Source organism: Lissotriton vulgaris, chromosome 4_1 (assembly GCF_964263255.1).
Source record: "Lissotriton vulgaris chromosome 4_1, aLisVul1.2, whole genome shotgun sequence".
In the NCBI taxonomy this organism is placed as follows: domain Eukaryota; kingdom Metazoa; phylum Chordata; class Amphibia; order Caudata; family Salamandridae; genus Lissotriton; species Lissotriton vulgaris.
In genome coordinates this window covers 236371562-236443650 of record NC_141691.1, presented here as the reverse complement: position 1 = coordinate 236443650, position 72089 = coordinate 236371562, and positions in this window count along the sequence as shown.

Below are 72089 nucleotides of genomic sequence, written 5' to 3'. Positions count from 1 at the left end.
GTGTCCACTAGAATAGTGAACAGAATATGCCAGGCAAACTTCTCACATTGGTGTGCAGCGTGTGGGATTCCAGCTTGCCATTGTTTTACCAGATAATCTCAAGTAATTGATCATTTGAAAACCACTAAAGGTACCAGAGGTACATATAATACAAGCTTAAATACAGTAAGTTCTACTGAACTTAGAGTTGTGTGTCAAGGGCTTAAGCACACCCTTTTTACAACTCAAGAGAGGTTTAGAAGGAAAACAACTAGAGTGGGTAGTGCATATACCACACCTCACTAGTTATGTCTTTAGAGCCAGGAACCAGTGTGTCCCTGCCAGATGTCAGTATGTTACAGACGTCCAAGTATGACACATTCCCTTTTCTAGAGTTAAGGGCTCTCTGTACTATGAGGAAACTAAAGACACCAAAGAATGCAACCACCCAACATCTCAGAGAAGTGTTAGTTCAGGATGACCTTAGGAAGGCTTCAGGGCCTGAGAGGGTAGCCAGTGGGGTGGAAGCAACAGAAGGGGAAGAGGCCAGTGGTGTAAACCCCCAGGACTCAGACTCTGAAGTTGACCAAGGAGGTGACAATGACCTAGACCTGGACAATCCAGCTCCAAATGGAGATGAAGAAGGCCAAAGTGGCCCTGCCTTTGTCCCTCCAGGAAGAGTTGGGGGTGTGCCTAGAAGGCCAAGATCTCCTTCAGTGGAATCTAACCATTCTGACACATCTGTAGGGACCTCTGTCTCTTCTCATAGGAGGGACACCTCCCAGGAGAAGAGAGAAAACCAGCTGAAGTTTGAAGAAGCCCAGCTTGAGATAAGAAGAAAAAGAGTACTCTTTAAAAGGGAGTCTCTAGAGCTTGAAAGAGCAAGAGAAAAGATGGGACAGCAATGTCCCTAGAGGTACAGATAGGTCTTATGACCATAACAACTTAAGCAAGATTGTCTCTCCCTACAAGAGTGGGGATGACATCCACAAATGGATAACTGCACTGAAGAGGGCCTGCAAAGTACAAAAGGTACCCCAGGATCAGTGGGCAGCAATCTTGTCGCTCTCCTTTGCAGACAAAGGTAGAGACAAGCTCCTCACTGTCAGAGAAGAGGATGCTGATAATTACAAAGTCCTGAAGAGTGCACTGATAGATGGGTTTGGCCTAACCACTGAGCAGTATAGAATACAGTTAAGAGATACCCAAAAGGCACAGACACAAGACTGGGTTGACTTTGTTGATTGTGCTACTAAGGCTTTGGAGGGCTGGTTACTTGGCAGTAAAGTGTGTGATTATACAGGATTGTATAACTTGATCATGAGGGAGCAGATTCTTAATAACTGTCAGAATCAACTGTTGCATCAGCACCTGGTAGACTCTGATCTGACCTCTCCCCAAGAATTGGGAAAGAAGGCAGACTAATGGGTGAGAACCAGGGTGAAGCAGAAGGTACAGAACCAAGGTGGTGACCAGAAGAAGCAAGATCCTAATAAGGGTGGGGAAATGGGTAAAGACCAGAAGTCTTCACAAGGCCCCCAAAAATCTTCTACTGGTGGGGATTCCCACTCTTCTAAGAAAAGGAAATGCCAAAAGAAATCATGGTGTAACGTCTGTAAACAGAATAGCCATTGGACTAGTGATTGCACCAAGAAGGATGCAAATCTACCCACCATTGCCCCTAAGGCAACTGTGCCTCCTAGTTCAGATTCAATTGGTGGTACGCAGCAGAAGGGTGTAGTAGGGTTAACCCTGGGTACTGAGATGGGCTCTGGCCTAGTCAGAGTTTGAACTCAGGCTGTCTTAGTCTGTGATGGGGGCATGGATATGTCCTCCTCTGTGAGACAAAGTAACTTGGGCAAGTATAGACAACAGCTTTTAATAAATGGAAAAGAAGCTTTGGCCTACAGAGACACATGAGCAAGTGTCACAATGGTGACACAAGACCTTGTGAACCCTGGACAGATCATACTTGGTGAACTTCACCAAGTGACTAATGCTAGTCATGTCAGGACCAACCAAGCCCTGGCAGTTGTTAATTTCTCATGGGGAGGGGTAATTGGACTCAAAAAAGTAGTGGTAAGTGCAGACCTCCCTGTTGAATGCTTGCTTGGGAATGATTTAGAGACTTCAGCCTTGTCTGAAGTGGAGTTTAGGACCCATGCAGAAATGTTAGGGATCTCAGCACATGTGTTTGCTGTGACTAGGTCACAGGTCAAAAAGTCTAACTCTGTAACCGGCCCTGGATTCTGGAATAATGGACCAGGTGCCTTCCAAGAAAAGGAGCAGTAGGGTTAAGGCAGTGCCTTCCCCCCTGACTCAGAGTGATAATCAGTCTCTCGAGGGAGATGATTGTGCTCCTGAAGAAGGAACTGTCCCAGAGGAGCTTAAGCCTGATCAGGTTGAGTTCTTGGGGACAGTAGGCCCTTTCAGGGCAGATCTGAGTCAGGAGCAGCTGAGTTGCCCTTCTCTTGAACCCCTCAGGCCGCGAGCTGCTGCTGAGGCTGCTGGGAATGCTAGTGGCACCCATACAATTTATTGGGATGATGGACTCCTGTACTCAGAAATTAGAGACCCCAAGCCTGGTGCAGCCAGGAAGTTAGTTTTACCTTTGAAATTCATGGGCTTCCTATTGACACCAGCCCATGATATTCCTTTAGCAGGAAACCTGGGCCAGAACAAGACTTGGGACAGAATTGTATCTCACTTTCACTGGCCCCACATGTCTGAAGACACAAAGGAGTTTTGTCACTCCTGTGTCCCTTGTCAAGCCAGTGGCAAAGTATGTGGCACCACAAAGGCCCCCCTGATACCACTACCTCACTACCTGTGGTGGGAGTTCCCTTTGAAAGAATGGGGATTGATATTGTTGGACCAATTGATCCTCAGACAGCATCTGAGCACAGGTTTATCCTAGTGGTGGTGGACCATGCCACTAGGTACCCAAAGACTATACCCCTTAGGACCACGACAGTACCTGTTGTGGCAAGAGCCCTCTTAGGAGTGTTCTCAAGAGTGGGTTTCCCTAAGGAGGTAGTATCTGACAGAGATACAAACTTTATGTCTAGTTACTTGACTGCAATGTGGAAGGAGTGTGGTGTGAATTAAAAATTAACCACACTCTATCACCCACAATGCAATAGTTTAGTTGAAAGATGCAACAAAACCTTAAAGGGTATGATCAAGGGTCTCCCAGAAAAGCTTAAGCGGAGATGGGACATCCTGCTACCCTGCCTTTTATTTGCATACAGGGAGGTTCCTCAGAAGGGGGTTGGCTACAGCCCTTTTGAACTTCTGTTTTGGCACCCTGTAAGAGTCCCATTGTGTCTGGTGAAGGAGGGATGGGAGTTACCTCTCAAACCCCCTAAACAGGACATAGTGGACTATGTACTTGGTCTCCGCTCCAGGATGGCTGAGTATATAAAAAAGGCAACTAAAAACCTTGAGGCTAGCCAGAAATTACAGAAAACCTGGCATGACCAAAAGGCTGTACTGACTGTTTACCAGCCAGGACAGTGTGGGTGTTGGAGCCTGTGGCCCCAGCAGCTCTCCAAGACAAGTGGAGTGGACCCCACACTATTGTTGAACAGAAGGGAGAGGTTACCTATTTGGTAGATCTTGGAACTCCCAGGAGCCCCCTTTGGGTGCTTCATGTCAACAGACTGAAACCATATTTTAACAGGGCAGACATGGACTTGCTCTTGGCTACTGATGAGGGACAGGAGGAAGAGAGTGACTCTCTCCCAGACCTGCTCTCCCAGAACCCTGATGATGGGTAAGTAGATGGTGTAGCCTTGGCAGGCAGCCTCACTGACCAGCAGCAAACTGATTGCAGACTTGTTTTCAATCAGTTCAGACAAATGTTTCCTCTGACTCCAAGTCAGACCACCTGGTGCACTCATGAAGTGGACACTGGGGACAGTCTGCATGTTAAAAATATGATTTACAGGCAACCTGATCATGTCAGGGACTGCATCAGGACTGTAGTCCAGAAAATGTTGGATTTGGGAGTTATTGAACCCTCAGATAGCCCTTGGGCTAGTCCAGTGGCCGTGGTACCTAAACCTCACATCGAGGGTGGTAAGAGAGAGATGAGGTTTTGTGTTGACTACAGAGGTCTCAATGCAGTCACTAGGACTGATGCCCATCCAATCCCAAGAGCAGATGAGCTTATAGATATGTTGGCCTCAGCCAAATTTCTGAGCACATTTGATCTTACAGCTGGCTACTGGCAGATAAGATTAGCTGATGATGGAAAGCCAAAGACAGCATTCTCAACCACTAGTGGGCACTATCAATTTGTGGTAATGCACTTTGGTCTGAAGAATGCACCTGCCACTTTTCAAACGTTGGTGAATAAAGTCCTAGCACGCCTGGAAGACTATAGTTCAGCATATCTAGATGATATTGCTGTCTTTAGCTCCACCTGGAAGGATCACCTGGTCCACCTGAGAAATGTGTTGAAGGCCCTGCAAAAGGCAGTCCTAACTATCAAGGCTACTAAGTGCCAGAGAGGGCAGAGTCAGGTTGTGTATTTGGGCCACTTTGTAAGCGGAGGCCAGGTTCAACCATCCCAGAACAAAATCCAGACCATAATGGAATGGGTTGCTCCAACTACCTAGACTCAGGTCAGAGCTTTTTGGGCCTGACTGGGAACTACAGGAGATTTATCTATTGGTATGGTTCCATAGTGACACCCGTGAATGACTAAACGTCTAAAAGAAAGCCTAAGAAAGTTCAGTGGACAGTCAGCTGTCAAAATGCAGTTGATGACCTGAAGCAGGCCATACGAACTGCACCAATCCTGCAAAGCCCTAACTACTCCAAAGAATTAATTGTCCAAACAGATGCATCTGAGTTGGGGATAGGGGCTGTGCTGTCACAACTGAATGATGAAGGTCAGGACCAGCCAGTAGCTTTTATCAGCAGAAGGCTGACCCCTAGAGAGAAACGTTGGTCATCTATTGAGAGGGAGGCCTTTGCTATGGTTTGGGCTCTGAAAAAGTTGAGGCCATACTTGTTTGACACTCACTTCACTGTTCAGACTGACCATAAGCCCCTCTTATGGCTAAAACAGATGAAGGGTGAAAAACCCAAATGTTTGAGGTGGTCCATTTCCTTACAGGGGTTGGACTATACAGTGGAACATAGACCTGGGAGTAACCATGCCAATGCAGATGGACTCTCCAGATATTTCCACTTAGAACATGAATACTCGACTGGTCAAGGTTAGTTTAATGTCCCTGCGTTTTGTGGGGGGGGGGGGTGTAGGAGAGTAGAATCTGCTTACTATGAGGCTCAAGGTTCCTAGTGAAAAAGTCCTCTTTATCTCTCGATGACAAAGACCCCCAAGTACTTGAACCCGTCAGTGGCCACGGTTGCTGGGCATCTAGTGGGGATCCGCAGGAGGGGGGCGACAAAGGAAAGATCACCGACTTCCCCCAGTTGATGGTATAGCCGGAATAGCTGCCGAATAACTCGAAAAGGTGTAACACCTGCACAATCGAGTGATATGGCCTCGCCATGTACAGCACAATATCATCGGCGTATAGGGAAATACGTGTAGGAGAGTAGGATCTGTTTACTATGGTTACCCCCACCTTTTGTTGGTGTTTCACTGTTTTTCGACTTTAGTCTGGCTGGGGCCGTACTATTCAGCACCATAGCCTAGCCGCTTTCTCTCTAAATTGATTGCATGTACTTTAGGTACACTCCAGATTGGTTACTGGGTTACCCTTGTGAGTTCCTAGTACATGGTACCTTAGGTACCAAGGGCATAGGTACCCGAGAGGCCTATCAGGGGCTAAGGCATGTATTATGCCACCCCTGGGAAGTCTTCCAAAATGGCACCACAGGTCTGCTACTGCAGCCTGGGTAAGGTGGTGTATTCACCTCTTAATAAGATATAGGTTACCTATATCTACCTTTAATCACTGACACATATAAACCTTTAAGTCACTCCTATGGCAGGCCTTACCAATTCTGAGGGCAGAGTGCTTGGTTTGGTGTGAGTGAATGCCCATGCATGAGCAGGACCCCTCTGCAGTTTTTGTAATCTATTCTCTGATGCTGTTCTGTGATGCAGCCAGACCATATACTCTTAAGTGCATTATAACCTCGCGGTAAATGAAATGGCTGCATGAAAGCATGTCGTGTTTGGTGTCAAACACTTTGGAAACCTACCCCCCCCCCGCACCAGTCCTGGCAGCGGGGGTAGAATTCCAACCTTCTAGAGGGAGAAGACATGTACACCCTTACCTGACCGGTAATAGTTTACAAGAGCCCCAGCATCACAAAATGGATGCTGCAGCCACAGACACGAGTCTGAGCTCCTACTGCTGGATGAAACTCCGGCAGGGTATGCCTGGACAATAGGTTGCTTGTCACAGGGAGGTCTAACCACCTCCCAGACAGGCTTTAGTGTATTGTGGCTGGGTGGTAGAATTCATAGAATGCTTTTCAGACAGTGCTGGGGCCACACTTGGTGTCCCTGTGCATACCCTAGTTCAAACCGGTTGCAGGGGCATGCAGTCCCTGCTCTGGCGCGAAACTGGACAAAGGGAAAACCCTCTCCCTGGGTCCTCCCATAGGTGGGACCCTTGAGTAAGTCCAACCCCTAAACTTAGTATAAGTATAGGAACCCAGTCCTTAGGACTTTAGATTATACCTGGACGAAACTCTGCAACATATATCGTGGAACTTTGACATTCTATTTTGACTGGAAGACAGAAGAATCTCCCTTGGGGTCATGGAGTGACTCCCTTGTTCAAAAAGGCACCAAAGAAGCATCTTGCCAATCTGCATTTCCAAGGCTCTCACCAGATCCCGACAGATTTACGACTCAGGACATGGACTTCCAGGCTTCTCAGAGGCCGACACGAGATCCCAGCAAAGCTGAGACCTGCAGCCCTCACGAGTGACATGGAACAAGAACTCCTGGACACCGTGCACATTTACAAGTGCATCAACTTCCCGAGCTTTGCTGAAGTTGTGCATTGGGCTACTTGTAGTCCAAGCCCAGAGCACCATTTGCAGCGAAGATTGTGGACCTACAGTCCACGAGTGTTCTGTCGACCAGCTGCTAGCATTTCCTCTCGAGGCTCCTTTGCGATCCCTGATCCGTCGAGTGGTGGGTCCCCACAAAGGTAACTCTTCTGTTTCTTGGGTTTTCCTGGTTGCTCCAGACATGCTCTGACTCTCCACTAAAAGGTGAGTCCCTCAGACCTTGCTGGTCAGCACCCAAGCCAATCTTTGCTTTCTGCATGGGGTGCTGTTGCCAAGGCTTGTTGGGTCCAATCCGGATACCAACATTGCAGCACTCAAAATCCTTTCTGGGACAGCTTGAAACCAGCTCCTGGTTATCGTCGACGCCTCCTGGTCCTCGTGGCTGAAGATTCAATCTTCAACTTCTGCACCTGAAATCACCCGACATCGGTGGGCATCTGCACATCGCCTTCCTGGTCACTGGCTAGTGACCCAGACTCTGTCCCCTCTGCTTTCAGGTTCTTCAGATCTTCGATCCACCCTTGGATCCATCCAGACACTTTCCACTTGGTCGCCTCCAGCACTTTTCAGCAGCTCGCCATAGAAAACGACGACGAAACCCAACACGAAAAGTCACTGCACCCGACTTCCCTGGGTGACGTAACTCGAGTACTCCGGTGCTCCTTTGGGTATGGACTCTAGAACTGCCTAGTTCTAAAGGGGTTTGCTCCAAGTCCACTTCTAAGTGTCCCTAATCTTTAAAATTCTTATCATAACTTTCTCTATATAAGTCAATGGTGATTTGCAGCTGTGTTTAGACACTGCACGTGTCCCCTGTGACTCCCCTGTGTCACTACCTTGGGTGGTTCCTGGTTGCCCCAGCGGTTCTACAGGCTCTAGGCCTGGTCTCTGTCTATCGTGGTTCTTATACCACTTTCTTAGTATATGGTTTGGTACGCCCCTAGGGCTAACCATATATTGTGCTAATTTACTGTGTGCTAAATAAGTTTACTGTATGTACTTTTTGCTTCTAGCCTCATAAAGAGACCAGAGGGATGTGTTTAGAATAAATACATATATTTTATATATATACCTGGTGTGGTTTTCCTTTCATTTAGTTATTCATGAGATTATAGACTGGCAAAACAAGCTGCTTTACATTCCTTCACGACTTAGCCTGAAGGCTGCTCTCCACAGCTACCACTAGGATAGCTTTCTATATAGGTTGTCTTTAAACCTACCATCAATAAGGTTCATTTGGACTGGTGCAAGGTGACCACTAGAATAGTGGGCAGCATATACCAGGCCAACTTCTCACAATACGCTCTTCCCATTCGTCCGTCACCGCCAGAGCCCAGAAAGACCTGTCTCTCCTGATCCAATGAGCCAGCGGCTCCAGAGCCAGGGTAAAAAGGAGAGGAGACAGGGGGAAACCCTGCCTGGTGCGTCTCCTGAGGGGAAACACCCTAGACATAGCACAGTTCACCCTGACCCGAGCCACCGGCTGTTCATAAAGAAGGCGCACCCAACTACAGAAAATCGGGCCAAGACCAAGTTTCCAGAGCACCATAAATAGATAGGGCCATTCAATACTATCAAATGCCATTGATGCGTCTAACACCATCAATGCCGTCTGTGCGTCCCCAACATCCTCCGTCATGTATAGTGCGCCGTGTAAGTGTCGCTGGTTGTGGCGGGGGCTCCTACGGGGCATAAATTCAGACTGGTCAACATGCATCAAGTCAGGAAGAACAGATACCAACCTATCTGCTTGGGCCTTGGCCAGGACCTTGGCCTCTAAGTTGATAAGTGAAATGGGGCGGTACGATGAACATTGATTTGCCGGATTTCCGGCTTTATGAATGACCACAACCGTGGCTTCGCGTTGATCAGTGGGGAGCCTACCCACCTCACGCGCCTTCGAATACATCTGAAGAAGGGGGTTGATAATGGCGTTCATCTGTTTCTTTTAAATCTCTACCGATAGCCCATTGTGCCCAGACGCTTTTCTGGACTGGAGCGAGTAAAGGGCTTTCCCAATTTCCTCCCCCGCGAGATCCGCATCCAGGCAGTCACTCTGGCCCTGGGACTACTTGGGCAGCGCAAAATCCTGCAGGAATTTAGAGCCGTTGCTTTTAGTCCTGGTGCAGACCGGGGAATATACCCTTTCAAAATAAGACGCGAACGCCTCAGCTATTTCCAAGCTGTTGGATACTGGTGACCCCGACGCATCCATCACCTCAGCCACCCAGGAATGCTCCCTATCGCGCCGCTCAAGCCAAGCAAGCGCCTTTAGGGACTTATACTCAAAATCATACAACCGGTGTTGTGTGGCAAGCGCGTATGCCCGTGCCTCCCGCTCAGCTAATGCTCGAAGTTCCCTCTGCTTGAGTGTCAATCTGTGATAGAGGTCGACCGAAGAGGCTATACTGGCATCACACTACATCTGCTCTATTTCGTGTTCAAGTTGACGGATTTGTAGGGACTTCTTGGCACCTATCAGTACCAAGGCCTGCCCTCTCAGCATCGTTTTATATGCTTCCCACACTGTTACATAAGAGGCTACTGAGCCCCGGTTTTCCTCAAAGTAGAGCCGAGAACCCTCACGAAGTTTGTCCCAAATAGTCTGATCCCGGAGGCACCATGGGTCTATCCTTGGGAAAGACGCCTTATTAATCACAGGGCCCGAAGTGTGACGCCGACTGGCAAGTGGTCGGAAACCCCACAGGCCTTAATAATGGGGTCAGCAAAAGCGCCCATCTGGTCGGAGCGGGTAAAAAAGTAGTCAAGTCTTGAAGAGATCCCATGACGAGCTGAGTAGAACGTGTACTGTCCATGTGAGGTACACAGTCTAAATATCGATTCCTAATTGTTGACCTACACAAATATCGAGTTGGAAATATCGAAGGTACAGAATTTCGATGTCAAGAATATCGTTGGACAGAATATCGACCCTTAGGTAAGTAATATCGAATTTATTTATATTGATGTATGTAAAATTGAAATTAGTAATATCATTAGCATATATATCGATGTAACTAATTTCGATGTTACTAATATCGATATTTGTATTATTTTTATGTATTTAATTATGTATGTGTAATATGTTTTTTTTTTTTTTTAATTATATATGTATTATTGTTATATATTAATAATGTTATTTTGAAGTAAATTTTATGTTTTAGTACCGGAGCGGGTTGTGGGTTTATAGGCGAATAGGGTGGGAAGTAATTAAAATATACTTAATTAATTAATAGTTTCTAGGAAATATAAATTAATTTTAATTAATTTTTGTTTTTATTTCTGTAGCGGGTTGTGGGTTTATAGGGGAATTGGGTGGGAAGTAATTTAATTGTAATCAATTAATGATTTATAATTTTTTTGTTATGGATAATTATTTTATTTATAATGAAATAATAATTGTCAATTAATTATTTAAATTGATAATTTATTTTTTAATTGGTAATTAATGTTTTTAATTGTTATTTAATTTTTTTATTTGGTAATTCATGTTTGTAATCGGGAAATTATTTTTGTAATTTGTAAATAATTATTTAATTGGTAAATAATTTTGTTAATTGGCAATTAATATTTTTAATTGGTAATTATTTCTTATTAATTGGAAAATATTTGTAATTAATTGGTAATCACTGTTTTATAAAAAGCATTATTTGGTATAAAAAATAATTTTATTGTTTAATAATGTGTAATTGTGAATTCATTTTAAATAATATTTTTTTGTAATGCAAAATATTTTATTGTTTGATATTTATGATTTGGTGAGTAATATGTATTAATTAATATTTATTGGTATTTGTTGTTAATTTATTGTTAATTAATTATTCAAATGTAATTGCTTTTAATAAATATTAATTATTTGTAAATGATGTAGATTTATTTTAAAATTTAATTATACATTATTTTAAATATAAAAATTATTTATAAGTATGTTATATTTAAATTCTACGCTATCCAACGCTTTCCCTAATGTTGCACCCTCTGGAGTTGGAATAGTAATTTTTACCACTACGCTATCCAATGCTTTCCCTACTGTTGCACCCTTTGGAGTTGGAATAGTAATTTTTACCCCTACACTATCCAACGCTTTCCCTACTGTTGCACTCTTTGGAGTTGGAATAGTAATTTTTACCCCTACACTATCCAACGCTTTCCCTACTGTTGCACCCTCTGGAGTTGGAATAGTAATTTTTACCCCTACGCTATCCAACATTTTCCTTACTGTTACACACTCTGGAGTTGAAATAGTAATTTTTATCCCTACGCTATCCAACGTTTTCCCTACTGTTACACCCACTGGAGTTGGAATAGTAATTTTTACCCCTACGCTATCCAACGCTTTCCCTACTGTTGCACCCTCTGGAGTTGGAATAGTAATTTTTACCCCTACTCTATCCAACGCTTTCCTTACTGTTACACCCTCTGGAGTTGGAATAGTGATTTTTATCCCTACGCTATCCAATGTTTTCTCTACTGTTACACCCTCTGGAGTTGGAATAGTAATTTTTACACCTACGCTATCCAATGTTTTCCCTACTGTTACACCCTCTGGAGTTTGAATAGCAATTTTTACCCCTATGCTATCCAACGCTTTCCGTACTGTTGCACTCTCTGGAGTGGAAATAGTAATTTTTACCCCTACGCTATCCAACGCTTTCCCTACTGTTGCACTCTCTGGAGTGGGCGTAGTGGGGCTTCGCGGAGCTACTTGAAGTGGGCGAGAAACTATGCCCACCGCCGCACTCCGCGTAGCCCCACTACGCACCACAGGCCTCCCTCCCGCCCTCCGTAAATACTTTAAATTACATCGGTAAATGAATTAAAAGGCACTTACCTTGCCTGCCGCTGCCCGCCGCTGCCTGCCGCGTCTCCTCGGCACCCTCTCTTCGTCGCTTCCGTCTTGGGTAATAATGCGCATGCGCGGGCAGCCGCGCAAGCGCATTTCTCGTGAGAAATGCGCATGAGCGGCCGCCCGCGCATGCGCACAATTACCCAAGACGGAAGCGACGAAGAGAGCGAGCCCCAGGGACGCGGCGGGCAGCGGCGGGCAAGGTAAGTGCCTTTTAATTCATTTACAGATGTAATTTAAAGTATTTAGGGAGGGCGGGAGGGAGGCGGGTGGCGGCCAGCTACGCTCCTTCTGCGGAGCCTGCGTAGTGCCGGATTCTACGCCTGCTACGCAAAATGCGTAGAAGCCGGCACTACGCACACTCCGTGCACGGAGCGTAGCCGCCCGCCCACCCTTAATTTTTACCCTTACGCTATTTAACGCTTTCCCTACTGTTTAATTTTCTGGAATGGGAATAGTAATTTTACATGCTACGCTATCCAATGTTTTCATTACTGTAGTTTCTTTTGGACTTTAAATAGTAGTTCTATTTATTTATGCATTTAATATTTTTTTTATTTTTTAGATACTGTTGTATTTAATTAAGTTTAAAAATATTGAAAGTATATTTAATTTTTTTAATTTATTAAATATAGTTGTTTATTTGTATTTATGTTATTATTTTATGTGTGTAGATATTTTTGTAATTTCTTGTATACTTTAATAATTTATAAGTAATTAAAATAATTAATAAAATGTATTATTAGGTAAGTATATATTATATGTTATGTTTATTTTTAATTAAAGTTATATTATTCAATATGTATTATTTATTAATTGTAAACATTATTAAATATGTTTAAATATGTTTCTTTTATTTATAAGTATTATTTACTTTATTTTAAAAAATTTTAACAGAAGAAAACAATATTTTTAATTACGATATTTTTAACATCGATATTTTGGTTTCGATATTTTTGTACTTACCATGTTGTAGATAGGGTGTCGATATACTTGCCTTCGATATTCCAGCGTCGATGTTCTGTAGGTCGATATTATGTCTGTCGATATTCTGTCATAGATTCTCATGTGAAGGGTGATATGTGCGCCACAGGTCACTAAGGCCCATTGCCGTGACAAAGCCCTCCAGGCCCGCTCCCCCCTTTAACCCATCCCATCCAGGGATCGGTAAAGGTCCGCATTCATAACCGCATTAGAGTCACCCCCTAACAGGAGGAGCCCCTGGGGAAGATCTGCCAGGTAAGAATCCAGCCATGGGAGAACTGAGGAGTGTAGGCCTGGTGGGATATGGCATGAGCAAAAGACCACGGTACGGCCCTCACATTTAACCACCGTCGCTGAAAAACAACCCGCATTATCGGACCACGTGCCACGACAGAACTGCGGGCAGGGCATTTCGGATCAGGATGCCCACCCTGCCCATGCCTGACGTGAACCCAGAGTGGGCAACCATTTTATAGCCAAAACAGTCCAGGGACTTGCACCTATTCCCACCCAGTGTGTTTCTTGAATAAAAACAACATTGGGAGAGTGTCGTTTGAGGTGCTGTAGTACTAGTGTCCGCTTAATCTTGTTGCCAGCCCGTTCATCCTCCAGGTTCATGTTGTAAACTTAGCTTGAGTACCCATTGTAGTCAGAGAGGCTCATCATTCTCGGATAGATGCTTGGACCCACGGTGTCATCAGACAGGTTACCACACACAATAGGACTGAACTGGTCTAGAGCAAAACTTACCAACCCCTGGAACAAACCCTCCCCCACTACCAACACCCCCCTCCCTGACTTCCTGCTTGGTGGGTCCCCAACCTCCCATCATTCAAACATGCAGAGTGCCTGTCGCCCCATTAATCCCACACTCAACATATGCGAGGAAACATGAACTTGCAGTCAGCTCGATGAGTTATACAGAACTAACAAATGTCTCACCCACAGTGAAGCTATATTAGGGCAATCCATTGAAACGTCACATAGTCCCGCCCCACCTCCCCCAAATTTGCTCCTGATAAAGTCAACTCATCCCCACTGGCCCAAAATTTCACGGAGCATTGCAAGGAAGTTCAATGCCCATACTGTGCGAAGCTCCTCATAACAGTGCATCCCCCCCACAAAGTGGAGCTTGAGTGATCCCCAAGGTACAAAGAAAGGGAAAAGGGGAAAAACAATTCAATTCAATTGCTCAACATTCCACAGGTCACCTAATTACTCTCGTTTCATGGCCCTGGCTGCCAGGCAAGGGTCTCTCATCACTCACAGTGTCCTTTCCGTTAAGTCGCTCATCTGGTCTTTGTGGGCCTCCTTTCCTGCCCACTGTTCGCCAACCTTCCAACCAGTCACAGGCCTCCTCTGGTGATTTGAATAAGTAAGCCCTGCCACCATCCAGGATCTTGAGGCAGGCGGGGAAAAGCATCATGTACTTCACCCCTTGGTCCCTGAGGGCTCTCTTCACCCCCTCAAAGGACCGACGCTGGTGCTGGACATGAAGGGTGAAGTCTGGGAAAAAACGGGTTGTGGCGTTTTCAAGATGGAGATCTCCCGTTATCCGTGCTATGTGCAAGATGGCATCCCAGTCTCTAAAGTTCAGAATGCGGGTGATGATGGTACGCTGGGGGGCCCCGTGCTTAGGCTTTCCCCCAAACGCACGGCGGACCCGCTCGATTGAGAAGAAGTTGGACAGGAGCTTGGGTTTCAAGTGGTTCAGTACTAGATCTTCTATGAACCAGTCCGCGGAGTGCCCCTCGATTCCCTCCGGATCCCCCACTATGCAAATGCTGTTTCACCTGGCCCGCCTCTCCTGGTCTTCAAGCCAGGTGTAGATGTCAGTTTAACTTGCTGCACTCATCTAATGAGCTAGAACCCATTATAATGCATTGCATTACAGGCATTGGTACCTACAGCTTCCCATGATACTCTGCCTTCTAAAGCAATTGCATAGCATACTGCCCTGTGTCCTAGATACACTGTTGCACCACACGTCCTTGCCTGCTAATCAGGGAGCTTTCTGCCATACTGCATCCTAATAACACTAGTCACAGAAGTGTACTGCACACTAGGATATTGTACTGCACACTGCATTCTAAAACAATAACTTTCCAGTCTACATTCTAGACAAGTTAACACACCGCTGCACACTCCATCTTAAATACACCTTGTAGGAAGCTGGCTCTTGATATGATATCTGAAAATACACACAATGGTCAATAAATGAGACACACGACTCAAGGAGGAGATCCACACCAATTAATAAAAATAGCAAGTATATTTATATATGTTTAGGCATCAGAAGAAAATAATTCAGGTAAGTATGATTTTAAATATGAAATCTTCTAATTTCAAAAAGTCGATAATGCAGTTTCTGAGTTCTACAATGTTTACCTAGGGGAGGAAAATCATATGCGGTTTACTAGTTCTTGTCAGAGACTTAGGGGACCCTTTTCCAGGAGTAAGGTTAGTGTTGGCCAATGTCCAAGGCAGCATCAGCAGAATGCCACCAGCAGCACTAGAACAGTGGTGTGCAAAGGTGCAAGACATGGTCGGGTGTCCAATGTTACCCTATGGAGAACAGTCACTGTAGAAAGAGGCTGAAAGTGGGAAATGACCAGTCTAGTAAAACCAACTAGTGGCTTTGGTTCTTGCGATATCGGGGGAGAACTTTGTCTTCTCCTCGGGACAGGGGGCAGAGGGGTGTCGTGTTTCTCCATCCAGTAACACTCACATTTGAGGGGGCTTGCAAACAGAGTCTGCAAGTGACATTGGGGTGTTCACAAGGAGTTACTCCACAGTGGACTCAGTACCTTGAGGGCTTGGGTACCATGCTGACAGCTGTGGCCTACTTTGACATAGGCAGAGGGGCTCTGTTGCAGTAGTCCTTGGCGGCGTCAGGTTTTGGCAGGGCCTGAGTCCTCTCGGTCCTTCTTTGGCTGTCTGCAGGATGCAGAGGTATTGGGGGCATATTATCAAGAACGGCGTTAAAATCATCGCCGTTTAGCGGCAAAAAAATGCCACTAAAGCAGCGATAATGGGCTTGACAATATGCTCTGGAGAATTCCAATAGAAGCCAATGTTCACACCAGAATATGGACTTCTATTGGAATTCACAAGGGCATATTATCAAGCCCTATATCGCCGCTTTAGCTGCAGTTTTCTGCTGCTAAACAGGCGATAATTTTTACGCTGTTCTTGATAATATGCCCCTTGGTTCCTAGTCACAGACTGACAGTACTTCCGGGTTTTGGGGACTCAGCAGCTGCAAAACAAGTCAACTTTTGGCTCAATATGCAAAGTCAAAAGGAAGGCCAGCAGAGTTGATGCCAGGTCAGTTGCTGGGTCTTCTGTTCTTGCTGTGCAAGTGTTCTTGTCTGTCTTCTTTCTTCAGATGATCAGGATCTGCCCTTTTGGGACAGTAACTGTTAGACCTGGCACCATTGGCGTGGGACTCCTTTCCATTTTCTGCCGGGCCTCCTGTATTTTTGCTATGTTTTTGCTGGTCTAGATGCTTTGGGCACTGTGCCACTGCTTTTCAGTGCCACGGTGCAAGTGCTCCCTATTGTAAAGTATTGTATATGATTAGTAACTCCATGATTGATTCATTTGATTTACTTGTCAGACTCTAGTACAGGGCACCATGTGTGCCCAGGGCCTGTAAATCAAATGCTGCTGGTGGGCGGCTTGCAGCACTGGTTGTGCCACCCATAGAAGCAGCTTGTAAAGTGTGTCTCAGGCTTGCCATTGCAGAGCCTGGGTGCAGTCTGGTACTGGCATGTTGAATGGGTAAGTGCACCCACTTGCCAGTTTCTGAACCTACCCTTTTCTACATATTGGTCACCCCTAAGGTAGGCCCAAGGGCAGGGTGCATTGCATGTATAAGGTAGGACAAACCCTGATGTGTGTAGCATGCCCTAATAGTGAATTACAGCCAATTTTGTTTATCACTACTGAGAGGCTACCTGTTCCCCATAGGCCAGAGTGGGCGGTTTGATTATAACATTTTATAATCCTAACTGACTCAGGGAACTAGGTATAAATTCGAGTTTGGTATTTCTGAACTCAGAATGATAAACTGCATCTTTTAGTGAAGTTGGTTTTAACATTCTGTGTTTGAAAATACCACTTTTAAAAAAATATGTATTTTCTTGCCTAAATATCCAAGCCTGCCTCTGTTAGGTTGTGTATTCCTTGTCTGGTTTTTGAGTGAAAGGGGCCGGGGGGCTCCAGGAGACAGAGTGAGTCAGCACAGGGCTGAATAGACCTATCTGCGTGCAGGGTGGTGGGAGGAGTTGCACCTGGGCCTGAATAGGGCAGTACCTGCCTTCCACAATGCTGGCCCCACCTCCTGTGGTGTGTTTCATGACCCTGGCCCTCACTGTCAAAGGAAAGAAGGAGTCCTGTAAATAAAGTGCTCACGGACTGCACAGAACTGGTTCAGACTAGGCACAGACACTCTCTGCCTTCAGAGACAAAGGATTTTGGTGTATAAAAGAGGGGACCCAGACCCCAGAACTTTAGATCACTTCTGGGAATCAAGACAAACCTTTGCCAAGGAGAAGAACCAAGGAAGCTTTAAGGAGTAGACTGCCAGCGTTCTGTGCTGTTTGGGTTGGCCTGCTGTGGTTCCTTTATTGCCAACGAAAGGAGAAAAGGAACTTTGTGTGTACTTTTGCAATCTTGAAGAAGAATCTCCAAGGGCTTGAACTGAGAGTGCCTCCTGCTGGAAGTCTCAAAGATATCAGAGTTCACCACCAACTCCACTGAATTCCCTTGCTGTGGAATTCTGCCTGCAGAGAGGTGTCTACTGGTGTTTGGGCCCTCTGAAGAGACTGCGAGGCGCTGGGAGCTGGAAGCGCGATGCAACGAGGAGAAGCGTGTAGCCGCCGTAGCAGCTGGCGTTGCATCGCCGAAGAAGCGTGTCGCATCACCAGAGAAACGTATCGCCGCCATAGAGGTCGCCTTCGTATCACCAGAGAAAGCGTGTCACAGGGCCTGTCGAGGCTCAGAAGTTACTGAGTTCGCCGCACGGCCGTCGGGAGTGCACGTATCTCACCCAACGTTGTCACCTCGCAACGCCATTTTCTCGCATAGCACCGGATCGCTGCCTCACATCGAGGCGCCATCTTGTCGCATCGCATCGGATCACAGTAAGAAACCGACAGATCACCCCCTCTCTGGTAAGGAACCGACATATCACCTCCCCTACGCTGCAGTAAGGAACCAACGCATCACCTCCCCCGAAGCAAGGAACCGACGCATCACCTGCCCTGTGACCCTTTTGTTTGTATTGCGTGATGCATCTAAGGTACTTTGAGTAAAGTGTTGCATTTACAATCTACATTGAACTAAGCTATTTCTATTTTGAAGCCTATTTTTGATTACAGTATTGTGGATTTTTGTAGTTTGGTCTTGTGTTAAGTCTAGTAAAGATTACCTATTTTTCTAAACTGGTGTGATGTCCATTTGTAGCGTTTTCACTGTATTACTGTAGGTGTTCACAAATGCTTTACACACTGCCTCTGCGATAAGCTTATCTGCCCGTACCAAGCTACCATGAGGGTGAGCAGGGGTTATTTTAGAAGTGTACCTCTTACCCTGACTAGAAACAAGGGTCCCTATTTGGGCAAAGGCACCTACCTCTGCCAACTAGAGACCCCCAGTTCTAACATCGGTGGTCAGTGGTAAGGATTTGGACTTGCATTTGTGACTCATATACAGTGATTCGAGTACACTACTAGTGAGTGCAGACCATAACGCGACCACATACTTTTTGGTAAAATTTTCCTTGGAACTTCTTTTTGCTTTTTGAGAACTACCAACTGTTTTTCACCAAGAGCAAAGCAGCATCCAACGCATCTATGGGTCTACAGTTTGAAGATGATAGCGTGGATACCTACACTGTGCCACAGCTTAAAACCTTCTGCAAAAAATGTAAAATACCAGTGAAAGCTCGTCTCCAAGAAGGAAGAGTTTCAAAAGGTGTTGAGGGTCTCATTGGAATCTAGGAATGCTACTGAGCATCATGTGGAGCCTAGGGATGTGGCAGAGAATGCAGATGGGAAGCTGTATGAGCCATTGGGCCTAACCGGGGAGAAAGTACCTTCAAGGCCAGGCAGCAGTGTTTCTTCAGAGGGTCTGTCCCCAGAGGAGCTGGAGGACAGGGAGAGAGATAGAATGCACAAGATGGAGCTAGCCAAGCTCAAGATGGGTGGACAGCTGTAGTTATAGAATAAGAAGTTAGCCTAGGAAGAAAAGAGGATGCATTTGAGCATGAAAGAATGTTGAGGGAGCTGGAATTGAAAGCCAAAGTTTAGAGATTACTCCCTCTGGTGGCAACACACAATCCTTGCCTGTAGAAACAATAGTGTTCATTCCCTTGGGTGTTATTAAGGAGTTTCATAAGAATGACGATATTGGGCAATGGCTCAAGGCCTATGAGGTAACTATGTCCTCCCACCGGGTCCTTGAAAAGGATTGGGGTGCGGGGTTTGGGGGCGGGGGTGGTTTCTTAGTGATGGGCAGGACACTTTGTTAGATTTGCGTTCTGAGGATCAGAATTCTTATGTAAACATGAAAGAGGCCTTAATGTCCAGGTATGGGTTGACCCATGAGTTGTATAGACAAAGGTTTAGGAATTGTAAGAAACTGAAGTCTAGCACTTGGTTAGTATATGTGTCTGTCTTTGGCAGAGCATTGGATGGTTGGGTGAAGGGCAGTAAAGTGTATGATTTTGAAGCGCTCTATAATTTGATTTCATGGGAACACTTGTCAAATAATTGTTTTCCAGAGCTACGCCAGCACCTTATTGATAGCAAGCTGACTAACACTAGGAAGCTTGCTGACGAGGCTGACTGCTGGGTGAGCACCCGGGTCCAGAAGGTTCATGGTTTTTGAGTGACAGGGGCTGGGGGGCTCCAGGAGACAGGGTGGGTCAGCACAGGGCTGAATAGACCTATCTGCATGTAGAGTGGTGGGAGGAGTTGCACCTGGGCCTGATTAGGGCTGTACCTGCCTTCCAAAATGCTGGCTCCACATCCTGTGGTGTGTCTGATGACCCTTGCCCACACTGCCAAAGGAAAGAAGGAGTCCTGTAAACAAAGTTGGTGTATAAAAGAGGGGATCCAGACCCCAGAACTTTAGATCACTTCTGGGAATCAAGACGAACCTTGCCAAGGAGAAGAACCAAGCAAGCTGTAAGTAGAAGACTGCCCATGTGCTGTGCTGTTGGGGTTGGCCTGCAGTGGTTACTATATTGCCAAGGAAAGGAGATAAGGAACTTTGTGTGTACTTTTGCAATCTTGAAGAAGAATCTCCAAGAGCTTGAACTGAGCGTGCCCCCTGCCTGAAGTCTCAGGGATACCAGACTTCACCATCAGCTCCCCTGAATTCCCTTGCTGTAGAATTCTGCCTGCAGAGAGGTGCCTACTGTTGTTTGTGTTTGTTAGTTAAAATTAGTATGAGAAGAACGCATTTATCGTCCTTATAGTGAATTAATCACAACTGATCAAATCGTGTTGTCAACATATAACATATAAACAAAGACACAAGGTGTATACGAAAAAAGTGCTTTTATCAAATAATTCATTAAGGGAAAGTCAGCTTCATATACAGATGATTAAACAAATAAGATTTTAGGACTGTAGGTACACATAAAAATGAATTACTAAGTGACTCAACAGAACCTAAAAAACACCTATCCCAGAACACATTGAGTAAAACAAAGAAGGGATGAGGCGTATTGTCGACGTTTCGGTTTCTTAGCAGTTATTTGTTGAAACCATCCTCAGGACTGTTATCAGTTCAAATCAGTATAGAAATATTGTAATCTGTTTGCGGGTTTTCGTAATCCGCAAAGAAATCGTAGGAGGATCACAGTATCCTAGTGACCTGACCATCAAATGTGGAGCCTGTAAGCAGTCAACAATCCTGCAGCGCCTAGATGTGCGGCGAGGTGGGATCAAGAACGCGTATCATCAAAGTGAAGTCAGGATTGTTGACTGCTTACAGGCTCGTTCAATGCGCAAATTGATTGCAATGATTCCTGACTATTTTAGAGAATTGATAAAACTCCGTCTGATATACATTAGACAATATCTGCTGTATGTAAATATATAAACCCTATGCGAGTGAAATTCAGACTCCACATCCAGCTTGGATGAGCGTTCTCCACATTTGATGGTCAGGTCACTAGGATACTGTGATCCTCCTACGATTTCTTTGCGGATTACGAAAACCCGCAAACAGATTACAATATTTCTATACAGATTTGAACTGATAACAGTCCTGAGGATGGTTTCAACAAATAACTGCTAAGAAACCGAAACGTCGACAATACGCCTCATCCCTTCTTTGTTTTACTCAATGTGTTCTGGGATAGGTGTTTTTTAGGTTCTGTTGAGTCACTTAGTAATTCATTTTTATGTGTACCTACAGTCCTAAAATCGTATTTGTTTAATCATCTGTATATGAAGCTGACTTTCCCTTAATGAATTATTTGATAAAAGCACTTTTTTCGTATACACCTTGTGTCTTTGTTTATATGTTATATGTTGACAACACGATTTGATCAGTTGTGATTAATTCACTATAAGGACGATAAATTAGTTCTTCTCATACTAATTTTAACTAACAAACACAAATTGAATAAAGTCCCTTGAAGGCACTTTTACCCTTCTATATTTACTTACCCAAGCCCTCAAGGGTATTCCGGGTTGCTCACTTCCTTGATAATTACTGTTGTTTGGGCCTTCTGAAGAGACTGCGAGTTGCTGGAAGCTGGAAGCGCGAAGCAACGAGGAGATGCGTGTCACCGTCGCAGCAGTTGCCGTCGCATCGCCGAAGCGTGCCGCCGCTGCTTGCAGTCGCATCATCAACGAAGCGTGTTGCATCACCGGAGAAGCGTGTCACCCCTGCAGAGGTCACCTTCGCATCACTGGAGAAGCGTGTCGCAGGGTTTGTCGCGGCTCAGAAGTTACTGACTTTGCCGCACGGCCGTCAGGCGTGCACGCATCACACCCAACGTTGTTGCATCGCATTAAGACGTCATTTTCTCGCATCGCACCGGATCATTGCATCGCATCGAGGTGCCATCTTGTCGCATCGAACAGGATCACAGTAGGAAACCGCCGCATCACCTCCTGTCCAGTAAGGAACCGGCGCATCACTTCCCCAGCGGTGCAGTAGGGACCGACACATCACCTCCTGCGAAGCAATAACCAATGCATCACCTTCCCTGTGACCCTTTTGTTTGTATTGTGTGACGCTTCCAAGGTACTTTGAGAGTAAAGGGTTGCATTTACCATCTACATTGAACTGAGCAATTTCTACCATTTTGAAGCCTATTGTTGATTACAGTATTGTGGATTTTTGTTGTTTGGTCTTGTGTTAAGTCTAGTAAAGATTACTTATTTTTCTAAACTGGTGTGGTGTCCATTTGTCGTGTTTTCTCTGTTTTACTGTATGTGTTCACAAATGGTTTACACACTGCCTCTCAGATGAGCCTGTCTGCTCGTGCCAAGCTACCAAGGGGCTGAGCAGGGGTTATTTTAGAAGTGTACCCCCTTACCCTGACTAGAAGCAAGGGTCCCTATTTGGTCAAAGGAACTTACCTCTGTCAACTAGAGACCCCAGTTCTAACAGTAACCAATGGGCTACTGACCCTTGGTTCACTAGGCACCCTATGTGACATCTTCCTGTGGAAAGTGGACATAACACTGCCCCAGAATTCCTACATATGCCATCACAAAGATGGCTACATCTGAAAAGTTGTGCCCTCCTCAGTTTAGCCCACCTTAGGTGTGGTACTAACCTGGAGGTGCATGCCTACCTGACTAGTTAATTTTCCCACCTGTCTAGGTGCCAAAGGGGCTCTGGACAAAGGGGGCTGGCTTTCTCTCCTAAGAGGGAAGCCAGATTTGCATTTCAAACGTGGCAGCTCTTTGAAGCTTGCCGGCCTAGGAAGGCTAATCAGCATGTCATCTTGTATGAGTGGGTATGACATCACCTTCCTGCACAGGCTTTTTTCTGGGTCTCTTGAGCAAAAGGCTCTCACCCTATGAAGTCAGAAAAGTGTCTCAGGTGGCAGTCTGGCAGAAATCAATCAGGGAGCACACCAGAGGCTGTGAGGTTTTCATGGGGCACCTCTAAGGTGTAATCAGGGTGCATGTATTGGTATGTTTGATGTCAAACATCTGTATCTTCAGTGAAGCCATCATGTAGCTGGGGAACTCGTTTTCACCAGTGTCCGGCACATGTTTTAAAATGGCTTCCATGGTCACTGGTACTCGCAGTATTAGGACTGACCAGCACATGGGCACATCTGCTCATGCAGGTTTGTCTTCACATGTTATATTCAGCACCTCTCCTTAGGGATGTGAGGCCTGATGAAGGGGTGACTTACAAATATCACATGCAGTGTTAGGGGATGTGGCACACAGGGATATGTGATATATCGTGGTTTCACTTTTTTTTGCACTAAGACACATAGCCTGCAATAGCAACCCTGCTGTGCTACGTGAGGGGTCCCTAGAGTGGCAAAATCTGTGCTGCTGCCCTTAGGGACCCATTTTATTACCTCAGACTCGGGGGTACTATTTACTATGGACTTACAGCGGGAGCTAAAGGTTTTGCCAATTGGGGGAAACAATTGTACAATTTTGGGAAAGAGCTATGGCACTGGGGATCTGGTTAGCAGGAACCCAGTGCACTTCCAGTCGAAATAACATCAGTAACCATGTAAAAAGTGGGGTCGATCAAGTCAAAAAAGTGCTATTTTCCTACACACCTCCAAAGCAACCTGTACTACACATGACATGCACTAAAACACCACACTGCACATAAGGGATAACTGGCCCACCGAATCCTTACATCCTGTGATGAAGCAACTGACCAAATTGCTGTACACACTAACAACTTGAAGTCAATATGCTGCCTACTCGAGACCCTAATAGAATACACTGTACTTTATTCTAGGGAATCTCATCCATCACACTAAACTGGGTCCATGTAAGACAACATAATGTACCTTAAAAATGCTAACATACAATAAAAAACTGCAGCATAGAGACACAAAATACCACATTACAGCTTTTCCTCTGTGTATTGTCTCATAGCCCTATGCTGTTTTCGAAAGAAACTGATCCGTCTGAAACTGAACTCGGACAAGACAGAGGTCCTCATCCTCGGACCCAACCCCTCAGCCTGGGACGATTCCTGCTGGCCAACCACTCTGGGGACTGCACCGACACGCAACGACCACGACCACGCATGCAATCTTGGATTCATCCTCAACTCCTCCCTCTCCATGTCCAAACAGGTCAACGCCGTCTCCTCCTCCTGCTACAACACACTCTGCATGCTCCGCAGGATCTACAAGTGGATCCCGACCGAAACAAGAAGAATGGGGACACAGGCCCTCGTCAGCAGCAGGCTGGACTATGGCAACACACTCTACACCGGAATCCCAGCCAAACTCCTACGACAACTACAGCGCATCCAAAATGCCTCCGCCCGACTGATCATCAATGTCCCCCGCCGTAGCCACATCACCCCCCACCTGAGAAACCTACACTGGCTCCCCGTCGACAAGAGGATCACCTTCAAACTCCTCACCCACGCACACAAAGCACTCCACTACGCCGGACCAGCCTACCTGAATAGCAAAATCAGCTTCCACACCCCTCACCGCCAGCTCCGCTCCACCAGCCTCGCCCTCACCGCCGTCCCCCGCATCCTCGCCGCCAAGGCCTGGAACACCCTTCCTACCCACCTACGGCAGACCGAAGACCTACTCGCCTTCAGAAGACTCCTCAAGACCTGGCTCTTCGAACAGTAGCGAAGCTTCCACCCCTTCAGCGCCTTGAGACCCTCACGGGTAAATAGCACGCTCTACAAATTGATTGATTGATTGATTGATCCACTCTGCTGTAAGTCAGGTTTATTGTTTAGTTAATTAAAACCTTAACAATATTAGCTTTTTAACACACAATAAAATAAGCACGAAGTTACACAAATACAAGTGATGCTTAATAATACTTCTAAAATAGAATATTCACATGTTAAATCATTCCCGAGTAGTGACGCGATAAACATTTTTAAGAATCAATACTATGTGCAAATGCGCCTGGTACTTAGAATGTTGGCTTAGGGTTCCAACATGTTTTGTATTGCCCCTAAGGTCGATTCTGTGTGCAAAACAAACGTAAAGTGCTTAGTGCTGCTGACATGTCCTGCAAGCAAATTGCTAATATGAAATAAGATGAATAGTATATTAAGTCTGTATATTAAGTCCCTTATGCAGAGCGCAGTTTGTGCACTCCCACTTTGGACAAAAAGCTGCTATGTGTTCCTGTGATCTGAGTAAGTTGGTTTCTATCCGTCACTATGGGGGAATACATTTTCTTTTATTTCTTTAGCGCAAGCATGTGACTTTAGCATTTTCTTTTCTTGGATTGAAAGCAGATTCAGACTGGACTGTTGTTCTCAGGGTCAGTTCGAATTGTTTTAGAAATGTTACCTATAGAAAGAACACATCATAGTACACACCAAAGATTCACCATGCAAATACCAGTAGAACACCACATTTTACCTTTTTTTTATCAGGTGTATGGGTCACATTAGTTCAATTAAAGTAAAACAAAGGCAGCAACTTTCAGAATCCATCACTATTTCAAAGGAAAGCTCCAGACAGTACTCATAACACTGTATCAGCATGAACACGCTGGGAGTCCTGTATTGTATCATTGGACTGCTACTGACTGTAATGCAGTGCAAGCACTGCACAATAGAAGACAATATTATACTTCAGTAACAACGCACCACCCTCCACTGCAGTATACCGGTGGAACATTGACCTGCATTATTACCTTATATTCAAGAGATGTAAACTCACCACATTGCATTACATTCTATATAAAGTAGTCCATTATAATGTACTGGTACCTGTAGCATACCACACTGCACTGCATCCTAGGACCATTAGCATACCACATTGTATTGCATCCTAAAGAACCTCACCTACCACACTCCAATAGATCCTAGACAAACTAGCATCAATATTGCACCACATCCCAGGGTTACTAACCCACCACACTCTAATACATCCTAGAGCTATTTAACCACCACTCTGCACTGCATCTTACTGGTGCTTGCCTACCAAACTGCACTGAATCCTTTGGGTGCTAACATTTCGATATAGGCGATATAACCCCGCCCCCCCCCCCCCCCCCACATCCCACACAACCACACGCAAAAGACTGCATCATTGGATCTCTATTCAACAACCCTCCCATCACCTAGTGACACTGCATCTTTGGGAGAGTAACCCACTAGGATAGATTACATGAACTATGGCTTGGAATATACTCAGATCTTGTGCCTGTTTTGTACAATAGCCCACAGCATCGGTAACACACTATACTGCATTGTACCATGAGGACACTAACCCACATAAATACACTGCATCCTAGGGATGCAAATCCACCATGTTCCATTGCATACTACGGACACTATAATGTACTGGTGCCGTTGTGGGTCTACACTGGTCTCTACCCTCGGAACATTATCATGCAACAATGTACTGCATCCTAGAGGAACAGGATGCCTACTACGAGGAGGTCCAATTAGGACCTGTACAGGAAGATGAAATGGTCTTCCATCAAGAGACAAATTGTTTTAGCCACTTGTTAATGTTGACATTTTTTAATGTTCCTTTCTCGTGTTGTAGATGGATTGGAGCATGTGGAACTGTATTTTGGTTGTGCTGAGGAATCACATCTGCCCATGGAGGCATAGAAGTGTTTAATATGATCGGTGATAACACAAACCTTTGAATTTTTCCGAATTCTACCTTTTTGGTCTCAGGACAAAATGGTGCCATTTCTGATATGTAAATTGTAATGGGATAGAAAGGAGCTTCCCTATCTACGAGATAAATGCACCACTCCCATCAAGATGAGCATTCTGTTCAAGCAAATGTAGTGGTTAACTCTAACATAAGCCCATGGTTGATAAGAAACACCAGACCTGCAGGATTTCCTTCACCTAACGATGTCAGAAGATTCTCATTGATGTCCACCATGGTAGGCTCATTGCCTCAGACTAGTAACAGTTGCTGGGCTGAAACAAATTCTTGCAGATGTACTGCCACTTCCCCTTCTAATATCTTGATAGAGTAAGAATATGGTAGGCTGTGTGCTGGTTGGCATTTGCAGTGGATCTTGGGGTACCTTTTAGTTTTTGAAGATGCTTGGATGCAATAGTGATTAGTGTGCCTTCCTAATGTTAACTTGGAGTAAGGTGACCTACCTTTGAGGTAGTGCATGTAGTAACCACATGAGGGTAGAGGACTGGCATGTTGTCTAACCTTGGTCTTTTATCCTTAGGGATTTTCTCGAGTTTGCAATCGGTTGGAGGGCTCTGATGGAGTGCCCCCAGTCAACTCTTATTTGAAAAGGTTTGTTTTGAGTTTAACCAGTGCTCAGCAGTGTGATACTGAAGCGATAGTTAGCATAGGCTAAGGGTTACCGGTGATGTTTTTAGGTCTTCCTCTTCAGCAGGAATTCTTTGCGGAGAGGTCCTCCGGGTAGCGCATTCCAAAGCTGCTGGAGCCTTCTATACACATCTGGAAGATTGTAGGGTCGCCACCTCCCTCCAGGACATTAGTAAGTATCTAGCGTTCACTCTATAGCGACCATTTCACTGTTAATAATGTTACATACCAGGACAACAACACAAATGTTGCCTTTCAGCCTGGCTTCAGTGACATGAAATGGTCAGTATCTCAATTAGCTATGAGACGGATGTCTGTGGTTTGGGGGGTGAAACAGTCATGGAAAGATGCAAGCATCAGCTCCAGAATGTATGTCGTATTTGGGCTGGGACGTGGGCTGAGTGATGAATCGTTCACCACCGCCACAACACACTTCCTTTAATACACTCGCTGCCACAAAAGAACCCATAAAAATCCGACTGCGTTTGATGACCCAATAGAAGAGGTAACCAGAGGTCGGTGCACTACCCCCAGCCCTTAAAGGCCCTTCCGCCCCAGTCTCGCAATACAGGACGTGACGTCTGTGGCCGGTTTAAAGCACACAAATCAGGATTTTGCCCCCCTCATCCCCCGCTGTCAATTCTTCCAGCACCAATCCCGGCCTCTTCATAAATCATTATAAAAATAATGTGCCATTTGTTTACATCCTGCCCATATTTTGATGGATTTTGCACTGACCGCGAGGATGTGATGCAGAGTGGAGGGGATATCCTGACGAGCAGCGGGTGTTTCACAATACATCTCTCTGTAGAATTACGCGCAGTGCATTCCCCGCTTTGTCAGTCACATCCTGTGGGCTGAGTGCGTTGTTGCAGTCGAGTAACACAGGGCGAGAACCTGCAAAGCAGTGAAAAAATCCTCTTTTCTCCCAAGATACGTTGCTACTAACTGAGAGGCTGTGTTTGCATTATTTTTTTTTAAAAATGACTTTCTAGGCAGGGCAAGAAGTTAACCCTCAACAGTTTTCTTTTCTTATTTATGTGCAATATCTGTTTGAAAGCGCATAGGAAAAGCCTACCAGGGGGACAATCAGGAGCACATTCCTAGCGCATGAACATTACAGCAAATTGTTGCAGTGATGATAAGCAGATGTCCCTTTATTAAACAGATTCCCTTGACACCATAGAATTACAATGCGTTCCAGCTACACTCTCCCTAGAGGCACAATGCATGTTTCTATACTGCACCCCCCCCGCCCCCCCTGACTCATTTCAGCCTCGTCAACCTTTTGATACCCTCTGCCCCCAGCTCTGATAGAAAAGTAGCAGGATTTGCACAAGGTCTTAAAGGGATGAAAGCACCTGGAAAGGGAGCGCGATGGATTGCAGCTCTTCTCCATCCATCAGTGGCGATACTGAAAGAAAGACCCGGATGAAATCATTTAAACAGGAAAACACGAATTCCCTGCATTATGAGAGCATTGGAATGGATGGCGGCGGTTGTTTTAATGCATTATTTGGAGTCATACTGCAGATCATGGAAATGGGCCCCGTTTCTATTACTTTCTGACTTAGAGTGATGGAAATACAGCATATTAATGCGGAAGGTATTAAAATATTTTGACAAGTGTGAAGTGGTACATACATGGTAATGGGTAATGCATGCAGATCCGTTTAAACCCATTATTTATTAAGCGAGTGCATACATCCAATAATGATGGACGGCTGGTATCATTTCTTTCTGTCAATCTGAATCTAAGCTATTTTTATCTTTCTCAAGCTGATTTTCCCTTTTGTCTCAGTTTGGCAGTGGAGCAGGCGTGGGGGGGTAGGGGGGACAGAGAGGATGAGCAGAAGAGAACCCCTTCATACCTAATTTCTCTCAATCTATAGATTTATGTCCATGCACTTTGCAAGAAAGTTAGGGGCATATTTACAAGGCCCCAGCGCCACTGGAGGTCACTTTTCTTTACACTAGGCGGCGCACAATGCGGAGACATATTTACAAGCCCAAGCAAAGCCACCCTGCTTGGCTTTTCATTGTCTTGTAAATATGGCCCCCTTTCACTCACTACTCTGCATGAAAGGGGCGTTCCATGGGTGTTGCTGTGGTGTTCCCAGGAAACCCCCATGGATTCTGACACATTCCCAGATTGCAAGGTTTCGTAAACCAGGGAATGTGTCGGATTCTAACGTAAAAGTGGCGCAACAAGGAGAAATATACTCAATTCACAGGGGCAGATCTACAAGAAAGTGCCGCAGCGTGGCACCGCAAGCTCTTTGGCTGCGCCACGCTGCAGCACTTTCATATTCTTGTAAATATGTCGCATTCCTGTGCACTCCCCTGTGCTGGCGCACAAACAGGTGCCAAGCGCCAGTGCTGGCACCCTTGCACCATGGTGCAAGGATGCCAGCGTTGTGGGGAGATTGTTTTTATGCAGGAAGGGGCACCTTCCGGCACAAAAACAATCACAAAAGGCTTTTTCCTCTTTCAATGCGTGCTGTAGAATGCAGCACGCATTGAAAGAGGAAAAAACGAGGAGAAATGAAAACATCTTCGTTGCGCCTTGCTAGGCCACCTCTAGGGTGGTGTAGCATTCAAACGCATCTCCAGATTTACGATTTCTCGTAAATCTGGAGATGTGTCTCATTCAATGGTTCTTGCGTGGGAACACTGACAGCAACACCCATGGAACGCCTCTTTCACACAAAGTGCTGCGTGTGATGGGCCGTATTTAGAAGGAGAGGAAAAGTCACTCAGGGTGTCTTTTCTTCTCCTTGTAAATATGGAGGAGCCCCCTGCGCCACCAGTACATCACAAAAAGTGACGTACTGGTGGCACAGGGGGCTTGTAAATCTGCCCCTCAGCATTGTTCGCTCTTTTTATGTGTGCTGCATTCTGTAGCACACATAGAAGGACAAAAATGACCGTCCCGACGCTGTTGGTAGCGGTCGCTCCCCCACGCTCCCTGCTCTGTTTGGTATCGTTGTGTTGCGCTAATTACCTAGACCTGCTGCTTTTCAAATCTGCTGGCCCCTGTCCTCATAACGCTGTAGCGCGATTAGCACTGCAAAGATTAGAACTGAATTTCAGCGCTCTTGCCGACTTTAGCACTGTACTTTAATTTCACGCTGTTGTAACGCTAGTTGTGTGATATTGCTTTACTTGAATAGGAAATCGTTCATTGTTGCGCTTTTACACACATTGCCTTAATATTTCTTTTGTCTTTGTGCCTGTCTGTACTTTCGTTTTCGCTGCCATTTTGTTGTTGTTGTGCCTGGAAGCCCGTCCTCTACAGCCCGCCCGCCTCCCCGCTGATCCTCCCTCGCCCCTCCACCATCCTCATATGACAGATGCTAATGCGCGCAGCATTGGACCGCAGCGGTCGCGCCCCATGCGCGCCGAAGGTGCGCCAAAGGTAAGCCCGTCTACGCCCATCCGCGCCTGGACCGCGCCCAGCGCCAGACCCCCTGGTCCCCGCAAAATCCATTCCACCCGCATAACATATGCCGCCGCTACTCTCCTTGCCCTCAATCCCGGCCGCAAGCCACAATGCTGCGTAGCTACCCCAGGATACACCCACGGTCCTTTCTCCTGCCACTCATGCAAGTTCGCCTGCATCAGGACCCATGCCAAATCCATCCCCCCCAAACACAGCTCCGACTCCAACCACCTGAAATGCATCCTGCTGAACACCCGCTCGGTCCACAAACACGCCACTGAACTCTGGGACCTACTCGACACTACATCGCCGGACGTCGCCTTCCTTACAGAAACCTGGATGAACGCCTCATCAGCACCCAACATCACCATAGCCATCCCGGACGCCTTCAAGATCATCCGAAAGGACCGCATCAACCAAACAGGAGGAGGCATCGCCATCGTTCATAAGAACACCATCCGAATCATGACCAGATCTGACGATAACCTTGCTTCCGCCGAACACCTTCACTTCCAGATCCACACCGACCCCAGAACCACACTTAGAGGCACCCTCATCTACAGACCACCAGGATCCCGCACTCAATTCAAAGAAGACATCACCGACTTCATCAGCCCACATGCCCTCTCCTCCGAGAATTACATTCTACTGGGAGACCTCAACTTCCACCTGGAAATCAAAAATGACAACAATACCACCACCCTTCTGGACAACCTGGCCAATATCGGACTCAATCAACTTGTTGACACCCCCACCCACTCAGCCGGACACACGCTCGATCCTATTTTCACCTCCAGCAAACACATCTCCTTCGAGCGCACCACAGCTCTCCATTGGACGGACCACAGCTGCGTCCATTTCAGCTTCAAAAAGACCACGACCCACATCCAGCCACAACCTATCCCTCGAAGAAACTAGGACAAAATCACCACCGACCAACTCTTCACATCGCTTAACCAAAACCCCCCCGCCACACCATTGGACCCAAACCAAGCGGCCACTAATCTCACACAATGGATCACCCGCAGCGCTGACGAACTAGCACCCTTTAAACACCATCAGATCAAACCAGGAAACAAAAAGGCCCCTTGGTTCAACGATGACCTTAAGAATTCCAAGAAGTTATGCCGTACCCTCGAGAAAACTTGGAGAAAAAACCCAACCACTGACAACCTGATCGCCTTCAAGGACTCGATCCGCAAACACCACCAATTGATCCGTTCCACCAAGAAATCAGCATTCAAAGATCGACTCGACAACAATGCCCACAACAGCAAGGAACTATTCAACATCGTCAAAGAATTTACCAACCCCACCGCCGGCAACAACCACATCACTCCTTCCCAGGACCTCTACGACTCCCTATCATCTTTCTTCCACAACAAAATAGCCGACATTCATAACAGCTTTGTAAATCTATCCGAAGAACAACCCACCCCACCCAACTGCGAACCAAAACAACGCTCTCAGAACCTTTGCACCTGGAACCCAATCACGACTGAAGACACCATCCGCCTGATGAACTCCATCCACTCGGGATCGCCAACTTACCCTTGTCCCCACCACATTTTCAACAAAGCTGACTCCATCATCGCACCCCATCTCCGTGATATCATCAACTACTCCTTCAACTCCGCCACCTTCCCGGAAAGCTGGAAACATGCCGAACTCAGCTCCCTTCTGAAGAAACCCACAGCGGACCCCTCTGAACTTAAGAACTACCGCCCCATCTCACTCCTCCCCTTCCCGGCCAAAGTCATCGAGAAAGGCGTCAATAGTCAACTTGCTGCCTTCCTTGAATTCAACAACTCCCTCGACCCTTCACAATCCGGATTCAGAGCCAAACACAGCACCGAAACCGCCCTCATCGCAGCTACAGACGACATCCGAAAACAACTGGACAACAGAGAAACAGTTGCCCTCATCTTTTTTAACCTCTCCGTGGCCTTCGACACAGTATGTCATAGCACACTCATACAACGCCTTAACAACATCGGAATACAAGGAAAAGCTTTGGATTGGATCACCTCATTCCTCGCTGGAAGAACTCAAAGAGTCCGCCTACCCCCATTCAAATCAGAGGCCACCGAAGTCATCTGTGGTGTACCACAAGGATCTTCACTCAGCCCCACCCTCTTCAACGTATACATGAGCCCTCTTGCATCCATCACTCGCCAACACAACCTCAACATCATATCCTACGCTGACGACACCAAGCTGATCCTTTCCCTCACCAAAGACCCAAACACCGCCAAAACCAGTCTACACGAAGGAATGAAAGAAGTTGCGGAATGGATGAAAAACAGCAGCTTAAAACTCAACTCGGACAAAACGGAAGTCCTCATCTTAGGATCATCCCCCTCTGCCTGGGACGACTCGTGGTGGCCACCTGCCCTAGGTACAGCACCCATACCTACTGATCATGCACGTAACCTGGGCTTCATCCTAGACTCCTCCCTCTCAATGACCAGACAAGTCAACGCCGTATCATTTTCATGCTTCAACATCCTATGCATGCTCAAAAAAATCTTCCGCTGGATCCCGACCGAAACAAGAAAGACAGTCACCCACGCACTGGTCACCAGCCGATTGGACTATGGAAATACCCTGTACGCCGGGACCACAGCCAAACTACAGAAAAAACTCCAACGCATCCAAAACGCCTCAGCCAGACTCATACTGGACATTACCCGTCATGTTCACATTTCCGCCCACCTGAAGGATCTACACTGGCTTCCCGTCAACAAGAGAATAACGTTCCGCCTCCTCACCCACGCACAAGGCCATCTACGACGTAGGACCCGAATGCCTCAACACAAGACTGTCCTTCTACACACCCACTCGCCAACTACGTTTATCCAATCAAGCCCTCGCCGCAATTCCGCGCATCCACAGATCCACCATGGGAGGAAGATCCTTCTACTACTTAGCGGCCAAAACCTGGAATTCTCTCCCCACTCACCTCCGTCCTACACAGAACCATCTCTCCTTCAGAAAACAACTCAAAACATGGCTATTCGAAAAGTGACGCACCCACCCTCCCTCAAGCCCCTTGAGACCCTCTGAGTGAGTAGTGCGCTATACAAATTTCTGAACTTGAACTTGAACTATCAAAGGAGCCCCTTCCTGCAGGAACCCTTGCACTATCCTGCGTTGGCACTAGGCAGCCAATTGTGCTCCAGCACAAAGGAAAGCACAGGGATGTGCCGTATTGCTGTTAAATACGATGCATCCCTGTACCTTCATAATAATGCGGCAAGGCCCAGCAGGATGGCTTGCAGCACCACGCTGTGTCATTTTCTTGTAAATATGCATCTGAAATTGCAAAATGGGAGGACTCGCAAATGCACAAACATTTTTTAGGTACCTTGCACATTTTGTTAAATGAAAGATATACAGGGGCAGATAATGCCGTAAAGTGTCACAAAGTGCTGTATGGAGGTACAAATGGCCATATTACCAAGCAATAGCGATAATTATCGCTATTGCTTGGTTAGAGACAAAATTTACCGCTAAGCTGCGGCGATTTTTATCGCAAATAAACCTTGGTATTACCAAGGTTTATCGCAAATGCGATAAAAATCGTCCGCAATGCATGAATATCGCTGAAAAGTCCGCGATATTCATGCATTACCGAGCTAATGCTCTTAGCCATGTTATCCACCTCCCATTGGATAACATGGCTAAGAACTGCTCAGGGCAGGTGTTAGCTTTTGGAGATATTCGCGCTTAGAGCGAATATCTCCAAAAGTTGGTAATAGGAGATAGCGATGTTAGCGACTGTTTCCAGCCGCTAACATCTTGGCACGCCCACTTTGCATGTCATTAGTGATAAATATCACTGACATGCAAAGTGGGGCCCAAGATGGTCGCTATCTCCTACTACCTGTCACTAACGACAGCTAGGTAATAGGGAGATAATTTTATCTCCGCTTTCTTGGCTTTTAAAACCAAAAAAGCGGAGATAAAACCCCTTGATAATCTGCCCCAAAGTTTTGATGAAGTATTTACTTTCCAGAGCAAAACATTTTTGTAATGAAATGTTGCTCTTAAAGAAGTGCAACAGTGCTTTAGGCTGCCTGGCTCTGGTTTGCATCAAGGGGGCATTCTGTCGGTAGTATTTGGGCATTCCAGTGCTAACTCCCACTTATTTTTGATGCAAAGCCAGATTTATCAAGATTTCCATACCTGACTTTGTGTAAAAAGATAAGGATTCATTGAGACAAGCGTTAACTAGGAGAAAAGGATTTATGTTCCGCTCATATCAAACACTGAATGTGGGTTGCACTGCACAGCATGCATCCAATGTGTGAAATCTTTTTAAGTTTGTCTAAGTAGGAGTGGTGTTGCTTTGGCATCCCTTATGGATTTATGGCTCATGATGTCCCACTCATTGGACATCCTGTGTCAGGAAATCCGGTGAGCAGACTGGCTGAGACGATCAAGGGAAGAGCCAGATGCACAGTTGACAACGTAGATTGCCACAGCAAACAGAAGTTTCCTGAATATGCTCAAATAGCATGACATAGCTAAACCCTTTTCTTACCCTTAGCCTTTTGGAGTTTCTGTATTTCAAAGAGAGTGACCGCCGTATTAAGAAAGGTGTGTATTCACGGGTTAGGTGAATAGGTAATCACTTAAATAAGCATGCAAAAAACGTAATAAAAATCCGTCCACAACTTAAAAAAATAAACAAGCCACACATTCTACGTTAATTACTACTGAAGACAAAACGTAAGCTGCAAAGTACCAACGGTCACAGCGCAAACACACATCCGCATGAATATAACCTAATTGTAGAAGTCCCTTAACATCCAATCCTATGTATGACCAGTCATGCCATTCTGACAACTTTCAGTACAAAACAAAACTTGAAAATCTCACACAAAAAAACCAATGAATAAAACAAAAGGAATTTATTAAAAAAGTCATATGTAGGCATACATTCAAGTTTGCTTATATGCCTTTGTGATATGGCCCCATTAGGAATAAAATAGGAATATTCATACAATTAGTGGAAATAGAAAGGACTGTGATCTTTGTGCACTTTCACTAGTAAAGAGTCGGATGTTTCAAAGCCGATTCACAAATGTATGTAAAAATATGTAACAGAGGACCTATATAGTACTACTGTTCGTATCCATTAATGCTCTTGTGAATCAGCTCAGAACCTGACAAATAGCATTAGGAGTCACAAAGCACAGAAGGGTGTGCAGGGCAACAAATGTACAATGTAGGAGGCTAGCTTGGTATATGATGCACACTTATTTAAGTGAAGCACCTCACACTAATCCAGACAATCCTTATGGTGATTTTAGTGGCCTTAGACAACTATAGAACGCTCTCTAAGTGGTAGCTGTGGAGAGTAGCCTTTAGGCTTAGCCCAGAAGGAGAGTTAAGCAGCTTGTTTTACCAGAACTAATCATATAGTGTAGGTTAAATCATTAAGAACCACACAGTGTAGTTATAAAAATAGTCATATTTATTACACACACACTAACACATTGGTATATTTACTACCCGGAGATATCAACACAATACACACAATATTTCAAAAGGAAACAGGTAAGTAAGCACAAATACACGGTGGTCTCCTGGGGGAGATCAAACCTTATACTAGAGAAGTGGAAGGCATACTGTGACCAAAGGCGGGACTTGACCAGAAGACTAAGAAGAGCTGGGGACCCAAGGAACCACCCAAGGTAAGTGCCCTGGAACCCATGGAGCCTGTGTGCAGAGTGGAAACACAGACGGATACTCAATGCAAGTCAGAGGGAAAGTCGTGTTTGCAGTTTTTAAGAAGAAGAACCCTACCTAGTGGACCCCGAAGAAACCCCATGGAAGATGGAAAGTGGGATAGTCACCCCAGAAATCAGGATACCTACCCCAGGGAGGCCGGGTGCATAGCTGCAAAGTGACATTGGAAACCGTCATAGATAATAATGGAGGACTTCAGTAAAGATGCCGCTGGCAAAGAAGGGGAAAGATTCCGGTGGAACCCAATGGTGGATTCTTGCAGAGGACTACCTACAAGCACAGGAAACACAGTCTATACACTTGGGAGTGACCAGGAGGCATGGAGGATCTATGACCACCGATGACGGAAGAAGCAGGAGTGATGACAGAGCCCTTGTCGCTGTAGCTGTGAGGACCAGGTGATGCTGTGGAAGACTAGGAACTGTCCACGAGTTGTCCCACGTCAGAAGTCAAGAATTAGGAGCCAGCGTCCGGCGGGAGCACAAACAAGCCTTGGCAGCAGCAACAGACGTGGAAAACATAAAGGTACAGCGTTGGGACCACCAAGTTTCAAGGGACTCACCAAGTGCAGAAGAGCCAGAGCAGGCCCAAGCTAGCAGGAGAGCCAAAGAAGCCCCTCATGATGACCCACAGGCCGAATGCACAGGAGTCGCAAGAGGACCTCAAGCAGCCCATTAAAGATGGAGAGGTGCAGAGAATGCGGTGACGACAAAGATCTTGGCAGGAAGAGATGTTTGAGGTTGGGGCTACTTGTAGCCCAATGATCTGTTGTAGTGTAGTTCCTATTTTCCCTATAGGCCCTGCGCATTGGAATAACATAAACAGCAGTGTAGACGTAGAAGTGCGGTCTTCCAGGTCTCTACTGACTATGTTAGACTTAATTGGGTTTGTACCAACTAGCTCAGAGGTCACTGGAAACTTTCTTGACTGAATAGGAAGTGATCAGCTCCCCTGGCTCAGACAAGAAGGGATTCAGTTTTCCAACAACCGCATAAACATGACAATTTTGCTCCTTAGAATAAGAGTCAATCTCTAGAGTCGTGTGAAACAATAGACTGCTATTTCACTCAGTCAGTTGTGCAAGAATTACTTTCACAGGATGCAGGGAATAGAGAGACGGGCATTTTCAATAAAAAGGAATTATTTATTGAACAGTCTTTCTTCTAATGCAAGAGAAATGAATTGCCACAATTGCAAGACTTGTTATTATAAAAAGTGCGTACAGTAAAAGGAGGATTGCGAAATAATACTGTAAAAGCATTGATATTGTTTCTTTGCCATACGATGGTTAAAATGAATAAAATATATACATTCATATATACATTTAGCTAACGTACTCAACTGGTGCTTCTAACTACGCCTACCCCAGTGTACCTGACCTACGCCTAATACTTGGGAGGGAGTAAGTAAGTAGCAGTTTAAGTTAAGTTGGTTTTGCCAAGGGTTTTCTTCAAGAATTCTCTCTAAGCGTTTAGTCAACCCCTTACCTCTGGAATAGAATGTTGGAGGTCTTGTATCTCCTCTCAGGACTCGATATCCCAGTTACCCGCAAGGGTAGGCTGGAAACGCCGGGGCTGGATTTTCTCAGCAGGAGAAAAGACAGCGTCTTTCTCAGCGCGCCAAGGAGGAGGAGGGGCAGCGTCCGTGGGCTTCTCGCATCTGCTGGGCTCTGCAAGGGACAGCTGTTCTGCTCCTGTATTATCTACCACCACCGCTGTGTTTGCTTAAGGCAACGTTGGTATTATTTATACCTGGAAGGTGCCTTGTTTGACGTAAGTTTTTGGACATAAGACGTCAATAAAGATGTCACTAAGAACTGGTTGTTCTACCAGTGATCATTAGAGTTCTATTACTAATCAAAACATAGCAAGCGGGGCTTTCCCAGGTTGCTGGGGGTTTTATCTGTTGAAAGAACTCGGTGTGTAATCTAGGAATCTAAGATAGTGGCTTCTGCTGTGTCATATACTGTAATGAGCTGCAGAGGCGAGTTTCTGAAATATGGCTCTGATCGTTTATGCCATTATAGGGGTATGGATTGAATATAGCCGTATTAGGGGCATAAGATCACAATATTGATCGGGGTCCTAGATAGAACACAACACTGTGATGGACAGACTCAACAAGCCGTGTCAACAGCAAGTTAACATCGGTGCACCAGGGTTCTGTTCCAGCAGGTCTGATGAGAGATACTGGCCTCAAACCTTCTGAGAAAACAGTGTAGGCCTCGTGGGAGGTTAAGAACCACCACTTGTGTTGCTGAGCCTTTGGGAGTCCAGGGGACCTCAGGAGCTGCAGCCCGGTCAGTTTTGTACAGTGCCTGCAGATGCAGGGCAGTGACTCCTTCACTCCAAGGGAGATTACTTCAGGTGTCGTTGATGCCCATAGTCCTGGAGAAGTACCTGGATGAAGCACAGTCCCAGACAATGCAGAAGACTCGCAGGACAATGAGACCAGGAGCAGCAGGAGTCTTCCTTGATGCAGTCTCAGTTCCTGACGAAGTCCAAAGAAGTCCAAGGTGGCCAGACAGTTGAAGCTGAAGTGGTTTTGGATGTGAATCTTGTTCCACAATGAATCTGAAGAGCCACCCACAGGTAAGCCCTTACGTACCCTAGGGAAAGGGTTGGGACAATTCAGGGATCCCTCCTAGAGGAGGGGATGGACAGAGGGGAGAATTCTCCCATGTTCTTTGTGTAGTTTCGCACTAGAACGGCTTCCAGAACAGGTTCCAACTGGAGAATGCAAGCAGGGCACCAAAAGTCTGGTGGTGCTGGCAAGCAGCCACACCCCATCCTAATACACTAAGTCCTGTCTGGGAGGTGGTCACACATCCCTGTGGCAGAAAACCTATTGTTCTACCTTCTCCTGCTCGAGCTCAGCTCAGCAGCAGTGAGGCAGAATTGTGTCTATGGTCAGCAGCAGCACAAACTTCCTGTTAGACCCTGGAAGGTTGGTACCGGAAATACATGGGGGCTCCCTAGGGGAGCCACCCAGTACATGGGATCCTACATCCAACACTGAAATCGGTGTTGGGGTAGGATTCCAACATGTTTGATACCAAACATGACCAGTTTCAGTGCAGCCAATATATAGTTAGACGGTACACAGTCAAAATATCGATGTACCAAAATATTGTGTCAATAATATTGAAGGTGCAGAATATCGAAGACAAGAATATCGTTGGAAAGAATATCGACCCTAAGGTAAGTAATATCGAAATACCTAATATCGATGTAAGTAATATCAAAGTTAGTAATATCGATAGCATATATATCGATGTTACTAATTTCGATTACACTAATATCGATATATGTATTATTTCTGTTGTTTTTTATTATGTATGTGTTATATGTTTTACTTAAGTAATTAAAATAAGTACTATTATATGTGTATTATATATATATATATATTAATACATTTATTTATAAGTTAATTATATGTTTCAGTACCGGAGCGGGTTGTGGGTTTATAGGGGAATAGGGTGGGAAGTAATTTAATTATGTTAAATTGATTAATAATTAGTAGTTAATATTAATTAATTATAAATAATTGGTAATTAAATTTAATTAATTGGTTAATCATTTTAATTAATTGATTAATTGATAAATATGTTTTATAGCGGGTTGTGGGTTTATAGGGGAATAGGGTGGGAAGTAATTTAACTATGCTAAATTGATTAATAATTAGTAGTTAATATTATTAATTATAAATAATTGATAATTACATTTAATTAATTGGTTAATCATTTTAATTATTGATTAACTGATAAATATGTTTTATAGCGGGTTGTGGGTTTATAGGGGAATAGGGTGGAAAGTTATTTAATTATGTATAATTAATTATTCATTAGTGGGAATTATAAATTAAATTTAAATAATTGGTAATTATTTTTACTTAATTGGTAATTAATTTTAATTGATTGGTAAATAATTTTGATTAATTCATAAATAGATAAATGTGTTCTGTTGTGGGTAGTGGGTTTATAGGGGAATATGGTGGAAGTAATATAAATGTAATTAAGTAATATTTTTTTAAATGATTGTTTTGTAAATAATATAATTGTTAAATAATTAGTAATTGGTAATTAAATATTATAAAATGGTATTTTTAAATATTTATTTTTGCTTAAATATATTTGGGTAATCATGTTTTTTATAATTATGTATAGGTATTGTATATGGTTTAAAGTTTTTAAATACTTTATATCATTATTTAAATAAAAAGATTTTATTTATAAGTATGTTATTTTAACCCCTACGCTATCCAACATTTTCCCTACTGTTGCATTCTCTGGAGTTGGAATAGTAATTGTTACCCCTACGCTATCCAACACTTTCCCTACTGTTGTTCTCTCTGGAGTGGGAATAGTAATATTTACCCCTACGCTATCCAACGCTTTCCCTACTGTTGCACTCTCTGGTGTGGGAATAGTAATTTTTACTCCTATGCTATCCAACGCTTTCTCTACTGATGCACTCTCTGGAGTGGGAATAGTAATTTTTATTCCTACGCTATCCAACGCTTTCCCTACTGTTGCACTCTCTGGAGTGGGAATAGTAATTTTTATTTCTACCCTATCCAACGCTTTCCCTACTGTTGCACTCTCTGGAATGGGAATAGTAATTTTTACCCCTAGGCTATCCAATGCTTTCCCTACTGTTGCACTCTCTGGAGTGGGAATAGTAATTTTTACCCCTACGCTATCCAACGCTTTCGCTACTGTTGCACTCTCTGGTGTGGGAATAGTAATTTATACTCCTATGCTATCCAACGCTTTCTCTACTGATGCACTCTCTGGAGGGGGAATAGTAATTTTTACTCCTACGCTATCCAAAGCTTTCCCTACTGTTGCACTCTCTGGAGTGGGAATAGTAATTTTTACCTCTACCCTATCCAACGCTTTCCCTACTGTTGCACTCTCTGGAGTGGGAATAGTAATTTTTACCCCTACGCTATCCAACGCTTTCCCTACTGTTGCACTCTCTGGAGTGGGAATAGTAATTTATACTCCTACGCTATCCAATGCTTTCCCTACTGTTGCACTCTCTGGAGTTGGAATAGTAATTGTTACCCCTACGCTATCCAACGCTTTCCCTACTGTTGTACTCTCTGGAGTGGGAATAGTAATTTTTACCCCTACGCTATCCAACGCTTTCCCTACAGTTGCACTCTCTGGAGTGGGAATAGTAATTTTAATACTACGCTATCCAACGCTTTCCCTACTGATGCACTCTCTGGAGTGGGAATAGTAATTTTTACTCCTACGCTATCAAACGCTTTCCCTACTGTTGCACTCTCTGGAGTGGGAATAGTAATTTTTACCTCTACCCTATCCAGCGCTTTCCCTACTGTTGCACTCTCTGGAGTGGGAATAGTAATTTTTACTCCTACGCTATCCAATGCTTTCCCTACTGTTGCACTCTCTGGAGGGGAATAGTAATTTTTACCCCTACGCTATCCAACGCTTTCCCTACTTTTGTACTCTCTGGAGTGGGAATAGTAATTTTTACCCCTATGCTATCCAACGCTTTCCCTACTGTTGCACTCTCTGGAGTGGGAATAGTAATTTTTACTCCTACGCTATCCAATGCGTTCCCTACTGTTGCACTCTCTGGAGTTGGAATAGTAATTTTTACCCCTACACTATCCAATGCTTTCCCTACTGTTGCACTCTCTGGAGTGGGAATAGTAATTTTGACCACTACGCTATCCAATGCTTTCCCTACTGTCGCACTCTCTGGAGTGGGAATAGTAGTTTTTACCCCTACGCTATCCAATGCTTTCCCTACTTTTGCACTCCCTGGAGTGGGAATAGTAATTTTTACTCCTACGCTATCCAACGCTTTCCCTACTGTTGCACTCTCTGGAGTGTGAATAATAATTTATATTCCTACGCTATCCAACGCTTTCCCTACTGTTGCATTATCTGGAGTGGGAATAGTAATTTTTACCTCTACGCTATCCAAAGCTTTCCCTACTGTTGCACTCTCTGGAGTGGGAATAGTAATTTTTACCCCTACGCTATCCAACATTTTATATAATTAATTGTAAAAATATTAAAAGTATATTTAATTTTTTATGTTTTATGCATTTTATTTATGTTATTGTTTTATGTTTGCAAATGTATTAGTAAATTAGAATATATTTTAATAATTTATAAGTTAGTAAAATAATTATTACAACATATTGTTCAGAACATATATATTATATATTTACAGTATATATTTAATTAATATATTATTATTATATATGTATTATTTATTAGGTTTAAACATTATTAGATACTTATAACTATGTATATTATATTTATTAGTGTTATTTAATTTATTTTACATTTATATTTTAAAAGAAAAAAAACGATATTTTTAACATCGATATTTTTAACATCCATATTATTTTTTCGATATTTTTGTACTTACCATGTTGTAGATAGGATGTCGATATTCTTGCCCTCGATATTTTAGACTCGATATTTCTGTAGGTCGATATTTTGGAGGTCGAAATTTTGTCAGTGATTCAGTTAGACATCTCATAATTGACTTGCTGTCCACTATATGTAGTAAATGGTTGACCACACTTACAGAGCCTGGAGAATCGACCAAGGGGTCTTTAGGGGGTGTCCTACTCATGCAGGGCAGCCTCACACTTATAACCCAGCACCCTGCCCTCTGGAGTGAAAGGTCTGCCTTAGGGGTGACTTATAGGTTTTAAGTGTAGTGACCTCAGATGTAAGGAAACATATCTGTTGTGAGTGGTGCTAGCACCGGCTCACTCAGGCTACAATGGCAGACCTGTAGTCACAGTTTGAGTGGTCTCCCATGGGTGGCATATTGCATGCTGGAGTTCCCTTGTGTACCTATGTCCTGAGTACCTTAGTACCATATACTGGGGACTTTGAAGGGTACACCAGTAGCCAACTGGGAAGGTACCAAAGTACTTACCATAGTCAAACATAGGGAGAGAGCACAGTGACTGGGGTCCTGATTAGCAGGATACTAGGCAGACTGGTCAGAAAACAGAATTGATCCAGCAAAAAGTGGAGGTAACCTTAAAAGCAGATCCTACTTTCCTACATGTACCCACATCTAAGATATCTAATTTGCATATAATATACTTTCAAATATCAGTGTGATCATCAGTGCAAGAGCTTGAGTTCAGCTACACAGACATTTGACTCCATATATGTGGGGGATGTAACTCCTGGAATATAGTGTAGCATAATCATATGTAATCACAAAAAAGTGTCTGTGAGGTTACATAGAATTATGTGAGGAGCAATTCTGCATTCAGCGCAATTTTCTTACTGCAAATGCCCCCTTGCATCCCAAATGGACGTGAGGATGCATTTTGCCCTATGAAATAATGCTTAATGCAACAGAACATAAAATATGTGCTCTTGGCATTTAGCACTAATTTCTTAGAGCAAAATGCACCCTCTTGTCCAAAGTGGATGCATGTTGTTAAATTAATTATTTTTGTGCTAACGTCCTCCTCTCTAAATTAATCTTAATTACATAAGTGGGCATAATAGCATAATTATTGGTAATTCAGTGTAAAAGAGAAACACAAAATTACCAAAATTACTTTGATTACAAGTCTCTGGCTTAATTAAAATTACTCCCAGGCCTACTCATATGCTCTTTGCCAGCACACCTCATTGCCAACATGGTTGTGGCTTGGCACTCGACAAGTCAGTAGAGACTGCAAACTATTGATAACCAGCATTTTATATCCTGAAGGTCCCACTACTGTAAGATCACACAAGCCATTAGGAAATGTGCAAAACCTTTCCCCTCAGCCTAACATTTTGCCATACATAAAGCTATTGGTCCTACTTCTCTTGAAAATTATGAATCTGCTCAAATAATAATTGCATTAAGTACTAATTATTGAGAGATGGGACCTAGATATTTTATTTTTGAAGCAATATAAAATTAGGAATAAAACAAGCAAATGTTAATACTGAATTAATATAAGATAATTGAAAGGATAGCTTTGTGTGTTTAAATATTACTAAGGGATAACCAAACACTACCTGAAATGCACAAACGTCCAAACCAGTAACTTGAGTCTTAAGAAGCAGAGGGCGCTCATGGAAAAATCATTTGTCTTTTTCTTTACATTAGGATTTTCATCACAAGGGGTGATTAAGAACAGAGAGTGTAGTCCAGTTTCTGATCAAGGGCCAGGCACGGAGAGGTGTGAAGCCCATTTGTTTTATTGGGTCTACGGGATGCTCCCTTTAATTGAAGGCTGTGAGGATCTGGTGAATATTGTTTTCAATCAATCAGGTTTCTCATAAAGCACAACTACTCACTCGTAAGGGTCTTAAGGCTCTGAGTGGGGTTTGTGATTTAGTCAAAGAGCCAGGCCTTGAGGTCCTTCCTGAATTGCAATAGCGATGATGATTGCCTGAGGTGCAGAGGCAGGGATCTCCAAGTTTTCGCAGCAAGGTAGGAGAAGAATCTTTCTCCATCCATGGTCCTGCACATCCATGGAATGATGGCCAGGGTCAGTTGGGTAGAGCGGAAATGTCTGGTCAGAGTGTAGAAGGAGAGGTTGTGGTTGAGGTATGCTGGTTCGGCGTTCTGGAGAGCTTTGATGGTGTGTGTGAGGCGCTGGCAAGTCATTCTTTTGTTGATAAGTAGCCAGTGAAGATCTTTTGGGTGCAGGTTTGAGAAAGTGTCCCTTTTTTGCTGAATATGATTGATGAATTTTGAACTCTATACACTGTGGTACTGATATCCAGTGCCTAGTGAATGTGCTATAAACCCTAACACATGAAGACATTGTCTAATCCCTGATTGGTATATTCTTCGTTTCTATAAAGACATAGTACATGGCATAGAAATACAGCCCTAGCATGAAAAGTTGCATTTCACCTTTGCAGTGCAGCATTTATTGTGCAATTCACTAATGTGACAAAGGAAAGCATGACTTTAGGTCTAGCGCTGTAGCCTGACTGCTGCAGTGTAAAACCTGCAAAGCGACCTGTAAGAAATAAGCCATTTCAAGAGGTAAAAACCTCCCTCTCAAATATTTTCAAGTCACCCCTATATGGGCCTTCCGCCCACAAGGTAGGGTGCATGGGATTTAAAAGTAGGACATATAGAAAAGTAATGTTACCATGTCCCTGCAGTGACAAGGCCATAAAAGCTATTTTTACTGTGGCAGGCCTAGATTCCATATGTAGAAAATCTGAATACAAATTAAAATACTGATACTGAATCTCAGGATTGGGACCAGCTAGAAAACTAATTAAACCACTATTCTTAATAGCTGTACACAATCTAATTCAATGGCGATGTTTGGTTTGAATAAATATTAAGGAAAAGTAACTTTTAGAAAGTTACCATTTCTCTGCCTGAAGTTCCTGGAGGCTAATTTTCATTAACTCTTGAGGCTCTCCCAGCCTTGGCTCAGACTAGAAAGAGCTGTGAAATTCTTCACAGGAGTACAAAATAGGTTGACCTGAATGGGCTGAGATGTCTACTTCAGTTTTGTCTGAAACACATGTAAAGAATATACAACCTAAAAAAGGGAACAAACAGGGTGCCCAGACAATTCAGGTGTATGCCCTCTCTGGTTGCTGAATGACCCTGCTTTTGTCCTACCACACTTCTGCCTCTGGGTTTGTTGTGGGCACAATGCCTGCTTTAAATTAGATTTTAGTGTTTGATGTGCGAGGGCACTAGGTTTACTATAATATGAGCCCCGCTCACAGCTGTCAGAGTTCAAGTTTAGTGTGGCCGAAGACCATCACAGTTTTTTATTTGCCCTGGAACATTGCATTTTGGGTCTGTTTGCAATAAAGAAGACATAAACTACTGAAAACCTAGGTAGACCAGGGCATTAGAATAAATATTCTATTTGGTCATAAAAGGACTCAGAGTATTTTATTGTGTGCCCCATCCATAAGCTGGTGGACCCTACAAAGCTGAACCCTCACGTAGCCTTCCTCAGAGCAGTGCTGAACTTACAAAAGCATACCAGGCAGACTGAAACTTCTGCACTTGAGAGAAGGACCTGAGGAAACCAATGTGGGATCACACTGCTTCACCTCCCAGCAGGTTGCCCCTTAGCATTGTGGTCAATGCAGTTCACCAAGCGTGTGTGCTTGCAGGAATGGCTCGAGTAAAAACAAAGTTGTACTGGCCATCTTTATACAAGTGTTTCTGGATCATTATCCGTCGTCAGTAGAGATTAGGCATCAAATATTTGGGGTTGCTGAGCAGGCTGCCAAAGTATTCTCAGGTCGCAGTACCTCTCAAGGCGCGCAGGTGCCTCTCCACAAGCTCGTCAGCTCCACCGGCTCGAGAGAGCCTTTTAAACAGGAAACCAATGTGGGATCACACTGCTTCACCCCCCAGCGGGTCGCCCCTTAGCATTGTGGTCAATGCAGTTCACCATGCGTGTGTGCTGGCAGGAATGTCTTGAGTAATTACAAAGTTGTACTGGCCATCTCTATACATGTGTTTCTGGATCATTATCCGTCGTCAGTAGAGATTAGGCATCAAATATTTGGGATTGTTGAGCAGGCTGCCAAAGTATTGTCAGGTCACAGTACCTCTCAAGGCGCACAGGTGCCTCTCCACGAGCTCGTCAGCTCAACCGACTCGAGGGAGCCTTTTAAACAGGAAACCAATGTGGGATCACACTACTTCACCTCCCAGCGGGTCGCCCCTTAGCAATGTGGTCAATGCAGTTCACTAAGCGTGTGTGCTTGCAGGAATGTCTCGAGTAATTACAAATTTGTACTGGCCATTTCTATACACGTGTTTCTGGATCATTATCCGTCATCAGTAGAGATTAGGCATCAAATATTTGGGATTGCTGAGCAGGCTGCCAAAGCATTCTCAGGTCTCAGTACCTCTCAAGGCACGCAGGTGCCTCTCCATGAGCTTGTCAGCTCAATCGGCTCGAAGGAGCCTTTTAAACAGGAAACCAATGTGGGATCACACTGCTTCACCTCCCAGCGGGTCGCCCCTTAGCATTGTGGTCAATGCAGTTCACCAAGTGTGTGTGCAGGCGAACTGTGGTGGGAGGTGAAGCAGTGTGCTCCCATCCCCCTTCTGTTTGAAAAGGCTCCCTTGAGCCTCTGAGCTGACGAGCTCTTGGAGATGCACCTGTGTGCCAGGGAGAAGTACAGAGACCTGAGACGAATGTGGCAGCTTTCTCAGCAAACCCCAGATGAATCTCATTTTATCTCTACTGATGAAGGATAAAATCTAGAAACACATGTGTCTAGAGATTACCAGCACTAACCTGCACCAACTTTGGTGAAACACTCTGCAAAACTTCAAGGAAGCATGTAAATTGAACTGCATTTACCAGGATGCAAAGAGGCGAACTGTGCTGGGAGGTGAAGCAGTGTGCTCCCATCCCCCTTCTGTTTGAAAAGGCTCCCTTGAGCCTCTGAGCTGACGAGCTCTTGGAGATGCACCTGTGCGCCAGGGAGAGGTACAGAGACCTGAGAGGAATGTGGCAGCTTTCTCAGCAAACCCCAGATGAATTTCATTTTATCTCTACTGATGAAGGATAAAATCCAGAAACACATGTGTCTAGAGATTACCAGCACTAACCTGCGCCAACTTTGGTGAAACACTCTGCAAAACTTCAAGTAAGCATGTAAATTGAACTGCATTTACCAGGATGCAAAGGGGCGAACTGTGCTGGGAGGTGAAGCAGTGTGCTCCCATCCCCCTTCAGAAGAACCTGAGGAGGTTAGACTTCCATTTGAAATCCAAGGACAGAAAGACCTTAAAGGATCATTCAACAATTCCTCTCACTGGGTCCCGGAACATACATAAGCTGAAAAGTACATTCTTGTAAGGAATCCCAGCTGACCAGTGGCAACTGTATCTACTATGGGCTTTGCTATTTTCCTCTACCTGACAGCTTGAGAGTCCCAAAGTGCTCTTCCTGATGTTCCTGGGCCTTTTACTGTTTGGTCACCAAAAGATGTTTGAGAACATTTTGACAGCTTTGGCTCCAGAGGCTCAGAGTTTCAAGGGGACCTGCAATGAAATCCCACAGTGTTCCATGGTGACAGATTGAATTTTAAATTTGTTCTATGTAAAGACGGGTTTTTCCTCAGAAAAATAACAAACCCTTTTATTAGATTGGGACTTTAGAATTTTTCAAACTTCCTTTCTTCTAAGCCTTAATAGGGGCAAATCTACTTCGTATATCTATCCTGCACTCCATCGTGGTCAACAAAAAGCACGCTTAAGTCCCGGTCTACCACGACCATTGCCTTCCACCGGCACATTGTGATTCTTGGAACCACTTAACATCTTTAAATATTTATATATCGGGTTCCCCTATTAGATTTTTGTCATTCTGTCTATTAAATTGTTCGCCATTGTTATAAATTGTAGTATAATTTTTATTGAGTTGTGTTTTCAACTTTGTAACAATTTTGGTACTTCTAAATGATTTAAACATTTTCATTTTTTGGTCTGTGCCATGGGTACCATGGGTTGACTTCAGATTTAATTATTGAAACCTTTGACACAATCTAACAGGATAGGGACCTTTTTACTTGCTGTAGACCCCAATCCAGCCCAAATAATTCACGTTCTCACAATTGCTATTCAGGGAGCATGAGGCTGAAAAATCGACTGAGGCAGAGATTTTATTTCAAGATGTGACTTTTTTTTTATTTTGGAAATGAGAGTATTTAGGCGATAGGAGTTCCCTATCCTATAGTCATCGGTTTAACGAAAAAGTGTTATGGATCTGATGAAGAACAGCCGGTGATTTGTAGTGAAAATTCCTTCAATAGGATCCTAGCTTTATCCTTTATCTTAATTTGACACACCTGCTCACCTTTGCACAGGACTTGGAGTCAAAGAAGTTTCTTATTCATCTGAAGAAAAAAAGGAAGGTTGTCCTCCCTATTTTCATGAATGCCAAATAGTTCTGACCTAATAAATAAGACAAATGTAATCTTTCACTTAAAATACTTTGTGCAGGGTTTCAACATGGCTACTGGTAAGAGTCATCCTTTCCTCCAGAAGTCTAGAAAGGTACTCAAAGACTTTCTTGACACTCGTTGAATGACACATTCCATATTATAAGCATGAAAATATCCCTACACTATGTGGCAGGCAATATGCGGTGTCTGCCACATGGTGTTGGGATATGCAGGGGGGCACCATAGGTGATCCCAGGTCCCATGTCTGGGGGCAACGGAGGTAGCGGGCCCTTTTCCACCTGCCAATCTGGTAGTTAAATTTCTTGGTCTGCGCTACCAGAGTCTGCAATTTGCTCACTACTGAACTCCACCATATACGCTTACATAAAATCTTCATACTTTCCCTTAAAATATGGTGTTGGGAAGCCAACGCCATTACTACTCAAGGGAGTTAGGCTTCCCAGGAGGCCTTGAGAGCATGGACGAGGCGGTCACTACCACCAGACACTTTGGTTGGCAGACTACATCACTTTGGATGCAAATTCATAATACCATAGTGGAATGTCTACGACAGTAGCATGGCTCAACAAGCCATGACCTAGTAGAAGAATGACATAATGCCTTCCAAGCAACACTAGGAAGAACTCAACACAAGTAACACTAAAAATTCATAGAAGCCCTCCCAAAATTAAAAAGGTACCAACAACTAAGGATAGAGCAATCAGTAAACAAATCAAAACTATAATAAGTAAACAAACCAAAAAAAAGTGTAATGAAAATCTAAATAAAACAAAGGAGTAGACTACTAAAGGGAAAGGCTCACAATGGTATTCGGTTCGTCCGAATCCGATTCAGAGCCCGCCTTTCCGACCAAATCGGACACTTTTTCGAATGTCCAATTACGATGGTTAGGAACTGTTTGGACTTTCTGACTCAGTTCCGAATGCCATTCAGAGTAACCAAATCGGTCGGAGCTGAATCGTAGAGGTCTACAGACTGTATTTCCGACCGAGCCATTAGGATGTCGGATTCGGACAGCATTTCCGAATCGGTTGTTCCAACACGGATCGGGTGTCACAATCTGACTTTGGGGGCCCGTAGCAAGTCCCCCTTCGCTTGGGGCCCTCCTAATGGCACCCATGCAGTACCCATTGGACCCCCCATTGGACCCCACTTTCCAACCATGCACAGTGTGGCAGGCATTATGGAGTGCCAGATTTTCCCCACCCATCCCTTTTTCAATGGTTGTGACACAGGCTCCCATTAAAGTCAATGCTAATCCTACTCAACGATGTTGAAGCATTCCAATTGGTCGGTTGGACTCGCAGAACCCGATTCGGTCGGTAACAATTCAGAAACTGATTCGGTCGGAAGTTTCCGAACGACATCGTAATCAGCCCCTAAAACGTAATAGTAACATTTCTATTATGAACACCTATCTATGTAATGACCAGTAAAGCTCAACAACATAAAACATCACCACAGCATAATAAATTATAAATAAATATTAAACAATTTATTTGTATATGAAAATAGAAAAAAAGACTATTATATAAAAATAGGGAGGTGCTATTTCCATTCTGATACAAACAACCTTGGGGTAGGTGTTGACACTATAGCGGTTAGATTTACTTTTCCCACTCCGTCCTAAGCCAATAAGGTTCGGGTATAGGACACCGAGGGCCTAATTATGATTCTGATGGTCCATGGACAGCGAGACTGACAGTAGCGTGGCAGTGGCGGTCCAACCACAGCTGCACTGGGGGTCTAACCACTCCATTACAAGTTAGGCGGTTAACCCCCCATTGCATCAGAGATCCCTGGCCATGGCACAGTGGTCTTGAGGTTGCAACATGCTTGGGGGTACCACCGCGGTCCTGCCAAATATATTATGAGTTTCCTCTCCCCCACGGTTTTCATGGCGGTTCCTCCTCCATGATAACCCATGATGCAGAGGGAACATCCCTGTTGCATCTGGGCCATGGGGTGCATGTAGGGGGGCATATGTTGTTCCTTCCTGTGTGCATGAACCCCAGTACCTGCATGGCATGGACTGCATACCGCCGTAGGAATGCCAAAGAACCACCCGCCAGTGACTAAAAAAGTCACAATCTGGCAGGCAGTACACACAAGGGTTTGGCAGTGTGAGAGCGGGGAGGCAGTAGGGCAGTAATGTTCCTGCACCACCAAACTCATTATCTGGCCTAAATGAGTTACATTTATTATTCCAACTCCAATATAAACTATTTTGGTAAAGGTGTTGGACTAAAAAGGGGGTAGAATTACAATTCTCAGAGCAATTGAAACCATTTTGGTGACAGTGTTGGACTCTAAAGGGGTTAGATTTACTATTCTCTCTTCAATGAAAACCATTTTGTGGAAGGTGTTGGAAAATAACGGGATTAGATTTATTTACTATTCCCAATTCAATCTAATTAATTTAGGGGAAGTTAATGGACACTAAAGAGATGGATTTACTATTCCACTCCTAAGTAACCTATTTTGGGGAAGGTATTGAACACTAGATAGGTTAGATTTACTATTTCAATTCAGCCTCCAACTCGGCGAGAGAATCTTTTAAGATAGTTAAACAACTACTTAAGGTGCCTTCCTCTATTAACACCCTAGACTGCTCAGAAGAAAGATGCAATCAACTTGCAGACTTTTTTGACTCCAAGATAGTTAACATCCTTGAGAGTCTTCCACAGAATCTCTCTACGTCGGATATGGGCTCAGATTTGACAGCCGTTTCTGGCCCCCGGCTTGACTCTTTGACCAGTATTACTAGGGAAGATTTTTGTAAAGCCCTTTCCTCCATGAAAAGTGGCTCCCCGGCCGATCCTGCGCCCATGTATGTACTCAAGAAGATTGCAGACACGATTGCCCCTGTGGCAACAGAGCTCCTTAATGCCTCCTTTTCTTGTGGAGTCGTGCCACCCAGCTGGAAACAGGCAAGGGTTAAAACCCTTTTAAAAAAACCGGGGCTCGATCCCATGGACCTGGCCAACTTCCGCCCGATCTCACTGCTACCCGGTCTTAGTAAGATCGCGGAAAGAATGGTAAATCAGCAGCTTTCCGGATTTCTGGAGAATAATCAACTGCTGAACAACTCTCAAACTGGCTTTCGACCGGGGCAAGGGGGCAAGGGACAGACACAGCCCTTTTAGTGGTAGCAGAAGAGGCAAGGTGCATCTTAGATTTAGGAGGATCCGCTGTTATGATCCTCCTGGATCTGAGCGCTGCATTTGATACGGTGGATCATAAAATTCTAACGCACCGTCTCGCCAAGGTGGGCGTTGCAGGAATGGCCCTTAAGTGGCTCACATCCTTTCTGAATAATCGATCCTTCAGAGTTTGGGAAGGTGGTCTGCTGTCCAAATCCACCCCCCTCCAGTGTGGTGTCCCTCAGGGCTCTTCATTGAGCCCTACTCTGTTCAACGTTTATATGGCCCCAATGGAGGAAGTAGTTGCCCCCTTTGGGATTAAAACAGTCACCTATGCGGACGACACCCAATTGGTCGTCTCGCTTACCCAACAAGAAGGATGTTTGGAAAATCTCTCCGCCTGCCTTGTCGAGATATTCTCATGGATGTCCAGTTCGCGGCTCAAACTCAATGGAGCGAAAACTGAGATTATGCTCCTTGGGCATCATCTCACATCTCTCCCTAAAGCCGCCTGGCCTGCCTGCCTAGGTGAGCTGCCCACTCCAAAAGAAAAAATCAGAAGCTTAGGGGTGTGGCTTGAGCCTGATCTGACTTTTAAGGCCCATGCCCAGAAAGTTGCAGGGACCTGTTTCGGACTGCTCCGCTCAGTGCGGAAAGTTCTCCCTCTTCTGCCCCCCCAGTCCAGGACACTTCTGATTCAGGGGTTAATACTATCGAGACTTGACTATAGTAACGCCCTGTTTCTGGCTGCCCCGGAAGCCACCCTTAACATTCTTCAACGGGTGCAGAATGCAGCAGCCAGGATGCTTGCAGGTACATCGAGAAGATCTTCAGCCAGACCAGCCCTGAGAGCACTCCATTGGCTCCCAATACGCGAAAGAGTCATCTTTAAAGCGCTGTGCGTCACCCATAAGGCTCTGCAGGGCAAAGGACCCCCGATTCTCAGGAGTCTGATATGCCCTTATAAACCATCCCGGGCTCTCCGGTCGGAGCATGGCAATCTTGCAAGGGTCCCCAGAGTGAGGAAGGCACGTACAGGGGGTCGCCGGTTTTCTTTAAATGCAGCAAAAAATTGGAATTCTCTCCCCAACTGGATCCGTGCAGAACCTTGTCATCTGAAGTTTCGAAAGGCACTTAAAACTTTTCTTTTTCCCAAGGACCCTTAATTACTGGTTTCTTCCTCAGTCTGCTTTTCGTTCTATTTTCTGTTAGCGCTGGGACGCTTTCGGGCAGCCATGCTCTTTATAAATATAATTTCATTTCATTCATTTCATTATTTACTACTCCATATTTTAAAATATTTTGCAAACAATAAAATAATATTTAATAATTTCATTAATACGGAATTTATTTAAAGAAAAAGAATTGAAACAAATTGGTAAAATGTAAAAATCTACCATAGAAAACATAACTAAAATATGTTCTACCATTATCTACCAATTTCCAAATAAATGTAAGAGCACCTTTCATTTGAATTAAAATATAGAAACATGTAAAAGAAAAAGAACACAATGAATATTAATATTAAATTTACACATTAACTAAATAAATTATATATAAATAATTATATAAAAAAATAACGTTTAAATAAACCACTTAAATAAATATATGGTAATTATAAAAAATTAGCACGATTCATTTTTAATCTTCATTTATACATTGCAAACTTTCAAATTAAAATTATTTACTGATATAAATTATTTATTAATACTTCAAGCAAGACAAAAATAGTTATCCAAAAAATAGCAGCATGTGGTACTTTAAAACTAAATAATAATTACAATGTCACCACAATGTCATAATTTATTGTTTATAAATTAAATATACTCACTTTATACATTAGTTCAAAAATATATGTGAACTAATATAAATTCTACCATAACATCACAAAATATTACAATATTATAACAACACATTTATTAAGCAGGACAAAAATTCTATATTTTATTTTACTATCAATAATTAGTATAAAGAATAGCAGCCCGATCATACATCAACCCCTCCCCCAATAAATCTCAATCATTTCATTAAAAAAGTATACATTAAACACACAAAAATATATTAAAAACAAGATAAGAAAACAATTCAAAACAATCTAATATTTTAAACATATATTATAATGTAACATTAAATATTTATGTCTAACATTTGAATATTATAGCACACATATATTTATCTTATTAAATTACTTACAACTTTATTGCAATCACACAGATCCTAAAAAGTATACAGCAAAAAGTCCCAAGAAAAGTATACACCAAAATCTATACTATTATTATAAAGGAAGAACTTTGAACCTATGAGGCGGGTAAACTCGGGAACCACAGCGCCAATCCAAACACCCAATACATCGTTGTAATTGGCAGGGTCTGTAGATGGACATAGGCTATATAAAATAAAAAAGTATACGTTATTTAAAATATTTACCTAAAAAAAAGTAGTCCCTTGGAAGAAGCGCCGGCCGGCCGCGACGTGCGTGCTGACATCATGAGCCAGGGAGGAGCGGCGGACATCAGCGCGGGGAGGAGCGGCGGACAGGCGGTGAGGAGCGGCGAGGAGCGCCGGACCGGTGGGGAGGAGCTGTGGGCGGCGGATGAGGTAGATGAAATACAAAAGCTACAGGCGGGGAGGAGCGGTGAGCGTAGGCAAAATACAGGCGGGGAGGAGCGGTCAGCGTTGGTGAAATACAGGCGGGGAGGAGCGGTGAGCGTAGGTGAAATACAGGCGGGGAGGAGCGGTCAGCATTAAATGAAGCAAAAGAGGTAGCAAACCGTGCATTACAAAAGTGAGAATCGTGAGCCAACAAAATACAAGAGCTAGCAAACGGTGCAATACATGAGGAAAAAGTGACACGTGCAGGTAACAAAAGCGTACAAACGAAACATAGAGGTATAATACTGCAATATATCAAGGAAGGCTCCGGGGGACCCACGGACATTACAAAAGTGAGTGCATTAGAAAAGTGAGAATCGTACAAAATTTAGAATCGTGAGCCAACAACATACAAGAGGTAACAAACGGTGCATTACATGAGGAAAAAGTGGCGGGGAGGAGCGGTGAGCGTAGGTGAAATACAGGCGGGGAGGAGCAGTGAGCATTAAATGAAGCAAAAGAGGTAGCAAACCGTGCATTACAAAAGTGAGTGCATTACAAAAGTGAGAATCGTGAGCCAACAAAATACAACAGCTAGCAAACGGTGCATTACATGAGCAAAATGTGACGTGTGCAGGTTACAAAAGCGTACAAAGGAAACATAGAGGTATAATACTGCAATATATGAAGGAAGGATCCTGGGGACCCACGGACAACGTTGGGGCGGGCGGGGGTCCTGAAGCATGATTGCTCCCGGACAAGGTCGGAAAGGGCTGCTAGTATATAGATAAAATATGAATAGAATAAAAATTGATAAAAACATTTGTACAAATCCAAAATGACAGGGCCCCTAGAACAGTTTTAAAGTGCATATGTGCAAAGCAGCAATATGTATGGCACAGGATAAGGTGCTTTAGCTTCCCACAAGTACCAAACGGATAACATTCTTATCTGGCAAAGCATTCCAAGACACAATGACTCAGTTACATAATTATTTTTGCCTAATCCAAAGAGCATGCCAGAATCTAGAGAGACCAAATAAAATAGGTTGTCTGGTATCAGTACACAAGAGTCTTAAGACCTCTATATAGTACCCTCGACCCACCAAGAAGCATAACGGAATAATCAATTTTTTTCTCATCGACTGGTAAGTGGGGCAAAAAAAAAATTACGTGAACTATGGATTCTGAGCTAACTTGGCAAGTGGGGCACAAATCATCCAAATTGTTATTGCTGGACCATTTTGAGCAGAACAGTTTGGTGGAAAGTGATTTATAACGAAACTGCAGGAAATGTTTCCGTGCCATTGGTGGCTCTATTTCATCAATAGTTGGCTCAAAAGACGGAGAGCATTTAGATTTGAGAAAGACTTCAGTCAGGCTGGATACTGGAGCTGATAGAACTTCTTTTGAAACCGAATCCCAAAACGCTGTTTTCATTTTTCCTCTGGAAATTTGCCTCATAGGTTCTGGATTTGACCAATAGGCGTCCAAGTTCAATTTTGCCAGAGATTTCCTTGGAGACGAAAACCAATTTATTGCCAAGGACTTTGGAAATCTCAAGAGGTCTAACAGAGTCTCTCGGTAGGTCTCCAGCTCATCTACAGTCCATAGCCTGAACCAAAACATTATTAATCTGTACATTGCCATGTGTCTCAGCTGTTTATGTGGCAGATCTATATATAAGGGTGTCAGAGGGGTACTAGCCGGGAGATCCACCTGAGATCTCAAAAAACGATTTTCCACAGCTATTAAAGATTATATATTTCCTGTCCCCCACAGCTCTATTCCATGCATTATGCCCCCCAATACTTTAGTATTGTAGATTTCTAGTACAGGAGCAATCTGCTGTGATGTAGTTTTCCTGTGTATTTTAGTAATGTGATTACATTGGAATATTTGATGGAGCTTAGCCTTGTCCTTTTGTGCGTCTCAATTTACAGATGGGGATACACATATTACTAAGTAATCAAAAACGTCAACTTGTCATCTCCAAAGAACAAAGTGGGGACTCTTCTATCATTTACTTTTGGTGCATCACAGTCATGCCTATTCAAAAAGTCAAAACCCCATTTATAAAGCGGGTAGATAGAGTGGGCAACAGCACACAACCCTGCATGACTCCACATTTTGCAGGAAATGTTTCTGTGACTTCGCTTCTAGGGCCCCACCTGACCTGGGCTGAGTTTGAGGTGTTTAATCTAGATTGAATATCTAAAAAGTTTACCTGAATGCCCAGTTCTCTCAGTACTCTTAACAGCTTCCCCCGGGGCACAGAGTCGAAAGCTGTGCGTAAGGTCGACAAATCAATGGCCCGCCTGTACCTGGCTCTAGCTGTCACAATTTCAAGATAGACCTTATGCTTTATAGCACAAATAAGCTCCCTCTTTGACCTTCTCCAGTCCTGGTTAAACCATGTGTATTTAGGCTTATGCTTTGTACCAGAGGAGTTGGTAGCACTTCCTGTATCATTTTCAGGCTGGCTCAGCAGTTCCCTGGCCTCTTTAAAGAGGTGCTTGTGACCTGGGTTTAGACTCTTAACAGCTTCTTCACTAGGGGTATTAGTTAAGGACCCTATTAGGTTTAAGGTTTCCTTTTTGAGAAGATCTGGCACCTCCGGATGCCTCTTAACCCAACCCCACTTAACTGTTCGCTGGTTATTTGAAAGTGAGAACACTCCCAAGTCCTGTTGTCCATTTGAAGTTGGCTGTGCAGTACCATAGATGCTTAATGAAAGTACAAGTGGGTTGTGATCACTATCATATCTATTTACCACAACCATATCATCTAGTACAGGCCACAGGTTGGAGGTGATTGAGCAGTAATCAATACAGCTTGTATGGTTGGGTCTATTAAAGGTGTGAGCCCCGTTAGGATCTTATCTAGATCTCCCATTGTTTGCTCTAAGGTCATGCTGGAGTGTTAGTGCAAGCGGTTGATCAGCCCTCTTCGTCCATTTGACCTTTGGTAGACTTAATGGAGGAATAGACCAATCTTGTCCCACTCTACTGTCAAATCAGGGACGACTACAGCTAAGGGCTCGAAAGTACAATTAAAATCACCAGCAACTATCGCTAGTGTATTATCCAAGTATTTAGTTAGGGCATTATCCAAAGCACAGAGAGTCAGTGTTTCTTCCCCCGCATGGTCAACCCTATTATAGACATAAAAACATTTCCCCTTCCAGCCACTGTGTAGGGACAGCTCAAACGCCAAGATGTCCTGTGAGTCCACATAGAGGCGCTTGGTTTTATTCCCTGCATTTATCTTTACCCAAACGGGACTGCCCCGTTTATTCCTAGTGACATCAATGGCAAGAGTTGAGAAGCCAGATCTATGGGGGGTAGATGTTCTCCGTGTTTCCTGCATCAGAATTATATCAAAAGTGTCTATAAAGGCACACCATTCAGGGTCGGAATGTTATTTAGAGATCCCTGCCACATTCCATACTAGAATGTTAAGATTCTTCATCTGAGGGAGCCCTGATGCAATAGAACACATATTCTGTGAGGTGTCATACATTTCAGTTATAGCTTCAGGCACAGGACAAGGTTCATTGATAGATAGTAGGTTACTTCCTAGCAGAAGGCTAGTTTGGAGTGTGGGGAAAATCTCCTGAGTTCAAGTAACAAACTACCCTCTTGATTGAGTCATTCGTGACTTGCCCAATCTAGGCCAGTGCATTGTTCTGTCCTGGAAGAGCTATACATAGTCAATCCTTCTACTTGTGGATGTTTGTACTTGATCTGAATAGTGGAGTTAGTGGGGGGGAAAGGTACGCAAATTAATTGCCAAGAGGCCCGATACATATATTTATAAAATAACACAAAATCTAAATATATCAATAGTTTATAATCAGTAGTGAAAATATCAAATTTGGAAATGTAATCTCAAATTTATAGAAATGATTCTCATGCAATATAAACATTTTAAAAATACAATACAATTTTAAAAATAAGTTTTGCAATTTGTTTTATATAACACCATCCAAATAAAAAATAATGAATCAAACATAAAATAATAATCTCTTCACCCTGTTCCCCTATCAACCTATCATACCGCTCCTAAAATTAAAAAAATAGATTTAACTACTAAATAAAAACAATTGCTACAAAATTAAATTACATAATAACTTAAATAAATATAAAAGCAAACTTTTTCAATAAAAATAAATAAAACAAATTATAAACATAGCACAAATATCATACAAAATGAACCTACAAAAGAATATTATATACAGCAATATTTTTGTTAACAAGATATTTTACAATCGACACTTAAAACAATATTCTTACTTTCAATATTTATGTCATAATCTCTTGGACATCTTAATATTCCTGCAAAGGTATTTCTTTAACACAGTATTTATTTTCCAATATTTGTCCAAACACCATAGATCGTGGAACAAAAGAAGGTGATTGACCTCCAACAACAGTTTCCATTTTATATGATCCTTGCAATAATATCTCCTAACACTCAGCCTATGCCACAATATCTATCTCTTTCCCACTTACCTTAGAATCGTGTTGGTCGGTTCTCACAGGTTTCTAATAGATCTTCAGCACTATCTGCCCCTACATCCCCTTATGGACTTCAGGTAGTTCCCCAATCACTTTCATTATAAAATGAAATAAAATAATTTTTATAAAGCACTCAATACCAAAAGATGCCTTAGCGCTAGAAAGAGCAAAAGACCAGGACAAAAACCTAGAACAAGACAGGTCTGGGACAGCTATTAATATATTGGGTAAATAGCTGGGTCATTAACTGCTTCCTAAATTTCTGCAGAGTAGCCTGCGAATGTAAAGCAAGCAGCAAAGTGTTCCAGAGTGTCCCCCACAATAACGTTCTTCCCCCCATTTCACTTTGCATATTCTCGGGATATTGACCTTTCAAGCCAAGTGCAACATAAGGTTCCCACTGTGGGTATACCAGGAGAACTGTTCCTGGAAATATGTGGTTTGGTCCGGAAGAGGGTCTTATGAAGTATGCACAAGGCCTTAAAGGAAATCCTTGTTTCCACCGGAAGCCAGTGTAGCCAGTGCATTAGTTGAGATATCGGTGCAAACTTTGGAACTTTCAGCAGCACTCTCGCTGCCTCCCTGTGCAGTGATTGCAGTTTCCTTATCAGTTGTTTATGGGTATTTAGATATAAGGCATTGCAGTAATCCATCTTAGAGATTTTGCAGGGACTGATTGAACAAGCATTTGCAATGCAATAGGCCTCGCATTTGCCAGAGTTCGAGCTATTGGCATTGTAAATGACAGTGCCTTTTATTTATATGTTTGAGAACCTGCAAGTGGTGCGTAAAAACGTACTTTTCACTTATAATCGCTGCTTACGAGAAGTAGGGATATCAGTAACTGACCCTTTTTTACTGCCAGCCTTGCTTTTCTTAAGCAAGGACTATAAGTACAATGCACATGTTTACACACTGCTTGCAGGTTTCCAGATCTCATAGTAAAAGGCATTATAATTTACAATGCCAATAGCTTACACTCTTGCAAATGTGAGACCTATTGCATCGCAAATGCTTGTTGTTTGTGGTGGCCGCCACTGATGGTGATTCACTAGTGCGAGCTGCATAAGTAGTGTACCAGTCCAAGCTCTGTAGGCAGCCCACTAGCACTCACTTTTCAGGACGTCCAAGTGCCAGTTTGAAACATTTTTCAGCAAGTGGAGGCTTAAACCTGGGAACATTCCTAGCCCACAACTGTCAGTTTCCACAGTGCAACCAATGGGAGCTTGTCACGTGATCCGTGCAGCTATGCACATTATGCACATGTGCAATCTTCTCACACTGTCTAGAAATCCGATCTTTCCATAACAAGCTCTAGTGCCAACTTCACAAGAAGCACACCCTTGCAAGCTTCTCCCACTGCACACCAGTGAGTTCCCTCTTTGTTCACAAGTGCCACCTTCTCTTTTCCTCCAATCGCCAACATCACATGCCTCCCTGCACCGCAAGCCTCCCATATAAATTTATACTACGAGCATCACAGCCTGTCTGAGAGTGCTGACTTCCCACACTAACCAGCAATGTCCAGCGGTGCCAACTTCTAACTAATTCCTCGCTAAGTTCTCTAGGGAAGAAAATTAGCATTTGATCAAAGCAGGCCCTACCTGTCCTGATCCGCATGATCTCTCGTCCTCTCTTGTCGTTGTGCCTCCTTGTGTAGCAAAGCACTAAGTGCCAGAGGTGTCCAGAGCTGCAGAATGCAACTCAGTTTCCGCAAGCAGGCAATTTAACGTGTCTTTCAGCTGATTTGTTTGTAAGCGAAGTCTTTCAATAGCAAAGGGTTAAATATTGGGACATTTTTGCTGAGTGCGAAAGTGAAAACTAAACCAGCCCGTAGGTCCTAATGTTGTTGCCGAAGCAGACACATGCTTTTTTTCTGTTTATGACTTCTCTGTAGTAATGGCGGCACCTGTGCTTTAGCTTAAACATCTTAAGCTAACGTTGGGTGCCAAGATTGCTTAAAAAGTAAAGAGTTGTCTATTTCTTTACTTTTGAAGCAATCACTGCACCCTACTTTAGCTTAAGATGTTGAAGGTAAAGCACAGGTGCCGGCACTACTACTAAGAAGTCATAAACAGAAAAAAAAGAATGTGCCCGCTTTGAGAAATGACTGCCGTGTGCCACCAATGAGGAAGCAACAGACCTCGAAAGAGAAAGAGCGCCATGGGCACGCTGTGATGAAATGAGACGCCTGGGGGACTGCAGAAAATGCAATGCAAAAGAAAGTAAAAGCGACAGCACACCTGAACATGCGCAGTACATCGCTTTCTGTCTCGAACATGCACGGATACATGGCCACAACTTGATGAATGCTAGGCGAGTGGGCTGGGCCTAAGGGAGACAGGGCAGACACCAACCCCGCTTCCAAAGAAGCCCGACACAAAACAAAAGACAATAGATCTCGCCAAGGCAAACAGCGCATGCGCTGCAACGCAGGCAAGACCTAAAAACACCAAGAAATCGCAAGCTGTGCACTCTACCTCAGTTTATCCAGAGCTTTTATTCTCAAAGTAGCTCAAAATTGCAATGTATGGCACAACTCTTGGAGGTGATAAGTTGCTTTAGGTTTTGTTTTGTCTCAAGTCTGTGATTCTCCAAGGCTTGCATTTTGGCCACCTTGATTGCTGTCATGTTCCATTTCCATGTCATTCATGGAAAGTTTCTCAACTTTCTCATCTAGCGCTCTAACGCCTTCCTTGATATTATTGTTTTTTAGACAAGGTCTGTGTGTAAAACATTTTTAAAAACTGGCATAATTTTACCTTTTGATAATTCAGATACATCGAGTGGATCGGCAAATTACTTTTTTTGTCCTTTCCTAATGGTGGCATCTCGACATTTGAAGAACTCTTCTGTATTTTTCCTTTTATCTGCTATTGCACAGCTTTAATTGGGGATTAGCATGTGTATCCTCCACCTTTTGGATGCAAGTGATATTTCGACAACATAGCCCACCCACTGTATCTGATGCAGCAGAGTCTGCCTTGGAGTCTGTAAAAGGGGAGAGCTTTGTACTGGCACAGGCTCAGGGCAGGCCCTAAGATGATAACACTGTCACAGCAAAAGATACTAGGTCAGAATTCCTCCCCTGGACTCACCTCTCAGCAGGTTTGAGTCACCCACTGCAAATCTATGTTTCAAAATTAGCTATGTAAATTATGGGTAATCTGAAATTTCATCTCTGTGCTCCTGTCACTTGTTCAGTTGCTGGCGCCACCCAAAGGCTCATGTATGATCCTGCCTCTGGCGATGCTGAATATACAGTGCTGCCTCAGAGAGAATACATGTCTTGTGCTGTTTCCTTTTGTGAATAGCCAAATGGGGGGCATATTGAGGGGCATGAATCACTCTGGATTTTCAAGGATAATTGGAACTTGAAGCTCTGAATATATTCCGTGCTGATATCATTAGGTTCCATCAGCATATTGTTGTAAAGTGCATCAGAGTGGCTGCTTTGAAAGTTGCAGGAGCTAGTCAAGCTTAGGTCAAGGTGTGCTTTATGACTCAAAGACTGAATTCTCTCCAGTACATTCTCTGTAATATTGGTATTCAGAACAATGGAGACCAGTTACTTCTCAGAGGAAGGTGGTTTGGTGCCCATTTCTGACATGCATAAGCATCTTAGAAAAGGATCAGACTGAATCTGAGTTTAGGTTTTCTGCATTCAGAACCTTGATCACCTCATGAAATGTCTGACATTAGTGGTCCTTGAAAGGGGCAATAAATTGAGATTGAGATTGTAGCATCCTCTCAAGCACGACAGACACCGGAATAGGAGTAAGCAGTCCTTTATTCAAGCAATGGTACAACAACCCCAGCCACAGCTGACAAGGGACAGCTGCCAGTGACAGACTCTCAGAGGCGCTTGCTTTGGAACGCTAGTGGTGGTGACATTCAGAGTGATGTCACTGCCGAGCGTTCCAAAGCGTACAGTGGGACAGGGGCGGCGGGCATAGAAGTAAGGACGATACCACACATCCCCCTTCCCTACACAACAAAGTAGAGGAACAGGGTTGAAACAGCAAGCAAACATTTGTTAACTACTAGGTCACATATTGCTCCAAATGTCTTGGACGTTTAACCACTCTCTGGCTGGTTCTGCTAGCAGGGTGGGATACCTCGCAGTGCTCCCTAACAGGCAGTTCTCCTCGCACCGGGGGTTTGTCTACCCTCCCTTCCCCAAGGGTACCGTCTCCATTGGGTGGATAGTATCTTACTTCTCTTCCCAGGTTCCAGATCTTGCCCTCCTGAGTTTTCACAGCATTTTTGAATAGTTTTGAATAGTTTTAAAAATTAGTAGTAAGAAGGGAAGAGTGGCCTTCCCCCCAGGTACCGCTGCCCCTGTCCCTGTCTCTCCTGCTGCCCTCAGTGTTGAGGCTGTGGACCTTTTGCACTATCTGTGTGTGGGTCAGACAACTCTTCTGAATGCCTTGCTAGACCATGACAAGGAGTTGGCACAGGTAGTTGCCTTCATGGAGGGCATTCATTCAGAAGTGGGTGGGCTACACAGGACTGTCCAGTATTTGTCCTCCAAAGTGATGGCAGCCATTCAGCTGTCCCAGGCTCAGAGTCCAGCTCCAGTCCCTTCGGCCACCCCCCTGCCAGTGGCTACATCTGACGAGAGTGACCACACACCACAGCCCACAGGCTCAAGATACACCACATGCAGCACACAACAGCAGCACACCAAGCGGGCCAGAGCACAGACACCATCCAACAAACAAACCAAAGACACCCCAGGTCACAAAGGCGAAAGCCCTTCAGGTGACACTCAGGGGCATCACGCCTAGAAGCAGGCCTCAGACTCACATGCCTCAAAAGCATCCCCATCCAAGGGCACTCCCGTCCCAAAGACAAGCAGGGACGGCGTCGACAGATGTCATGCAGGAGCAGCGCTCACGAGGTGAAGCAGGATACGGCGTCGTTGTCGATGTCGATGATGAGGTTGCAAGAGTGAGCAGCGCTCACGGCGTCGAGAGGGCTCGGGGTCAAGGCGTCGGCAGCAGCAGCGGCTTCGTTACTAGCATCGATCGGGCCCAGCGGCCAGCGTCGAAGATGCGGGACACGGGAGCTGCACTCACGATGTCGGGCTGGATTCGGCGGCGTCCGTCGGCGTCGGGATTGCTGGATTTCTTCAGAGATGCTGGTCTTTCAGGTTCCAGCAACAAGCATTTTTAGCAAATGGTGAAGTCCTTTAGCCCTGTGACTTCAACAGGAGGCTGGCACTCTTCCAGCCCTTGGAGATTTCCTTGGCAAAGTTCGAGAGTACACACTCAGTTCCTCTCTCCTGGTTCCTTGGCAAAAATAAAGAAGTGACTGCAGGATTCCCCCCAGCAAACAGCACTCTGGCAGAAGGGGTAGGCAAGTCCTTTGATCAGCAGGCTTCTTGTCCTTGGTTCAGCGTTCCTTGTCAGAATTGATCTAAAGTTTTGGTTCAGGGTCCTTCTCTTATACCCCTTTTTGGCTTTGATCCCTTTGTCCATGCAGGGGAACTCCCCCTCATCCCGGGTCTGTTGTGGGTGTAGCCAGGCAGAGGCACCTGGCCTATTCACGGTGCAGGGCTGGGTCCTCAGACTCCCAGCAGGAGGTGGAGCCAGTATTGTCACTGGCAGGAGCAGAGCTATCCTTCGCTCAGCAGGAGGTGGAGCCAGCATTGTATCGGGCAGGGCCGGCTATCAGGAGCTACTCTTCCCCTACTCTCAATGCAGATGTACCACTCACCCCACACTGATTCATTCAGAACTTTGGAGCCACCCAGCCCCTGTCACGCACACACCAAACTAGCAGAAACCAGAAATAGTTAGACAAGAAAATAGCCACTTTCTAAAAGTGCTATTTTCAAACCCAGAGTCCAAAAACCATCCACCCAAACGTATGCGTTATTAAACCCCGAGTTCAGGGATACCAAACTCGACATTGTACCATGCTCCCCGAGCTCGCTAGGATTATACCATTAATAATCCTGGCAGCCCATTCTAACTTACGGAGAGCAGGTAACCTTACAATAGTGAGGAACGAATATGGCTGTAATTCACTATTAGGACATGCCAACTTCGTCAGGCTTGGCCTACCTTATGCTTACAATGCACTCTGCCCTCGGGCCTACCATATGGGTGACTAACATGAAGTTAAGGGAAGGTTCGGGGACGGGCAAGTACGCGTACTTGCGCAGTCCGCGTGACAGTACCAGACTGCACGTAGGTCTAGCAATGGCAGACCTTTAGACAAACTTTTACTAGGCCGCTCGTGTGGGTGGCACAACACGTGCTGCAAGCCCACTAGCAGCATTTGTATTTACAAGCCCTGGCACGCCTCGTGCACTAGACTAGGGACCGACAGTAAACCAAATAAGCCGAACATGGAATTCAATCAATACAGTAATTTAACATAGGGAGCACTTGCACTGTGGCACTGATCAGCAGTGGCACAGTGCCCAGAGCGAAATACCAGCAAAAACATCGTAAACAGAGGAGGCAAACAAAAAAAATGGAGGAGAGACTCAGGCCAATGATGTCAGGTCTAACACCACCTTACTACAGGGTCTTCATCAGGACTGGGGTTGGTGATATGAGTTTTAAAATTGGGCACCTAGGGTTAATAAAACACAAATTAAACTAAAAGAACAATCACCTATTATTTCATAGGCGTGAAATTGTGCCAATATTTACCAAAAAAACACCAAAATTCGGTGGCGTAGAATCAAAGAAGACTGGTGGGACGGTAGGCTCCTTGTACAAATGGAGAGCACGGTCGCACCTGAAAGGATAACGTGCGTCCATAAGTGGCCTGTCACTGATTGCCAACTATTAAAAAAATAAAGAATTAACTCAAAGATGCATTGATAAAACTTTGGTAAGGAAAACATCACGTATTTATTCAGACTGATGGTTTTAAATTGCACCAGGAAATTGTGGCCCTATTAATTTAAATAGTCGGCCCTAGTTGGAGCAAATCCAGTCTGAAGCATCAGTACAAAAACAATCCAACAGACGTCTGAGAAATGCTGTATACAGTTAACATCCTAACTATTAACACACCACAAATCTCAAACAACACAACAATGAAAATACCTCCGTTAGCCAGTTGTATGTCTTCACTATAAGAAGATGGAATCTACGGAGGAATAGAATAACATAGTTGAACTACTGGGTCATGCTGGCTCAATACAGGAAAGGTAATTAGCAGTCATTCGCTGTGAAACTCACCGATCCGCTGTGGTCATGAAACCATTAGCGCAGCCCGTGCCTTAGTCTAGAAAAGATTAAAAAAGCTTGATCAGAACGAGCATTCTTATATGTCAAACACAAGGATTACAATGTACTTCAACACCCCCATCAGTAGGAGCTCGAGATGCTTACCGCGAGTGGCGTGGCTCTAGCCGGAATGAATCGTAAAGCGGAGTGCTGCCAGTTATGTTACTCTAGTTAAAGGGGTGTGCACGTGTCACGGCGGCGGCCGCACACGCTAGATGCTGGCACGAAACCGGAGCGGTTTCGGAGGACACAGTGAAAAGACTTAAAGTTGTAGTGTGACTGTAAAGCTATCCCTTCCTACCAGGGAAATATACATTAGGAGTAGTTCGTTGTCAAAGTTTAGAAAAAGGGGTATAAAAAGTAATTACTGCAACCTTGCGTTATCATAAAGGCGGGGTATGACTACAAGTGAACAGTTCAATATTCAAAGTATCCTATGTTATTATGAAGGAAGGCATGGTCGTTTATACAGTGTGCCCTGAAATGCCGTAGGAAAGTGGCTTGTTTAGATAAGTGTTAGTACATGAGAGAGTGCAATTTGAACATAAAGTATATCGTAGCCATATTTAGACGTATATGTTATAAACGTGGGAATGAAATGCATATCGTAATGTGAAGTTGATGACTATAGCATAAAGTCAATTAAAATGATATCATGGTATAGGAAATGTATAACTGTATTCATGTTAGAATGTACTAGATTTAGAAGGCCGTATACGTAGTGGGCTAAATGTAGAAGTGCTTACGAACAATAGAACGTGCAGAGTAGAGTTCATATACGTATGTAACTTTAAATGCAGAAACGGCAAGAGAAATGTAATGTGAAGAAACGTGCAGAGAGCATACATAACGACGTAACCATTGAGAATATAAAGTTGTATTCCGCGTACTTTATATTCTACGTAAAGTTAGGTTCCATGTATAGGGTTTATATTCCATGTATGTAATTATATTCTGTGTGAATTTATATTCTATGTAAAATCGTATTCGTTTAGAAGAAACGTAATTGCTAGAAGCGTTCACATATAATTGTATGTTAAAGGTTATACTGTGTAGAAGAAGTTTGTAGGAATGTTAAAAGAGTTTAGGTCATTTGTGATTATAACCTGACTAACCGAGGGTTCGCAAGAGCATAGTCCAAAGTATGTAATTTAGTGGGCTCACAGGAGTCGTGAACAGTCTTCACTTGAAGGTGCGAGCCGAAGAGTCTAGCATTTGTTAGATTTAAGGTGACAAATGTCGAACGAAGTTTATTGCCTAAACATGAGAGGGGGCGATTGGAATTTGAGCTTTGTTTTTGGATGACCATTCACAGGATCTCGTAAGGTCAAAGAAAGAGTTATAATGTTAAGGTCTTGTTTAAGGTTATCTGACTTTGGATGAAAGTGTCAACTAAAAGTCGCCAACGAGAAGATGAAGATGACATGTAAAGAGAAGGGTCAACCTAACGGACGACGCAAAGAGATGAAGCAATGGAAAGAGCCAGAAACTGACATCATCGGGGAAAGTCCGTGGTGGGCGTCAAGGGGCGTTCCACCCACACTGTGATTGTGTATTTTAGGGACAGCACCCCGGGGAGGAGGTAGCAATTGGAGATTAGGAACAGCGAGGGGAATTGCTCAGAGCGAGAGGCAAGGGTAGATGCCTTGAGCAGATGCGCTGAGAGAGATCAGAGCGCAAGGGAGCAGTAGGCCGAGGACCCTTAGAAGAGCGGATGGGTAGGCAGAGAGGGTACTGCTTCTTAAACTTAAGTTACCTTTAGAGGTTAAGAGAGTTTGAGCTTCTTTGGAAGTCAAACTGCTGACACCTTTTTAGGGAAGAAACTTACGAAGTAGGGATGTCACCTAGTATAGAGTAGGGACAGATTTAACTTGATTATTTCTCTTTATGTAGATGACGCAAAGGAACCACTCTACATCGAAGCTTTAAATTGCTGAGATTGGAATTGATTTTGTATTCTTTGTATACATTGAGATTTACCCTGAGAGGATTGTAATTTCATTCAAATTTGATTTTATATAAAAACCTTAAAACTTTATCAGTTGTAAGTGGTCCTTCAGAGTGGCGTCATTTAATGGGGCGGAACTAAACCTATGTGGGAGTTGTCTTTTACTCAATGACAGATACGAGCGGTCCAAAATTTCGAATGAGATAAACTATTAATTCGATCATAAATTGATACCAAAATCTCATTCCCCGCAGTTGGTAGCAGAGTAATGATGGTTATCTTCTTGAGGAAGACGACCTAGGCCAGGTTTAGTTTACCCCAAGGTCCCTAGTCATCGTCGACCAGAAGAAGAATCGCAGCCGAAGAAGGTGCTGACGGTGCATCGAGAGAAAAGCAGCAGAACCGGTCGAGAGTGAGTATAAGGGTCATGCGTTGTAAGATTGCGGTGTTTTATGTCGTTCCTGTGTTGCAATGTCAAGCGGAGTTGAATGCCTGTAGTGTGATTGAGGGAAGGTTGTGAGCGCGCGCAACCGGATAAAATCTTATGTCCAGAGGGCTTAAGTGGTTCGGGTGTATCGAACACCCAGAGTAATTTGTCTACCATTTTATGGGGGTCATGAGGTACCATTGATCGCCCACAGACCGATGATAGGGGGAGCGTTTGAGTGAGTGTATGAGTAAACGCATGCTGGTCGTACGTTTACTGTGTGTAAGTAACCTATCAGTTGAGGTGAACGTCTGACCGTACGAGGAAAGACGTCTCGCCAGTTGAGGTGGCAATTACAGTTAGACTGTGGCCGTACAGTCAGAGAAAAGTGATCGCTTGGACGGAAGTAGTCATTTTTCGGCGTATGAATGAAACGCATGTGAGATCGCGAGATAAGTTGAGAAACGAAGGAAATTGCTGCAGAGAGAACAAGTGACGTCAGCGTAGAGTCGCGCTGAGATTGGTCAACCGGCGTAGAACAGCGTTGAGATAGGCTGACTAGCGAGAGTCGCACAGTGATTGGTGGAAGTTGCCATCGGGACGTAAATAAGGAAGAGAATTAATAAGAGAAAAATCGTAGATCATCAAAAATGAAGTGCTTTAAGGGTTTAAGAAAGATCTTTAGGAAGAATAGAAGAAACTTATATGCCGGAGAAGAAGCTCCACCAGAAGGCACACCAGCTTATCATATGGCAGTAAATGTAGGCTTACACTCGATATTATGGATTTCCGAGTGGAATAGGCTAACAGAAGGAGAAAAGGAATTGATGTTTCCGAGATTCGGAACATTCAAACTAGACGTATTGAACCAATTGAAAGCGGTAATGCTTGCAACAAGACCTCTACCGAGGCCAACACAATTCGAAGCTCTTAGTGCATGGTTTAAAGCAGCACACGCGAAAGGCGTAAAGAGGCGTCAAGAAAGAGTGAGACGATCAGTAAAGGCATTACAGGATGCTAAATGGGATGAGGAAGCTAAGAAGTGGAGAGTGCAAAAGATAGAAGCAGACAAACTGTTCACCATGATAGAAGCTACGGGAGAAAAGAAACCCCTAGAAGAGGAAGACGAGGATAGCGAAACGGAAGAAGAACTGTTAGAGAGACTGTTAACAGAGAGACCGCCTCCGTATAGCGGTGAATCCGCAAGTCCCATATTACAGCAAGGGGACGGAGCTAGATGGGGAGAATATAAATCGATCCCAGTAACAGAGTGGGACTCCAACAAGAGTGAGGAAATACCCCAAACTAGTTCCGAACAGAGAGTAGTGGGAAGATTCGTGGTCCAGAAGGTGCCAGAGACGCAATGTGCAAGGTCGTACCAAATGCCAGATGCTTTACAAGTACCTGTTACCATAGGCCCTATTGTGTCAATCTACAACCCAGAGGGGGTCCAGCAGGAGGAACAGGCACGATGGGACAGGGAAAGGGCAGAGATGGAGAATAGGAATAACACGATGAATCCCCAAAGACAGAGATTAGCACCAGTGAGTCGGAGTACCCCATTAGATTCTGCAACGGGTCCCTGGATAGAGCAAGGGGATCAAAGAGGATCAATGGATTTGAGGGGACCAAAACCGAAATCCTATAAGGAATTAAGAGAATATCTGAAAGAATGGGATACGGCTGAAGAGGCTAGGAATAAAAGTTTAGAAACAGGAGCTGAATGGAGAGACCAGGATAACAAGGTCCTCTCTCATTGTGGAGCTGGCGAAAGCAGCCCAGAGTGGGAGAGAGGGAGTCAAGGAAGCAGAAGAGATAATTGTCCTACCATTAGTGGCAATAGGCAAATGTACGATGACAGGAGTGCAGGGTGTGGCGAAGTGCCTCGCGTCACCTTTAGTGAAGGAGAACGAAGGACGCAGGAGTATCGGAACACTTTCAGATGCACACACCATACTCCGGATGAAAATGTGCAACATTGGAATCACGGAAACATGGAGAGTCGCGAAGAGTCTCGACATGCATCCGGGGATAGTGGACGAAGTCATGAGAATTTAGGTAGTCGCGAAACGTCTCGCCATACATCCGGTGGTCACGAAAGAGATCGCGGGAGCATGGAGAGCCATGAAGGACCTTATCGTCTGTTAAGTGATACCAGACAGCAAGCGAGTTACAGTGGTTTAGAACAGCACGGAGGATCTTATCTTGTGTCTGGAGAAACTGAATCGAAAAGACGGAGTGTAGGATTAAGGGATGGAGTATTGTTCCACCACACCCCAAGGGAAGATGGAAAGGCTTGGGATTTAGAGAGGTGGGAACAAAGAGACGGAAGAAAGATTCCTCATAACTCACCTGTGCTCAGGCGTAGGGCGCATAGTGGAGGAGAGAGGGATGTAAGAGAACAACCTAGGACAGATGTACTGAAAGCCGAAATAAAAGCAAGACGCATTGATGTAATGAGTTTAAAGTCAGACTTAGATGAAATAATTGACGGCACAGTGGCAATCGAGAGGTTAGATCTGTACGCTCCAGATGAGATACTGTTTTTATCCAAGGATGTTACTCGAAAGGCAAGAACAGCTCATGAAAAGTTATCAGAACTGGCTGACAAGTACATGATAGACATATCACGGACTAAGGCTTTGCAGGCCAATCATAGGCTAAATTGCACAGACTTAGATTTGGATGAACGAAGAACGATTGGACTGAGAGTACACATAAGGGAATTGGTCATGTGTATTAGAATTTGGAGAGATCTGAATAGATGGG